The sequence below is a fragment of the Magnolia sinica genome, chromosome 1 (genome assembly GCF_029962835.1).
Source record: "Magnolia sinica isolate HGM2019 chromosome 1, MsV1, whole genome shotgun sequence".
Classification (NCBI taxonomy): Eukaryota; Viridiplantae; Streptophyta; class Magnoliopsida; order Magnoliales; family Magnoliaceae; genus Magnolia; species Magnolia sinica.
In genome coordinates, this window is record NC_080573.1 from 117,049,266 (window position 1) to 117,121,354 (window position 72,089).

General features: G+C 40.2%; 1 protein-coding gene across 5 annotated transcripts; it reads right to left on the minus strand.

The window, feature by feature from the left end:
• Positions 1 to 5,195: 5,195 nt before the first annotated feature.
• LOC131255367 (sodium/pyruvate cotransporter BASS2, chloroplastic) lies at positions 5,196 to 39,275 on the minus strand. 5 transcript variants are annotated; one of them, XM_058256074.1, is made up of 14 exons: positions 38,823 to 39,154; positions 38,543 to 38,657; positions 21,086 to 21,209; positions 20,495 to 20,536; positions 20,124 to 20,237; positions 19,950 to 20,012; positions 17,940 to 18,067; positions 13,524 to 13,605; positions 11,774 to 11,825; positions 11,549 to 11,646; positions 10,738 to 10,899; positions 6,520 to 6,609; positions 6,324 to 6,423; positions 5,196 to 5,471 (listed from the first exon to the last, which is right to left on the minus strand). In XM_058256074.1, exons 1-13 carry the CDS (start codon positions 38,941 to 38,943, stop codon positions 6,346 to 6,348), a joined length of 1,269 nt encoding a protein of 422 aa, XP_058112057.1. In that variant the 5' UTR covers positions 38,944 to 39,154; the 3' UTR covers positions 5,196 to 5,471; positions 6,324 to 6,345. The 5 variants fall into 5 exon arrangements, with proteins under 5 accessions (XP_058112057.1, XP_058112065.1, XP_058112050.1 ...); XM_058256082.1 differs by having other exon boundaries at positions 5,196 to 5,474; XM_058256067.1 differs by having other exon boundaries at positions 5,196 to 5,505; positions 38,823 to 39,153.
• Between the last annotated feature and the right edge of the window lie 32,814 nt (positions 39,276 to 72,089).

The following is a 72,089-nucleotide window of genomic DNA, read 5'->3' on the forward strand; positions in this document are numbered from 1 at the left end:
GCCTTTGGTGGATTGATCGAGGCTAGCCATTAGAAATATATTAGAGCATTTTCTCTATATATTTTGCAATCGGATCTTTGTAATGATGATTTTATAGTAAGTTAGAAGCTTTAGTGTGTCCAATACTCCCAATACTTCTAGGCACTCACCCAAATGGATCTAAGTCATCTTGCATGTGTTTAGTTACTCTCATGAGCATTCCAAGCTTCTTATGAAGATGATCTTGTTTTCTTTCATTATTTAAAAGATAGAAACCAATTCAATAAGCAAACCCTTTGTCTTTCAAACCTCTAGAATGCCCATCTAGGTGAATCCCCATTTGGAAACCAACTAAAGCTTTAGTTGTAGGAGAAAATCCAAAAAATAGGTAGTTTGGATTTACTTCATGAAGTATAAATCTAATGTTTCACCACCTTCAAGATGTGGAAGGCGATGGTAGAAAACAGTCGAGGCAAGAGTTAAAAATACTGGCACAGATAATGGTGGAGAATACACTTATAAATAATTCAATCAGTTTTACAAAGAGACAATAAAGCATACACTAGAGCAGAATGATATGATGAAATGTATGAACCGAACTCTCTTTGATATAGCTCGAAGTATGTTGAGTAATGTTGCATTGGGCAAGAAACTATGGACTGAGGCTGTCAATACAGCTTGTTACTTAGTGAATTGGTCAACGTCTACAACCATAAATTGTAAAATTCTAGAATAAGTGTGAAATATTCATGAAGTTGATTACTCAGGGTTATGTATATTTGGTTGTAACTCTTACTATCATGTACCGTCAATTGAGAGAGAAAAGATATACCATAGGGTAAAAAGGAGTACCTTTGTAGGTTATGGTAATGGTGTGAAAGGGTACATGTTGTATGACCGGGTCACACAGAAGATCACGATTAGCCGTGACATCAGGTTTGATTATGATTCATTATTCCACAAGGATGAACACAAGAAAATAGAAAAGTCAGTGATAATTAATGTTGAAATCGATAAGGGTGAGACAAGTAGAAGTTTATCTGTAGGAAGAGATACATGAGCAGGTGAAGCAATCACTTGTGAGGAGAAATCTACCTAGAGATCGCATATTACCAACAAGATATAAAGATAACTCAAATGTTGCATTTGCTCTTATTACGGATGAGGGGGATTCGTCCACCTTCCAGGAAGCATTGAAAGACTTAGATGCTGTGAAGTGTATGACAACAATACATGACGAGATGTATTCTTTGTACAAGAATGAGATGTAGGAGTTGGTGGAGCTTCCCATTGGGCATAAAGCAATAAGATGTAAGTGGATCTATTAGAAGAAATATGATAGATACAAGGCTGAACGAGTAGCGAATGCTTATGTGCAGGAAGGTGCCGACTTCAGCGAGATTTTCGAATTTGTGGTCAAGCATGTATCTATCAGATTTTTGTCAGCGTTGGTTGCCCAATACAATCTGGAACTGGAACAAATGGATGTGAAGATTATTTTACTACATTGGGAACTAGAAGAGTGGATTTACATAAAGCAACCAGAGGGGTTCGAGGTATAGGGGTCAGAGAATAATGTTTACAAGTTAAGGAGGTCATTGTACGGCTTGAAACAGTCGTATATGTAATGGTAAAAAAAATTGATTCTTTTATGGTGAATTAACGGTTTACTAGGAGTGAATTCGATCATTATATCTACTTTATATCATTGAGTGATGGAGAATTCATTACATTGGTATTATATATTAATGATATGCTTATTGTTTATCATAGCATGTCTGACATCAACATATTGAAGGCTCAATTATCATGGACATTCAGGATGAAAAATCTGAGGGCTGCAAAAACGATTCTCAACATTAATATAAACAAAGATAGGGAGATGAGTAGGCAACAATTGTCTCAGGAAGATTATCTTAAGAAGGTCCTATGCAAGTTTGAGATGAACAAAGCTAAATTAGTTAACACACCCCCTACTGCTCACTTTCGGCTTTCTTCATATCAATGTCCTACTACAAATGAAGAAAAACAGTTTATGTCTCATGTGCCATACTCGAGCACAGTTAGGGGTGTACATCGAGTCAAACCGAATTGAGTTGGCCTTAACTCGACTTGACTCGGCCACTAGCTGACCTCAGCTCGAACTTAGCTTGGCTCGGTCCTCGAGCTTGACTGGCTAGCTCAGCTCAATTCGGTCAGTAGCTCGGGCTAGTTCGAGCCCAAGATTGAGCCGAGTTCGCCTATGCAACATTTTCACAAACACATGGACTGCACCTTTAAATTCTCACTGAAAGTAAAACACCATCAGCGGTTTTATAGATATTTCATCAAACACCTTGTAAGCAACATCAAAATCAAGAAAAAAAAAAAAGGAATTTGTTTGATGAAACATACCTTCCTTGCCACCAGCCGACACTTCATTGAGTCATTTCATCAAATACTTGGTGAGCAACATCAGAGAATACCCATTGCTTTGTTTTCTGTTTTGCATTTACTTCGATTACACAGATTCATTTATGAAATTCCTACCAAAACATCAAAGAATACCCATTTCTTCTTCTTTTTCTGTTCTTTTACTTATACCACCTAACCGAGTTTATCCGAGTCGCGCTGGGTTCAAGCTATATATCGAATCGAGTCGAGTCAAGCTGGGGCGAGCTCGAACTCATTTTTCAGCTCTAAAAACTAGTTCGACTCGGATCGAACTCATCTTTGAACCAAGCCAATTCGAGCTTTTTCAAGCTGAGTTGAGCGAGTTGATCGAGCTAGCTTGATTTGTGTACACCCTAAGCACAATTGGCAATTTGATATATGACATGGTCTCTACGAGATTGGATAGTTCACATGCAATTGGTATTATGAGCAGATACATGTCTAACCCCAGTAAACAACATTGGGAGGCAGTGAAATAACTACTTCGCTATTTACGAGGTACGAAGGACTATATCTTAACATTCGAAAAATCAGAAGACAAACTTGTAGGCTATGTGGATTCTGATTACGCAGGAAACATAGATAATAGAAGATCGACTTTCAGTTACTCGTTTGTATTAGCGGATAGAACAATCAGTTGAATGTCGAAACTTCAATCTATGATTGCTATTTCCGCAACCGACGTTGAATACATGGTAGTGACGGAGGCATTAAAAAAAAATGTTTGGTTAAAAGGAATGACGAATGAGTTGGGTCTTCAGTAGGAGGCAGTGCCTGTGAACTGTGACAACGAAAGTGCTATCAATTTGGCGAAGAACTCCGGTTACCATTTTAAAACTAAACATATTAATGTTCATCATCATTTTATCGGACAGATACATGAGGAAGACAGTGCTACTCTTGAGAATATTCATACGAGCATGAATCCGACGGATATGCTTACGAAAGTGGTTCCTATAGAGAAGTTCATATTCTGTTATACTTCTCAGGGATTTGCAAATGTTAAATGAAGAAGAAGTGTGCATGAAAAGCAACGACGGCATTGATGCTATGATGGAGACGAGTAAAGGTGGTGAAGTAGCTTAACGCAATGGAGCATGGAGATTAAAGACACGGTGGAGATTGTTGAAACCAGTGTCTCCAATTTATGCTAGAACAATAGATTTTCGATCAATCGACAGTGTGATTTGATCGATCGATAATACACCAAATATATGAGTTTGCTCTTTAGACAATTTTTGGAGTTTCATTTGATCGACCATCTAGGTTCGATCTATTGAGATAATTCAGAAAAATCTAATTAACTCTCTGGACACTTTTGAGCATGTTCAATTGATCAAACATGGAGGCTCGACAATCAATGCTTAGATTGATGACGTAGGTGATTTGCATAATTATGCATTTTGTTTCCTATTCCGGGTGCAACACTATATATATGGGTGTAATGCGGGATTAGGAAAATCGTAAGTGATTGGATGCTTGTTCTAAATGAGAGCTAGGGCTTTTAGAATGATTTTTTGCATCTGTAAGTCAATTTTATCTCTTGTAATTCATTTTCAATACATTATCGCTTTGTGCAGTGATTTTTTTCCATGTAAAAATCGTGAATTCTTTATGATTGCTTTGTTTACATTTATCTTTCGTTTGTGTGATTCTACTTGGGCTTTGCTTCCGCGGCTCCCAACAATATACTCTTTACAATCAAGGATAACTACTTCCTTGATTGTTGGACTTATTCAAAATTCAAACTCAAAAGACAATTTATTGTAGATCTTTTGCCTGACGTATAAAAGATGTAGTCATTCATTTAAATTTGTGTTACATGGTTCCTAACTTTTCAAATTCTGGATATGATTTTTTTTAAGAGGATTTTTACTGCCAAATTCGGCAGGAATTTGGATTCACCAAACAATGCCTCAACCAATGATGATCAAACACCAGAAATCTTGTGAATACATCTCAAGGCGGGCCCCACCATAAAAAACAATATATACGAACCAAAAGCATCCAAATTCATGTGTAGCATGTTTTATGATTTGATCGACCAGATTTTTGGCTTGTTTGAACATTATAGTGGAATTCATATTTTGGACGGGTTGGTTGTCGTACACATACCACTTGGCACCATAATTCTTGACTTTATCACCTCTTAAAGAGAATAAATGAGGACGTTTTGGTAATTGCACCTCTGGAAAAGCACAGCCTGGAAATTTCAATTCCCCAAGGCATTATTTAGTAAAAATCATAATTCTTGAAGAATTTTGTGGAAATGAAAAATAATAAATAAAAAAAATTCCCTGCCTGACTCCCATTTTGAACTGTTCTGGATTAGGACATGTAAGTTCTCAAACATAAATCGAAAGCAAATGCTCTAACCACCACGCTGAAAGCAGATCATTTGTCGATAAGATTCAGAAAGAGTAAAGGCAGGTCTGACCAGTAGAATGCCAGTTCCAACTGAATGGCCCACCAAAACAGGTTGCCATCCAGTCTGGGTTTTAAGACATTCATCTCACTTACTATATGTGATTAATATTTGTTTGTGAATAATACATATATCTTAAAAAAACCACCTTTAAAAAAAGGTTATTTCAATGTTTTAGAGGAAAAGTCCTGATCTTTGTTTGAATACTTACAACACGTACTATTTTTGTCAAGTTACTTTTATAGACTAACAAACATACATTAACATCCATCACTACCTATATCGCTATAGAAAATCTTTTTGTCAAAAAATTCCTCTTTTTTTACTGTAAACAGACAGAAATCAACTGAAGCCCGTGTTAGAGATAAGATCGTTTTTTATACGGTTCATTTTAAATACACTGAAGTTATGGCCCATGATAGAGTAGAATGGCATAATAAATTCGTGTAGCCGACCCCAATCAGTGGGGATAAGGCTTAGATGATGATGCTGATGTTTTAGATACTAGGAATTATATGGTCCCACTTGTTTGCTTACATAGGATTTGTTGAACAGTATATGTGGGGCCCACAGTCTGGTGGTCCAAGCTTTAGATCTCGCAGGACTTGTCATGGATGTATGATGCTCCAGAAGTCTTCTAGATCAAAAGATGTCAACACTTATGGTGGCTTGCAAATTGACAGTTACAAGAAAAATAAATAAATACATCAATGGCCCAAATTCAACAGGGAAGTGTCAAATATTGAATGCTTAGAATCTTTCAATATGGGAGATCTGCTGAGGATCAGATGGTATGTAATCATGTGCATCACCAAGACATGGACCCCACGTGCATGTAATCATCATATGTATTAAAAGAAATACACATTTGCTCTTATGCAACCTATAATGCCTCCCTATCCATAATGGTATTATTTATTTTTCTATTCCCTTTCTTGGTGGAAAGCAGTGTTATTTGTGGAAAAAAGAGGCTGCGTCTTCGTTGAGAAATTACAAAGAAATTAACATAATAAAAGCAAAGAAATGAAATCATTCGACCATTCAAGTTATGATGTTTCTAATCTTGTGGGACCATCTTGCAAAAAAAAAAAAATGTGAGGCCCATTTTCTGTCTTTTCCCCTTCTTTTTCCATTTGATGTTTTTCCTAAATATAATGGCCATTACTGGTAAAAACTGGCTACCTGTTATATGCTCACAATGCCATTTTCCCAAAACGTTGGCTAAAACTCTGATTATTTCCTCAATACTCAAAAAGACTTGTTAAGGCAATACATTCATTCTACAGTTCTAATGACTAGGACTAACAAAAGCAGTACAGTTCACAAAAATGTTTCCAAAGAAGATATGTAACCGATACCACATTGGCTATGTGAGAGCAGGTTCTAGCTAGAGAATGCATGCAAAACTTATGCTAGAGGACATTTCCCCAGTCGAAATTTAAAGGGGAGGCTTAAACAATAACATTTTCTACAAGAGCAAAGATACCTGGGTAAAGGCTGAAGTTTTTTCATTCTTTGAAATCATCCTTGTCATCTGCTGGAATTGGCATGTTCCTCCAAAAAACAGCAAGTGCACTCCCACCAAGCTGTAAAAGGGAAATGTTTTAAAGGCCCAGTAAGAAATCAAGCACAAGGTGGCCAGCGAGCAAATTTGAGTGATCAATAAGAGTAAAGAGTCATACCGCCATGCACACAACGCTGACAGCAGAAGGAACAGCAACAAGCGGGTTGGTGAAGTGCTTTTGAGCAAGTAAAAACCCAAGTGCGGAACTCTGCCATAGACCAAAAAAAAAGGAAGAAGATATTATGCATGTCATAGAAGCACTCTTATTGATTAGTCATGCACTTGAATCTGGCATAGAGTGGCACAGCTGTACAAGTGGGGCTGAAAAACGTTAAAGCTTCAATTGGTGCACAAGTGAATTGAATTGCAAATATTCATTTGAATCACGAGAAAATGGCAAAAAACATTTATTATGTGTTCTAGTATTTATTTTTAAATATTATGTATCCTAGTATTCATACGGCCGAACCAATGAAGTAATACACCAAATTACAAATTGTGAGTGCATTTCTTTCAAGTCCAACTTGACAGTAACATAATTGCTGTTTGGAGCCCACACCCCAATATGAATGCTAAGGAAATCGCAATTTGGTTATTTCTACTCTATTCCACTAGTAATTGCAATTCAGTTTGATACTGCACCCAAACATACTAACTAAAACCTTTAAAAAAAATTTAAAAAAAAAAAAAAAAAAAACACTAACAGAATGCTAGAAAGACTGAAAGGCATTAGACTTGGTAAAACTAAAATTAATAGAACGGTCAAGAGGGTTCAAGTAAAAACCATAAAGCTTAATGTGACTGGCATGTTGCAAATGGTACACTCAAATCTGCATCTGAGTCCAGGATTCTGAGAAATGGAGTGTCATATCCCCATACACGTGTTTATGTACGTATTAGTATTCATGTATTTATGTACATATCAGCATCCATATCCAGTGTTCGAGTTGTCGGTATCGCTACAAGTTTCGCTGGCCAGAGATAAAGATATAATATCGTTATCGCCGATAATATCGCCGATAACCGGAAATGCAGGAAAAAATGGGGAAATATGGAGAAAATGATGAAATTTTTCTGTGAAACTTCAGGACATACATGAATACACATATTTACAGATTCAGGAATAAAAAAATTGCAAAAAAAATACATTACATAATAAATTTTCATTTAATGGGACAAAAAAAGCATGCGATGCCATAAAAAATCACTTTAATAACAACTAAAATGAGTTTATATATTACAAATGAAGCTGGCATACAGAAATTAAGACATGCAAAAGTGAATGAATTCAAAGATGTCAAATCAAGGATGGATTGGATTATCCAATTAGTGTGGTTTTTTGCATAATAGAGATGTATGTCACAAATCCACTCCTACCATCTGTTTTGAAAGGCCACAATAGGATAATGTTCTAAAAGTTAGGCAGATCCAAAAATCTGGTGGTGGGCCATACCACTGTTTTTAATGGTGGGCATTTAATCACCACTGTTTCCCTTAGTGTGGTCCACCTGAGATGCAAATCTGTCTCATTTTGGACTCATGCCTTAAAATTATCTATCAAAATAAATGGACGACGTTGATAAAATATTTATCATTATGATGGCCCCACAGAGCATCGACCCATCAATCCAAAGATACAAAAAAGTGACACATGCGCACCATATAAATCAGTATGCTTATCGTACTGAGTCAACTATGTGGGGCCCATTGTGATTTATGTATTTTATCCACCCCATCCATTCATTTTACAAGATAATTTTAAGGCTTGATCCCAAAGATGAAGCATATTCAATGCTCAAATGGACCACACCACAGGAAACAATGTGAATTGAACATGCCTACCGTTGAAAAATCATTAGGGGCCACAAAAGTTTTGGATCCATGTCATTTTTGTATTTTAACTTCATCTATCTCTGTGTGATCTTATGAACAACTTGGATGACAAATAAATACCACTGTGGGCCATAGCTCTTAGGAAGGTTTCAACTTGGATGACAAATAAATCTCCTTGGTCTAGCATGATGTTTATATACATTCAAACAATTCATGGTCCCCTTCCTGCTGGGATGAATTGAAAATAATAATAATAATCTATTTTTAAAAATCAATTTAGAGTATAATCTAAAAAATGAAGCAGATTCAAATCTTTGGTGGACCTTCACATGAGAAACAGTGGTGATAGGCCATTAAAACCTTCTCATGGATTACAGAAGTTTTGGACCAACCTAATATTTATTCTTTTTTATATAAAGGTTTACGAGACCTTAGGTTGGATGACAAATAAACATTACAAAAACATAAAAACATTAATGTAGGCTCAAAGAAGTTTTTAATGGTGGAGGTTCAACCAACACTCTTTCTTAAAATATGGCCTAGCTTAGATATCAATCTATTTCATTTTTTGGGCTAGTGTCTTATAATAATCTGAAAAAACCTATGGACGGCGTGCATAAAAAATAAATATATCAATGTGGGCCCATCGTGAGAGACGCATCACTGTTTGTAAAGCCCCGTAATTGCACCGAGTTCATTCTCTAAAAGGGGGCTTTCGTCTTGGTTGGTGTACAAGTATCTGGGTGTACTGACGTCAGCAAGTTCTATGAGTCCCATCATGAGGTGTGTGTTATATCCAAACCGTCCATTCATTTTATGAGCTCGTATTAAGGCTTGAGCTGAAAAATAAGATAGATATAAAGATCAAGTGGATCACACCGCAGAAAGCAGTGGGGGATTGAATGTATACCATTGAAACCTTTTTTGGGGTCACATAAGTTTTGGATCAATATTATGTATTTTTCCTCTTAATCTAGGTATTTTTGACCTTATGAACAGATTTAATTGAAAATAAACTTTATGGTGGGCCCTACGAATGTTTTAACGGTGAAAATCATTAACCACTGCTATTTCTGGTGTGGTCCATTTGAGATTAGGTTATGATTTATTTTTTGATTCATGCTCTAAAATGAATTTGAAAAATGAATGAACGGTATGGATGTAATAAATACATCAATTTGGGGCCCATTTAATTTTGATAACCTTTAAACCGTTCATACAACTCGGAGCTCGAGGAGCTTCAGCACTCGTCATCGCATGACACGTACCCATGCGGATGTGGATTAGATACTGACAGGTTGAATCGCGAGTCCGCCATGGAAGTGACGTCACCAAGTTATGTGGGCCCCACTATAATGTATGTGTTGTATCCACACCATCCATCCATTTTGAGATATCATTTTAGGGCAGGAGCCAATGAATGAGGGAGATAAAAATCTGTACCGGACCCCGCCACAGAAAGCAGTGGGGAGAGTGCCCACCGTTGAAATTATCCTACGGCCCACCATAATGTTTATTTGAAATCCAACCCATTCAAAAGTTAAAAAATACATGAAATAAGGGAAAACATAAATATAAGCTTGATCTAAACCTTTTGTGGCCTTCAGAAGTTTTTAATGGTGGACGTCACTGTTCCCACAGTTTTCTGTGCTGGGGCCCACTGGATCATTGGATTTAACTCATTCTTTGGATATTGCCCTAAAATGATCTCTCCAAATGGATGGAAGGCGTGGATACAAAACATACATCATGATGGGGCCCACGGAACTTAGTGACGTCACTCAGTAGCTAGTCTAGCTACTCAACCTGTCAGTAGCTAATCCGCGCCCCTTTCGTCTCATCTTCACCGAAAGGGCTTCCATCGTTTTTTCCGCCTAAAAAAAAATTCCGATTATCTTTCCCGAAATTTCTCTCGTTTTTCAAATCGCAACCCAAATCCCCTTCAACCTCGTCGAAATTGGGTTTCTTTCGAACCTATTCTTTTCAAAGAAAAAAAAGAAGAGATTTCTTACCTCTGAAAATCCGGCGCTATCAACCGTGGTTGGCCCACCAAATCCATCCGAAAGCCACTCCCGCGGGCAGATTTTGAGAAAAAAATGGTAAGAGATTTTTTTTTCTATATCTGTTTTGTTTTTTTTTTAAATAGGGAGAGTTGTCGCTGATAATTATTTTTTTCCCAATAAAATCGAAAATATCGCTGATATTTCGTCGACATTAGGAAGAGAAACGAATTTTTGGTGTTTCGGTGTCGCCGGTCCAGCGACACCGATAATATCGGCAATATTATCGATTTTTCGTCGACAATGGAAACACTGTCCATATCTAGGTCTCACAGTTCAAGATATAGCATCTTCTGCACTTAGCATCCTATATACAATTAAGTCACTATGCATATAGCCAATCCCAAAAAAAGAAAAGAAAAGAAACAGAACTAATATGCATTCATGACCATTAACCATTATGCAAAATACATAGAAAAGACGTGAATACAGAAAGACGCTACCTGCATCCCGCATTCTATGGAAATGGTGCGGGAGGTGGATTCACCAAATGATGATAATCTCGAAAACCAATAACCAAGAGCAAATGCAACAGCATGCAGGAGAGCTACAGGAACTATTAGTTGTGCCCCTTGAGCCTTTAAGACTTCTGAAACTTGTCCAATCTTTCCAACAAGTATAAACCCAAGTAAGATTTCAGATTACATAAAAAGCTATTGTGAGTTTGCCACCGATTTGATGAACTAGATCCATGGAGAGCCAATATAGAATAAAGAAATAAGGATCCTGCACTGCACCACAACATATAGTTTGTTGCACTTATAACTCTGTACATGTGGGGCCATGTTCTGGCCGTCCAGACCATTCATCTAATGCTCACTATGGAATGGAGATGCCTAAAAGGCCTCCTTGATTGTAAGATCCTAACTCTATATATATATATATATATATATATATATATATATATATATATATATATATATATATATATATATATATATATATATATATATATATATATATATATGATCCATTTTTCATTGAAAATGGATCAATGCATTATTTATTTCCACTGCCTGTGTCACTGATCAAATGACTTGGATCTTAAAATATGGGAGATTTTTTGGGACATCTCTCATCAATAATGGCCCTGATCAGAACAACAACCTAGACCACTGAAACAAGGCTCCCACATCCATGGAATCCTGGGCAGCAGCTAACTGTACATTCGTTTTAGCAGAGGATCCTATAATTCCTCGTGACAATAAACCCCATCCTCTACAAAATGACTGACAAAAATATTTGAATACTTACAGGACTTGCACAGAGAAGGCTTGTCAGAATAACCCCAATCAATGGCGTGAGCATGATTATTCTCTTGGTAAATTTTGGGAAATATTCATGTGCTAAAACTGGCATAGAAACCCAACTTGATTAGTACTTGCATCCCAATGCAGCCATGCTTCTGCATCAGAAGACATGGATCTTGATATGCAGCGGAATGCTGAAACGGGGTTTATTAAAATAGCTTTTAATTACCACCAACAACTGTAGGCACCAAAACAACCCGAAAAGTGCTGATGGCTAGTCCCTGAAATAGAAATTACAATTTTGAATGTCAGTCAGTATGCTGGAGGACGGTGCCCAGGACTAAATGGAACAATAACATTTACAAAAGGGTTTTTGCTAATGTCCCTACCTTCATGGGGATGTTAGCAATGCCTCCATACCGTTTAAATGCCACAAGGGTTGACCTATGGCCAATCGGAACCATTCATTCATTCATTCATACAACTAGGAGCAAGCCATGATGCAAGAATAACACCGATTAGAATATCGTAACCCTTTAAATGAGGCCACTTTGTTACAATCATCCATTGTTTACAAGCAATAAAACACATGGTTAGAATCATCAAACGAAAGTGTTGGTTTAGAATGGTAAGAAATACAAAGTGGGATCTATCTAGTTGATGTTTCAAGATGATGATTGGACCTATTTTGTTTCTTGAGTAAATCTTGATTGTCCATTTTCATACAATTGATCGGAATCTTATGATCATCCGATTGGCATGATTTTTGCACCATGGCTTGCTCCTAGTTGTATGAATGAACGAATGATTCAGATCGATAATTGGTCACCCCATGTGCCATTCAAAAGGTTTGGGGACATTGCTAACATCCCCATGAAGTTTTGGACATTAGCAAAACCCTTACACAAAAATGATTAGCTTGCACACATGGTGCATGCCAAGAATGTTTGACATGGTCACTACATAAGCTTCAATTTCTCTTTCTTTTCCCCCCTTCTATTTTAGTATTATTTTGTGGTATGTGTGTTTCTTGTTATCTAGGTCAGATTGGGAACTGATATCCACACTCTTGTTCTATCCAAACACCCTCTATTTCCACTTTTGGCATCATAGTATACAATTTTGTATTATTCTAATACCATAAGTAGAAAGAAATGGTGTAACTATCAAAAACATGAGGTGCATATGTCATTCCCAGCAAGTTTTTGCAACTGTTATGCCTTCATGAACTAAAATTCATAAAAATATATCTTTTAGTATTGTTATATAATTATAAAGATGTCCTAGGGGCCATTCAGATGCTTACAAAGTTGTCTACTGCACATGTTGTCTTGAATAAACCATACAGGTCATGCAATGTTGGACTACCTGTATAGTACCCTGTTGATCAAGCACCTAGAACAGGGAGTGGTGGAACATTGGAGGAGCTTAAGAATGTAGGTGACACAAGTAGCATTATGGTGCATGTGCCCACTGATTGACATGTGGCATATGTGAGGGACTTGAAGATTGATGGTAGCACGTGCATGCTTAAACACGGTTAGTTGCACATAGAACATTTGGCAAACGTGATGCATGCGCATGAAACATTATGTTCCTACATGTACCATACAAGGCTTTTGGCATGTATAACCCATCCAACCCTTGTAGCAAGCATAGACTATCCTTGCTTAACGGTCATATTTTGAGCACATGTTGTACTTGTTTTCCTCTTTTTGTGTGCGAAAGGGAGCTTCACAAACTACTTACACGGTCTCTAGCCGATATAGCTTGTGAGGTACCCACTTTGTGATCATCCAAACAGCGACTTAGTTTGTCAAGTTTTTTAGGGTCTCCAAGTTAGACACCTAATACCTTGTGAGTCGGCCATGTTAAACATAGACACTTGTACAACTTTCAAAGTTACATGACTTCAAAGCACTCGAAATCAAGGACTATCTATCAAAGCATCACTTATCAAGAAATGTGTATGATCTTACCGCTGCATCAACTGGAACAAGCTGACCCGCGAGTATCTTTGTAAGGAGAGGTGTCATAATAATGGCACCAATGGTTGAACAACTGGAAAATACCATGCAAGTAGAATGGCTATCTGTTAGTAATTTATACATGATGTTATAATCAGGAATCATTTATAGGCAGTACAGAGTCCATCAGTTAAAGCATTGGTGTGCACAAGTATACCATAGGCAGGGCTGTCAATGGGAACCCAGACCCGCAGGTGTACCTGATGGACCCAACCCGATTTTAACAGATCCAGGGCCAATTTCTCAGACCTGTTTAGTAGTCGGGTTGGGTTTGGGTCTGCCATTTGGATCCGGTAAAAAACCAGGTCTAGTTGGGTCCTGGTCCCCCATCTTGGATCTGATTAAAATCGGGTCTAGTTAATTTTAATAGTAGTATTATATATTTTAGGTATATTTATTAATTGTTCTAGCAACTTAGTGAGGCTTCCCAAGCCACAACACCTCTCATGTGTAGCACATGTGTGTAATCTAGTCTATCCATTCAAGTCGGCCAACCACATGAATGCCTGTATTTGACATGGGCACAATCCGAACCCCACTCAAAACCGAGGTCCAAAGGCCCGATGGGTACCCAATAGTTCCCAAAATCCAATCGGATCTGGGTCTGGGTCCTAAAAAAAAAGAAAAAGGATGGGGACCAAAATGGACCCAACCCAACGAGACTCGATCCCCTTTAGATACCTCCATGGTTCACAGAAATTAACTTCAGAACTGTGAGATGAAGAAACTGATGTCTGGATAATAATCCCAAGGATTTGTAGGGTGCTAGCCTCAGAAAATGTATAGTTTACTGAGATGTGAATTCATTGCATATGTGGCCCTGTTTTGGCAACCCGGGCTACCAGAACTGATATCCCCACCCCCAATTTGAAATCCTAGCCATCTGATACTTGGTCACATTCTAGACTGTTGCTGTTTTTCTTCTTGTCTTATATGAATTTCACTGATCGAATGGTTAGGACATTCAACTGGGGAAATTCTTTTGGCACTCCACCATCCAGGCTCTGGATCAAAGAACCATGGGCTCCACATGCACTAAATCCCACGCGTCAGAAAACAGTATGTTAGCTGGGGCCCAAACCCTTTAATTCCCCAATAAGCAATTAATCTTCTAATGCGTCCTTCTGGTGCATAGAAACAAAGAGAATTAAATTCCCTGCTATTGGACGTATTAACTTCTTTACACAATGAAGTCCCAAAAGCATTCAACCCAGAATAAAATGAAAGCAGATGTATCTCCATGGCCCTTAAAAAATTCCACTTCTTTCTATCATACTGACAGTGTTAACAACTGAATGGAAGTGGCCGGAAAACAATGGCAGTGCTAATGAGTGAATTGAAGCTGCAGAAAACATAGAGTCGATGAACTGTAGTTTCAAGCTGATGAAGATGACGAAGCTAGATGGCAAAGATTCCACTGGTAGTTCACCACCATTTTCAAAATGGTGGTGAGTTGTACTCGCATACAGCACACATGTACGGCCATTCGGATCATCAAACTTGTGGGGCACATGTGGAGGGAGAGCCGCAAGAGAATTACACTGAATGGGCAATTCAAGGCAATCCGTCTGATAGCTATCAAATGGATGGTTAAAAGCAAAATAGTCAGTGGTCCAAATACAACAGGAATAATCAAATTGGTGCCTACCATCTCTTATGTGTGATTTTTGGGTTATGGTCCATCTACAATAAGATCAGCAGTTTGGGTTGTCTTGATTTCCATAATGCACACCATTTTTGAAATAGTGGTGAACTATCATTGCTGTCTAGCACAAGATGGATATATACTGTCTAGCATAGGACTTAGGTATACAATCATAGAAATGGCCAGAACTTAACATGATAACAAAGAACTTGTTCAATGTTGTACTAGCAGGAAAATATAGAAATTACATAGAATGGAAACTTTGAATACAACTCATTAGCAGAATATTCCAATATATATTTTAGGGAAATGATCTAGTGGACTGTATGGTAGCCTTAGCATAGCAGTGGGACCCATGGGATAAATCCAAGGGTTTATTAATTCAAAAATTAAAGCAAATTCAAATATTAGATGTTAACCATTACTGAAGGGAGTTAATATTCCTTTTTGCATTAGTATACAGGAGCAATGCTTAAGTTGCATGTTCACATGAGAAAGACCAAGGGCTTTGTGCCCTTCACAAATGTGAAAAATCAAGAATATTATTCATCAGGTGAGGCCAATCATGCACATGCCTTGGCCCAAAAATTAGGTCCAACTAGTCATCAGGTAGGCCACAAGTATATCTAGAATATGGGCCATGAGCCAGTTTGTTTTAACCTTCCATTTCTTTTTTGCGTGGCCCACTTAATGAGCAGATCGACCTGATTTTTGGGTCAAGAAAATGGGACCCACCTGCTGAGCATCTTGAATTTCAGCCAGTGACCTGTGTAGCCATATGTCAGAGGTGAAAGTGCACTCACTTGAGTTCATTTAGCACCCTTTGATCATTTGCCACTCACATGCTACCGTGTTACACTTACACACGTGTGCAAGATCCGAGCAGCTCCACAGGTGCTCTTACTGTGTAGCTGCCTTGACTGGAAAATTCAGTCATTTGACAATCATATGGACCAAACATTTGCAAAATAAATGGAAGATTAAGAGAAATTGGCTAGTGTTGCACATTTACACATTTACATGCGGCCCACTCATGACTATCTTAGCCTAACCTTTAACATAAAGACATTTGGTAGGTGGGGCCTGTCTAATTATCGTCTTGGATCATGTCACTCTAGTGCAATTAGCCTTAGCCTTCACTGCTAGGGTCTTTGGTTACCTATACCTCAAGGAGGATTGAAGAGGTACTTGCATCATGCATGCCAATGAGGAACACCCATATGAGGTCTGGGGCATTGGTTAAGTGGGTCATGAACATGTCGCATCTCATAAATCATGCCTTGTCAACCATTTAGTGGGTGAAACTCACAATGAAAAGATGGTCAGTTGGAGAGTTTTTTTTTTTTTGAAAAGCCAGTTGGAAATAAAATCACCGATGGCCTAGATTAAATTTACAGAGGTGACCCACATGATTAATGGACTGGCCTAGATTGGGACAAACTACATTCAATGTTTGTTCACAGACGATACACAATTAAGCTCTAGCACAAATGTGCCGCATGGGTATGTGTGCAGCGGTGCACATCTTCATTCCCTCCTTGCGCCAAGCATTCTTCTTCACACCTCTCACATGGACTTTTTTTTTTTTTCATTAGAAAATTCAAAGTGACTCATGGTGAAACTGAATTTGGAGGTAAAAAAATCACACTGAAAGGAACTTCATGATCCATTCACATGAACACAAGGGACACACACAGTATACATGCATTTTTATCTTAATCTGTAGAAATCTTGGGCCCCACTATAGATGGGTTATAAAAGAAAATTCACATTAAAGATATCAAATGGACTATTGGTAGACATCCAGTGGTGGTTCAGACAAAGATAGTCAACAATCTAAATTCAACAAAACCATGTCAATGGATCAGAGGTTAAAATGTCCAATCAGTCTAATTTAATAGCTACGAACCATCTAGACTGTGGCCCACAACTTGGATGCTTTCAGTATCGTTATATGTATAACACTTGTAATATAGCTGAGTGGATGTGAATGGATCTCAAACTCTTGCAACATATCAAATAACTCCTCTTGCAGAGAGAAGCATGACTGTTGGACTGAGCATTTATAGCTTGGAGAGAGAAGCATCACCAGTGGACTGGCCATTAATAGCTTGGAGAGATAAGCAACTAAAGAGTTGTATTTTGTGAGAAACCATTGGATTATGGTTCTTATGCTATGTGCATTTTAATATTAGTAGATAAATAGAGAAGGTACATATCTATGGCCAGTTTGGTCACAAGATCTTAAGATTTCTTCATGATTATAACTAATGCAGGTCCACAAAGGCACATCATGAAGTTGCATGTTGTTTTGTTAAGCCTGATGTTTCAATCTCCATTGAAAATGTAGTCTTTGAATACTGTTCTGCATATCCTCCCCACAAAATGACACAATTTTATGACATGTTGCAGTTGGGGCCCATATTAATTGCAATTATAGAGGAATCCTAATTTTAGAAGATATTAGACACCCAAATAGGCCCTTGACATGAGGAGTTGTTAAGTAACATGTACTGAGATATGAGAAATGTAAAATGACATGTACCAGCACTGCAGTGCACTCAAACCAATACCATTTAGTTAATGCACTTGGAATCAAAATCATGACCACAAACTAGTATATTTTCAGTTTAAATAATTAGTACAAACTACACCCGCAAGTGATGCAGACTAGATTACTGCGTACTATAACATCGAATGAGTTTCACGTGTAATACACTTACGTTGTCATGAGAACTGACAGCGCCACATTTCCTTTTGATATATAGGTTGCAACGTTAGATGCCTGGCCTCCAGGACAGCACGAGACCAAAATAAGACCAGTTGCAAGAGGAGCGGACAGTTTTAAAGTCTGCAGACAAAAAAAAAAAAAAAAGGCATTTAGCAGCCAAACATTGCACCAGTGCTGAGCACAACAACAAAAACATTATAATCTGAATTTTTGCCAGATTTCGGCAGGATATATATATATATATATATATATATATATATATATATATATATATATATATATATATATATATATATCCACAGGCAACCCCCACTCAAGCCCTGTGTGAAATTGCCTTTGCATTAATCACCCCCAGTGAGGAGTCTCAAACACGAGACCTCCCGCTTTGATACCACTTTGATGTAGGACAATTAACCACTTGCTCTAAAAGCTTGAACTAATAGGGCATGACGAATCAATCCCTTTATCTCATAGCCCAGGCCCCACATTGCATGGGTTAGGACTTCGGCCGAACCCCCCTTGTGGGCCCCACTTCACATGGGTTCTGCTTCACATAAGCCATCCACTTCACACGGATGGGGCCCGCCTCACATGGGCTGCCCACCCCGAGTGTGCCCCTGCATCCCACAGGCGACCCCACTCGAGCCCGGTGTGAACAGCAAACGAATTCCAATGGAAAAGAAAAGGTAATGATAAGGCAAGACTATTCCTATGAGAACTATTAAACATGGATTCAATTTTTAGGTATCTTGCTTGGATAGTGAGTAGAAATCTGATAAGACAATGGTCACCTAGCTTCTTGTGCCAAAGAATCCAAACTATGGGAAAGTGCGAAGAATGCTTTGTGGAATCCTCCCTCTTGTTTCCTACCCAAGCATCTCAAACTGTCACATCAATGGAAAGCCTTTCCTTTCCATTTCCATTGATTTCCATGGAATTGGCGGATATCCAAACATGCCCTTAGCTCCAAGGATGCTGCATTCTGATAACACAGCAACTCTCAGAAATGCATACACCTATACAACCGAAGCCACTCGAAACTTTATTAAAAAAAAAAAAAAAAAAAAGTCTCATAATGATTTAAGCGGCTCCATGATAAATATGGGCAGCATCACTTCGATGACATGGGCATTTAATATTTAAAAAAAGAAAATGCACCAGATCACACAGACACTGAATTATACATGCCCAAATTACTGAGTTACTTCCAAGTCCAACAAACTGAAATTGGAAGCTTAAGCAGCTAACATTTCCTGTTTCATACATTTTCATGTCAAATTTGACATGTTTGGGAGCAGCCATTTGATAATTATGGGTCCACTGCAACCTTCCAATCAGGAAGGGTGTAGATTCACACATGGGAAAAAAAAAAAAAAGCGTTTACGAGATTTTCAACCTCAACATGTCAAAAGATGCTAAAATATAGCAGACTTGATTATCAGTAGGTGGGAAACATGAGCACCAGACTGATTCTGGCATCTGTGAAGAAAGGAAAAACTCCTAAAGAAGAGGAACTGTTGAGGCCCGAGTCCTAAAACATGTACGGTACCCTAACACACAAACCCATACAGGCGAGGCCCATTGTTTCAGGTGATCGCAATTGTTAACCGATGGGCCTGACTGCAGAAAGGGGATTTCTCAAAAATCACCGAGAGGTGACGACCCATGCATCAAATCGTTGGCATTCCTCCCATTGAATGTGGACCACCACTGCAATTTCTTTCAACCATCTAATTTATAGCTCACTACTCAAAGGTTTAGGATCTTTCAATCTGGGATATTTTTGGGGAAAACCCATCAACAATGGGACCCACCAGATCAACAGTCTTGATCACCAATCTGTGGACTACACCTCTACGGACTAGGATGCATAAGGACCCATACATATCCCAAGGCTCAGGACCCAAAAATTCTCCCTAAAGAAATAGATTTGAAGAGGATCCCATCTAAACAATAAGAAAACCAGCACATAATATGATAAAATAATATGGTCAAACCATACCAGTGCAATGACGAAGCCTAACATGGGTTTAATTAAGTACTGAGCAAGAAATCCTACACCCACCTGCAAACAATAAGAACGAAGTGAAATGAGAAGAAAACAGATTGACTGATAGATGTATTGCTTAAATGCTAGAGTTGGAATTCCTAAATTAGAAAAGACGTAGCATCTTACTGTCCATGGGTTTCGCATACATCGTCTGAAATCCTCAAAGGTCAAGGTCAGTCCCATTGAAAGCATGAGGAAACCCAAGCCTACAGTGAAAAGGTCTGTTTCTAACCAAGTAACCTGCACGCAGACCCATGCGCTCAAGTAGTCAAGATACAGGAATGTTGAAAGTGAGATCTTTTGAAGCCCTTGAGCTACAAAAGAAGATTCCAGGAGGAAAAAAAAAAAAACTTTTACATTAACGGTGCATTTAGTTGCAATAAATTTCATGAAATGTCGTGAAATTTTGCACCACATAGGACAGATCAATCATGAAATTTTATGATATTTGGTGCAACCAAATGCACCCTAAATTAGAAAAGGACAAACAAGATTACCACAGATGGCTTGTACATGCCAACAATCGTTCCCAGTATGACCTGACAACATGAATGAGCGGAATTTCAGAAAGATTGTGCCAATTGCATGCTTATCCTAAATGGACACCTAAAGCATGTAACAGAAAAGGAGGGAATATACAAAAATTATGGTAATGACATGCAGCTAATTGTATTAGACATGTGTACTGTCCCATGGTCAATTTGGGTTGTCCAGTCGCCCCAGCTCACTTTTCACCAACCACACGTACTTTCTCTTCTTTTTTTCATTTCATGGAAAAAAAAACTTAGAGACTGGATGCTTCTAAACACCCAAACATAAGCATTTTCCATTGTTACTCGTAAACACCTGTTTTCCAAGCCACATGTTGGATGGATAGCATCATCTCATTGACGTTAATCTTTAGAACCATGAATGGTCTAAGGCCTGGCATAGCAAGATGGTTCAGATTGATGATTGGACCTTTCTTTTCAAAAAATAAAAAAATTGATCATCCATTTGGCTGGTTATTTCTCAGATGGTTTAAAACGTCTGGTTGCCAGATCAAATGGACAACCCGAAGGTTTCAAAGAGACAGCTAGAAAACATACCCACACAGGAAAAAGAGTAGTCAGCAATTCGACTATTCTCTCGTACTGGCTCATTTGACTAGGAGAGCTACTAGGAACATCCCCAGAAGCATTTGCCTCAGCTTTGCATAGAACATGACGATTCCTGAGGAGTGGATGGCAGAGTAGCTTTAGAACTATGTTCTAGGTAATGAAAAACAAAGGGGGGGCGAAGGATGACACAAGTGAGATGAAGAACCAAAATGTCCATAAGATTAGGCTTCCACGTAATAGAATTTCGAGTAAAATCAGGAGATTGAAATTCACATCAGACGCAAATAAATATCTCATTACAATGCATGCCCCTCCTTGAAAAATTTTCTTTTATGAATAATAAAGAACGTCAAGCAAGGCGACCCATTCCTAATAGCCGATTTTTCAACGCCATAAATTAACTTCAATGTCATGTAAGTGAATGTCCAGATTGCAAACATGGTCTAATAGAAACTTTTATGCTCAAAATGGGGAATAACTTTCCTTTTAATGTAATCAAAACTAAGTTATTTAGCGAGGAAGTCTGCTGTGTGAAAAACCAACGTCTTTCTTGCACGAGGAAAGTCATTCCAACAAAAGCAAATGAATTTCTGGAGGCATCTTTAGGCTGAAAGGTATGCACCAAAAGTGAAAAACAAGATATGTACCACAGCATAGGATCTCCTCCAAATTACTTGAAATTGGGGGGAAAAAGTTCAATTCAAACTCCATGTAAATAGTAACTTCCCTTGTTAATTATGATTTATGAGTGGGCTTTTTCCTTCGTTCTTACGTGTGATTGTTTCAACATGATGTAGTGCTGATGTGGATTGTCTGCGTAGATGAGAGAATGTGGAGTTAAACATGCACTACAAGAGAGAGTAAAGAAAATAATGAGAACCGCCACAAGTGCGGATGATTGTCGCATGGTGTATCCATGGTGGGGTGCAAAAGATGAACAGTTCCAATCACCAGGCCGTCCCCATATACAGTGGAGATTTGAGAATAAGAAAAGTTCAGGACGAATCACAAAGCACTTGATACTTCTCATTTCATAACCTGATAGACTCAAAAAGCTCAATCTTGAATGCACACACACACACGTGCACACACATGGCAGCACGTGATGGTTGATGTGTAGGCACTTTGAAATCGTAAATATAGCATAGATTAACTCAAATCAAACCCTTGACATCGAGAGACCCACTGTACAAACTCAAACCAACCCAAACCTGAACCAAAACTCACCCCATTGACAGCCTCTAAGATCCAACAGGTACTAACAGGTAGTGTTCAAAACATCGGTATCGCGTTACGTATCGCATCCTTGGGATATAGATACGTATCGATTATCGCACGGGATATATCGTTTGTATCGGGTAATTTATTGTACTTTTTGGGAAACATTGGGAAAATGGTTAAATTTTTCAATAAAACTTCAGGGATTGTTTAAAAAAAACCTTAATACATACTTTTAAATCATAACATCTCAAAAAAAAGTGCACATAATAGGTTTCCTTTGTATAGGGTCCTAAGCTATGCCTTCTCTAACTGAACTAATGCAACTATTTAGAGTGTATGTGGTGATCATAACATCTCAAATTGAATGCATAACATTTAGAGTGTATGTGATGATCATTTCATCAAACACTCCTAAATACTTTGAAATTAGTCTCAATTTACAGCCGGTTAAAGGGAAATTTGGAATATATATATATATATATATATATATATATTAATTTTTTTAATTAAAAAATGGATTTTATTTTTCAAAAATTGACAAGGACTTAACAAATCAATAGATCAGCCCTCATATATGCTAAATTTCATGTTTGGAGTGCAACATTGAAACCAATTTGGAAGAAATTAGGAAATTTCAAAATTTTCCCAAATCAAACCCCTTACACTCAAATTTCGAAATTAGAGTGAATGTGATGATCATTTCATCAAATATTCCTAAATACTTCGAAATTAGTCTCAATTGATTGTTGGGTGAAGGAAATTTTCAAAAAAAAAAAAAAAAAGAAAAGAAAAGAAAAAAAGACATGGAGAACATGAAGAACTAATGGATATCAAAATCAAAGCTCCAACTCCATGATTTATCATGCAAAACATCAAGAACCAATGGATTTGTAACCATTTGACACCGATTTAACATAAATTCAACAAAAAAGGAATTGAAAATTGAAAATGCATACCTGATCGAACATGTGGGATATATCGGCACTACCTATGCATTTCGTATCGCACAGGTGGGATACAAGATATATCGTGGGATATATCGGCCAATATCATCGATATTTAAAACACAACTAACAGGTACCCAATTCTGATGAGATTCGGACGATTGTCACCTAGATTGCCAAGCCCCCTATGTTTTCCTTTCTGAACAATGCAGTACAAATTATGGGTCATTTTTATCCGGTTCTCAATTTCTACTGATCCAAAATTGTGGTTCTATACTCCTAGTTTTGATTGAGTTGCAGTGCAAATTTACACTTAGCAATGTAATGACTTTTATTTATCCAACAGCATGCATATAATATAATGCCACAACTGTGTGATCTAGAATAGTAATATTCATTATTTCACATATATGAATTACAAAGTCAATTTGTACAATAAATTACAATGAATGTACTATGGGTATGTACTGGAGTGACCACATGATCCTACCCCTAGCATATCACGTATTGGAGGAAGCAGCATAGCGCATAGCAGTTCCCGTACCATGTAGTGGATTGACCTAACATCCAGGTAACCTTTGAGTCAGATCTGGTACCTCAAGTATCGTACCCGGACCCAAACCTGATGTAACCCGAACTAGACCACCTTATCCAGGTCCAGATAGAGGTAGACCAGTACCTGACCTATTGATAGCCCTATCTGAAATCTTAACCATGGGCCACGTGAGGGAGGAACTGATAAACAGAAGAATATAACCGACCATAGATTCATGTTGCAATTGATTAACAGAAGTTAAATCTCACCCAAACACATCGAATCCAACCTGATTGGTGAGTCCAATTGTATTGCTATTTAATAGGAAAATATATGGTTTTACATAAGGCTTTACAGTTCTGCAAATCAGATTATAACAGAATTTTGGATAAGCATTATCTGTTAGATGTGTACGTTGCACAGGTTGGTGATACAAAAGTACTTTGATTGATAGTAGCAGTGTTGTCATATGCAATCACATAAGCGCTTATGCCATTGTATATGCCATTTTGGACCAGCGGACCGCATATGCCATGGTGCCATATGCAGCTATTATGTCGTTGGGAGTTTATGCTGGCACATAGAGAAGTATGCAACCACATAAGCCATACTTATATGGTTATGCCATCGCATATACAGTATGCTATTGCATAACCTCCCAGCAGTACACCGTATGCGATAGCGTAACCTCCCAACGATTAGATTTTTTACTATCGGAACTTATTTTTTGCATCATTTTCTCTCACTCCCATCCCCCTATGTTCACACCTCTCTCTCTCTCTCTCTCTCTCTCTCTCTCTCTCTCTCTCTCTCTCTCTCTCTCTCTCTCTCTCTCTCTCTCAAACTAATGGGGTGACAATGCTAAAGTAATGGTCCATCACTAATACACATCCCATTATTCCCATCCTTTGATGTCATTGATAATGGAAGGGGCCATCAGAGATGATGGGGTGTTCTCAAATCATTAGCTTGTCCAAGAAAGAAACTAAGCTGAGGACAAGCCTTTGGTGAATATGTCTGAAACTGACCTTTGGTAGACATGAACCACATCAATGTCCTTGCAAAGAACTTTCACCCAGACGTAGTGATAATCAGCTTCGACATGCTTTGTGTGAACATGAAAGGCAGGATTTGCAACAGGGTAGATAGCACTGATGTTGTCAAACCAAATCACCAGAGTGGCAGAGATGAAAATGTGAAGATCCTTGAGACGGGATCTAATCTAAGATAATTCAACATCAGTGTGACAATAACCTGTATTCAAATTCGGTGCTTGAGTAGCCCACAGTGGGTTGCTTCTTGGTGCTCCAAGAGATGAGATTATTACTAAGATATACACAGTAGCCAGTTGTAGATCATCGACCATCAGGACAGCCTGTGATGCGGGACGTGTGATTTAACTATTTGGATGTGGAGATTATTAACAGATTAACATGCTATCCTACCGTGATTAAAAGAGTACCAAACAGGCGATAAAATTCGGATTTATATTAAAATCACAATCCCACACAAGCATGAATCATGTAAGCATGAAAATCTTAGGTCCCATGAGAGATTGGAACTCTCACGCTTAGCATAGGCATAGTTCAAGTTCAAAGGGCAGATTTGGCACAATCCAAGGATTAGGAAATTGAGGAAAGAAGTTTAGGTTTTCAGATTTAGGGATTTAGGCTTAGGGATTTAGGAATTTAGGATTATGGATTTGGGGAATTAGGAATTAGGATTTGTGGGGAAGTAGGGTTTTGAGAAGTAGAAAATAGGGTTAGGGTTTTAGGCATTGGGCTAGGGGTCTTAAAGGGGAAAAGGAGCAAGGATTGAGAGAGAGAGAGAGAGAGAGAGAGAGAGAGAGAGAGAGAGAGAGAGAGAGAGAGAGAGAGAGAGGGCTGGCTGTATGGTCACACTCGCTCAAACGTATGGTCTAGGGTTTGGTCTGTACGGTTGTATGGTGTGAATATGCTAGGTTTAGGTGGGTTTTGGATGTGATGGGGATGGATTTTGGTTGAGAACAAAGAAAGAAGAAGAGGTAGAGAAAAGTAAAGAGGGATTCAGTAAGATGGAGGAGTAAGTAGAAGAAAATAGATCAATTGTAAAGAATGAGAGAAAAGAATAAGATAACAGGCTTCACACCCTTGGATTCACACCAAAATAACCTCTTTTCACATGAGAGAATATGCTTTTTCTAAGCAAAAGAGAGCTTTTCATTCCATTTTCTAAGGGCTAGGGCTGGGCGTCCCCCCTTTATAGTCTCAAAAAAGTTTTTTTTTAACAAAAAGATGCTATCATGAAAGATTTCTTTTTAAAAAACCCTCTAATAAAAATGTGTCATTTGTCCTATGATGCCATAAAATATAAACTTGTTAATCCTAAGTTATGAATAATCAACAAAAACATAAAATTTGCTAATCCAAACACTCATTATCACAATGATCAACGATTACAATGACCCAACTGTCCGATCAAAGGATTCACACAATCCAACGATCTGATCATCATTTCCTCTCAATCCAACAGTCAAGACTCCTCAACTAAGCAACCCACATGCATCTTCCTAGCGTAGAGTCTTCGAAGATGCACGATCATGCATGTGGGGTCTTCAAGGCCTCAGTGCGGCCCACCCGGGCCCATGTATGGGTCATCTAGCAAAAGTGAAGGTTGGACCGATCTCCTCCTCTAGTACACTCTAAATGGTCAGATGTCCTTATCAGCTTGCCAAGTTTGCATCAAAGCAATGAGAAAGACGTAAGACGGATGAAGCAGAAGCCCACAATTGACTGAACCTTTGATATATCGAACAATCTGTTTAATTGCTTGCTAGTGTGTGGTGGTAGGCACATGCATAAATTGGCACACTTGATTTACAAGAAACGCAATATCAAATCTCATCCAAATAAGATACTGAAGTGCATCAACCACTACAATAGTTAGACGGATCAGGGAGAGGATCACATGTGTTAATTTGCAATTGGCTATAACCGGGGAGGAATGGTATTTAGCATCAACCATCCAAAACTTGCACAGCATATCTATAACATACTTAGATTGTGAGATAAACCCCCAATATTTTCTTCTAACGACATCAAAAAGAAGAAGAAGAAGAAGAAGAAGAAGACTCCAAAGCAAATACGTTTGGCAACATGCAGTCACCTGATGCCAACATACATGATTAACGTACGTAGTTTGAGGTCTTAAATCAGGAGATTTTCTCCATGTTTTCCCTCTCATATCCACGTGCATCCATCCCTCTCCATTGCCCTTAGAAACATCCACACCCCTGTTAACATGGCAACTTCTTCTTTTGCTTTTGTCATTAAAGTCGCCACCTCATCTTTTTGTTATTTCCAAAATCTCTAACCATATGGCTATAAAATTGGATCATAATAGCTACCATTTTGGCATTCTCAATTAGAATCTCTTCTAACCAGCCACTATTTAATAGGTTTCGTGGACAGTTCAAATATCTACCTTGAGTAGTATCCTCGAGAAAATGATAAAAAGGTCATTATATTTGTGAATCCAACTTTCTTGGAGTGGCATTGATAGCATCAGAAGCTGATGAGTTGGTTGAGGGTCATCCTATTTGAACAAGCCCTATCACAACTTGTTGGAGTTCACTCATAACATGTTATGCGGACAGTCTGGAACGAGGATTCACCTTTATTTCTTAGGCCCACATTATGGCGTTAAAACATCAATTGCAAACCCTGTAAGAAGGTAATCTTTCTATTTCCAAATAAATACTAAAACACAAAACTATATAATAATTTCACAGCCATCAGCCATTCCATTGATGAATCAATGAGTAAATCACCACGAACTTTCCACAAAAAAATATGATCTTGTTATAACTACCACAAATGACCTCTTCACTCTCAAAGGTGAGCCTCAACCTACCAATGGCCAAGGCAACATTCAATCAAATCAACAATGTAATAATAGGGGGCGTGGAAAGGGTTGGAGTCATGGTGGCCGCAAGAATGAACCTATCCCAATCATTCAATTTAGACAGTTTCCAAGTAACAATTGTGCCAAATCTACAATCAGATTGGTCATGTAGCTCTTAACTGCCATCATCGCATGGATCACACCTGTCAGTGACATTCCACCACAGAAGTTCATTGTTATGCGTGTATCCAGTTTTATGTCAAATGCACAAACTTGGTATACGCATACGAGCTCAACAAACCATTTACATATGATCTTGTGAACTATTGTTATGGTGGAAGTACCAAGGTTTTGATAAGGTTTCTGTAGGAAATGGTGCAGGTTTGCCTCTTTCTCACATCGACTTAAATAAATTAAATAATTCAACTTCCACATTTCATCTTACCAATATGTTACATGTTCCAAACATATCTACCAATCTTCTTTTAGTGCATAATTTTTTTCATGATAACCATTGTCTGTTTGACTTTAACTCTTCTAGATTTTGCATTAAGGATAAGGCTACATGAAGGCATTTTTCTAAGGGCAGAGTGAGAATGGTCTGTATCCATTCCCCAGTCATCGAATCCACATGAATAAATCTACCGCTTGATAGATCCATTCGTGTGATGCTTAAATTTAAAAATCTAACAGCATCTAAAAACATTCATATTAAGTTGGACAGGAATTAGCAATCACGTATCTCTTTTTTTCTTTTTTTTGTAGAGAACAAATTCATGGGTCATGACAGCTTGTCGTTCTGGAGATCTAGATGCCTAGGCATAGCATATAGGTTCAACAGGACCAGCAATAGTAGGTAAACTGGTCGAGAGTGGGTGCTGAGAGAGACCATAAACACTGGACACAAGACCAACTACCACTCTAGCCTTAAGGGTAGCAATGATCCGATACTTATGTATCGATCTATCCCATCAGTTGGAGTACCTATCATTGGTCTCAATCTAGTATTCCCAATCGAAGAGCAGATAGCTAATGCATTCCACTTATTGAACAAGGCCTATGGTCGGTCTACTAGCATTGGATGCCGAAGGTGTCCTTGGGTTGATCTTAAAGTTCCTACGAGGTAGAAAAGATGGGGTCAGTCCATGGATTTTCCTTCCTTTTGCTACATTTTGCTCAAAGGGTTAAAGGGAGATAGTGCATCAAGTTGTTCACAAGGACCAACTTGATCCTCTTCCCTAAGGATCCCAGATGAGGAAACCCTAGGAGAGCCGCCGACTCCAGCCATCGTCCATGTATGATCCATACTGGGTTTGTCCAATTGCCCATATTTATGTAAAAACATCCAGTTGGAAAGAAATAGTCATGCTTGTAATCCTCCAAACTACCAACAAATGAAACTATACCATTTGATCATAGTCAAAAGTATAATAAAAAATTCATCATGGAGGGATTTGACCATGAATCCATTGATTCTCTCAAACTTATTCCTAATTGGTCTCAATCCAATCCCACCCCAAACCAAACTACCTTGGAAACCATCTCCTCTCGACCCTACAAAGGTGACCCGTACCCATGCCACTCATCTCACCCTACTACCTTAGGCTTAGAACCCACCCAACCTAATATAAGCAGTGTTCGAATTATCTCCGATATTATCTTTATCTCCAGCTCAGCGATACAGATAACACTGGTAGCGATACCGATAACGCTGGTAGTATCAGAAATTTCAAGTATTAGCAATGTATCGTTAAGTATCGCCAACGTATCAATATCGCTAATGTAATCGTCAATATTTTCAACTATGTAAATTCTAGGTGCCGCTTGTATTGCCAATGCATCAATATCACCAATATTTTTGACTATGTAAATTTTAGGTAATGCTTATATCATAAGTGTATCGACGATATTTCAATAATATCGCTAACGTATTGATTAGAATTGGGCATCAGGTCGAGTTGGACTAAGTTAGGGCTGACTCGACTTGATCCAGTTTTGAAATAGGCCTAACCCGAACTCGATCCGACTCGATACCGAGTCCAACATGCCTGACTCGATCCGAGTCTGGTCTGGCCTAGACTGATCCAGACTGACTCCAATCCGGTCAGAAGTACTGAGTCTGGTTGAGTTGACACCGAGTCGGATTGAGAGATAAGGGAGGGGGAGACCGAGAGAGTGGAGAGGAGAGAGAGGAGGAGGAGGAGGAGGAGGCGGGTGATGGTGGTGGGTGGTTGTCGAGCTTGGAAGATGAGGATGAGGGAGAGAGAGAGAGAGAGAGAGAGAGAGAGAGAGAGAGAGGCCAGGCTTGGAAGATGAGGAGGATGAGGGAGGGAGGGAGAGATTTTGGGATCAGGTCGGGGTAGGGTGCGGCGGGTAGGGTTAGAGATGATAGAAATTAGGTTTTTTTAATAAAAAATAAAATAAAATATATATACCCAAACCCGAGTCGAGTCGGGTCTAACTGGATGGAGTTTCGGGTCGAGTCGGGTCAAGTTACTAGGTAACTCGAACTCGACTCAGTTTCAATTCGAATTGGGCGAAGCCTACTCTGTTCGGACCGACTCACCCATTCAATTCAGGTCGAGTCAGATCTGAACAAGTCGGACGAGTCGAGTTAGCCGGATTGAGTCGTCCCGTGCCCACCTCTAGTATTGACATCATCAAATTTTTGTTTATTAGAAAAAAATTTATTTCATTTTTTTTTCATGGGCACATGGTTGTATATAGTGCTCAAATTGTCATTGATAATATTGAAAATATCTCGATATTATCGATATCGCAACATGCGCGATATTGAGACCGCAATCTTTCATTTCCATTCCAATTGTTGATGATTTCTCAGTGAAATATCATGTGTTGTTGATATTTTGCAATATCAATGGATGTTTGGATGGTTAAATAGGCCGGATGGGATGATTGGACTGATTTCTTATAACGACACATGCTTTCTTATATATGCATTCTTTTTGCAATTTTTTATTTCTAAAATGCAAATATGTACATTTTAACATCTCCTGAAGTTTCGCTGAAAATTCCACTGTTTTTCTCATTTTTCCCCGCATTTCCAGTTATTAGCGATATCGATATTGTTTCAATATCCCTAGCCAGCGAAACTTATAGCGATACTGATACTTTGAACACTGAATATAAGCATGTCCCATACATCTCATCCCACCACTATCTTGAACTTTGTCCACCCACTAGCCCTTCCACCCTATTGGTCTACCAACACTTCAGTGTCCTATCCACCATCCACAGTTCATTTAAGGAAACGATTAGTTCAAACTATGATCACCCACTCCAATAATGGGATACACAAGCCTAAGGTGTTTGTGACCTCTTGGCACCTGCCTCGGTTGCTTTATATATCATTGCTGGTAAGATTGAGCCTACATGCTATACCCAAGCATCCAAGTCTTTTTAAGGGCAAGGATGATGCACAAGTTTGATGTTATACAAAGAAATGGTACATAGTCAGTAGTTTATGTCCAACCTCACAAGAATATTGTTGGATGACGTCATATTTTTAAATTCAAGCATTAAATTGATGAATCTATTGAGGTTGGACTTATTCATGTGGCTACGATGAACGGGGTACAAATATAGACCATTCTCACTGTGTCCTTGGAAAAGCATCTTCCCTGTGGACGCGGATTGCGTCCTACCCCAGCCCGTCTCTAGCCACGAATGGGCAGTTCTATGGGTGAACCCACCAGATGTATCTGTTTATCCACGCCGCCCATCCCTTCTCTCGTATCATTTTAAGGTATGTGCACAAAAATGAGGTAGATCCAACGTTCAAGTGGACCACACCAAATAATAAGTTTGGGTTGCACAAGAGTCATCTATGGTGTGGTCCACATGAGCGTTTGATCTGTCTCATTTTTGTGCTCATACCTTAAAATGATCTGAGAAAAGGGATGGATGGCATGGATAAACAAATACAACATGGTGGGCCCGCACACAAAACTGCCCGTTCATGGCTAGAGATGGACGGGGGTAGGACGCAATCCACATCCCTTCCCTATAGCCCTATCCTTAATGCAAAAACCAAAGAGCCAAACTCAAATAGAAAATAGTTACTATGTAGAAAATAGTTACTATGAGAAAAGTAATGCACTAAAAGAAAATTGCCAGATAATACATACAATGATGGCAGTAGCGTTTTAAATAGTGAATAACATGTAGCTAGGGGTGTACACGAATCGAGCTAGCTCGGTTAGCTCGCTCAACTCGACTCGAAAAAGCTCGATTCGACTCGGTTCGAAGCTGAGTTCGAGCCGAGTCGAGCTAATTTTTTGAGCTCGAAAATGAGTTTGAACCGAGTTCAAGCTGGCCCAGCTCGACTCGACTTGGATCGAATCCAGCTTGAATTGAACTCAGATTGAACCAATTCGGTGACTCGGTTACTTTGCTATTGATGTTGCTCACCAAGTGTTTGATGAAATGACTCAACGAAGTGTGGTTGGTGACAAGGAAGGCATCTACATGAAACAAATATCCTTTTTTTTCTTAGTTTTTATGTTGCTTAGAAGGTGTTTGATAAAATACCTGTAAAACCATTGCTTCTATCTTACATACAATTGGATTTTGAAGTTGCAGTCCAGGTGTTTGTGAAAATGCCTTAATAGCGAACTTGGCTCGATCTTGGGTCGAACTCGGCTCGAGCTGCTGACCAAACCGAGCCGAGCTGGCCAGTCAGGCTCGAGGACCGAGCTGAGGTCAGCTAGTGGCCGAGCCGAGTTGAGCTGAGGCCAGCTCGACTCGGTTCAACTCGATGTACACCCCTGCATGTAGCATAGCGTTCACTCTAAAGCATCAAGTGTAAGCTACATAGCATGTAGTGTGACTTCTAGATTTTTAATAAAGATTATGCTTGGTTGCACCAAATATTATGAAATTTCATGACATTCTGCACCAAATTAGATTGACTAATAATGAAATGTCATGATGTCTAGTGCAACCAAACACAAATTAAAATAATAGGAAAAATATGGCAAAGATTAACTATAAAGATAAAGAAGCAACAAAACGGGTTTAATACTGTTACTTCTATTATTTTACTAAAATCACAAAAAAGATTAACTATTTTTAATTTTGTTTTAGTAAAAATAACTTGCAGTGTAAGCTACGTAGCGTGTAGCGTAGGCTATGTATCATATAGTGCATGTAAATTAGCATGCAGCGTAAGCTACATGACACATAAGTTATTTTCATGAGCTACGTAGCTTTAAGGCTAAGCTACTAGCCTACTACATAGCATAAGTTTTTTAAATCATTGAATGACAATTAAGAGCTGAATGACCAACTCAATTGTAGATTTGGCACAATAGTCTATTGGAATTGTTGGGCAAATTGAACAATTGTGTAGGTTCAGTGCCACAGCCATCATTAGCTTGACCTTTACCACACCCCCAATTGTTACTTGCTTATTTGATAGCGTTGCCTCAGCTATTGATGGGTTGAAGACCTCCTTTGTGAGTGAAGAGGTAAGTCATGTGTTAGTTAGTTAGAGGATGGGTGGGATTATGACTTTCAATGCACAACTTCACGCTCAATAAAAGTCCATAAGATAATCAATAGAGATTGGATCTATTTTATTAATAGAAGTGGCAGTAGCTACAACAAGATCATATTCTTGTTGAAGGTCAATTTAACAACCAACAACTGTGAGATTATCATCAATCATTTTATGTTTTAGCATGTAATCAAAAATAAAAGATCACCTTTTTGCAGGGTCTACAATTGACATTTCAACCCATAACGTGGCTCGAGAAATAAAGGTGAATCAACATTCAAGGGCTGCTCATAGTGCATGCGATGAGCGAAGTCCAACTACTTATAATAGGGCATGTTCAAAGAGGTTGGCCCTCAAACAACTCAACGGGTTCTAATCCTATCGATGCCACTCCAAAGAAAGTTAGATTCACAAGCGTGGTTAACTTATTGTCATTGTCTCAAAAACCGTCCACTAAACCTATCAAATCATGCTTGGGCAAAATAGGTTTGAATTGAGAGTGCCACAATAGGTAGTTTTTATGCTCCAGTTTGATAAACACAATGCTAAAGAAATTGGAGTGACAAACTGAGGTAAGGTAGTAATGTTAGTGGCAAAGGAGGATGAGGATGATGTCATATTAACAAGGGTGTGGATGTTGTTACAAGCAATGAAGATGGTTGGATGCACACCAATATGAGAAGGAAAGCAGGGAGAGAAAATCCCCCAATTTGAGACCTCAAACCGCGGACTTCGATTGTAATGTTGACGCCATGTGACTACATGCTATCAAACATATTTTCTTTGAAGTGTTTTTTGCTTTTAAGAGGGAGGTGCGGTTGAAAAAAAGAAAATTGACAGAGAGAAGGAGAAAACTAAGGAAGACAAGTGAAAAAGAAAAGAAGAGGAGAGAGAATTGTGGTTCGAAAAGAAGAGATATGGTGGGGTCCACACGGTTAAGAAGAGAAGGTGTGGGAAGAGAAGTCAGGGGAAAATAGGAGAGAGGCAGAGCACGCACACAAAACGCGTGGGATCCACACTAATATAGCTTCTGCGGATGAATAGAAGAGAGAACATCTCTGTCTAGAGAGAATGGATGAAGAGAAAACCTCTTTGGTGGTGATGCGAAGGGAGAAAAGAATATCAATCTCCCATATCAGATTTAGCTCGTACCATATTAGAAGTTAAATCTCACTCAAACTCATTCAATCCAACCTAATTGGTAAGTCCAATTGCACTGCTATTTAATAGGTAAAATACATGGAATGCACTCCAATGGTACCGATACCACCATACAGTTACTGTTGTAGCAGGAAAAAGTGCCTATGTGTATGTATCACATGATTACACCCAACCTGTATATCAGATTCGTCCCCTTGGGTTATCTCCAAGACCTGAAAATCAACATGATCCAAAACTCTAGTGGGCCACATAATAGGAAACAAGTTGGACACAAAAGACCACCCTTGATTTTCACCAGGCCCACCTGAGTTGGAGAACAGCCTGATTTGTGTTTGTGCATGTTGGATTCCATATACAGAACATGATGACCACACCCCCCCCCCCCCCCAATGCAAACCAAGTGCGGGTATCCCCTGTGCTATGGCCCACCTGAGTTTCAGTTCAGGATGATGATTAAACACTGGAGCTAACGTGAGGGTGTGGCGACACATCTGATGGATTGATCGGTTGCCATGAACACATCATATAGGCCCCATTTCTGATCACCATAGCTTACAGTCATAACAGTACCACCGGAGCATGCCTATTTACATACAGTTTTACAGTTCTGCAAATCAAGGATTATCACAGATTTTTGGATAAGCGCTCTCTGTTTGATGCATTGGCTCATAGGTTGGAAATACAGAAGTATGTTGGGAAGTTGTGGTTGGCCTATCAAGAGATGATGGGTCATCTCTGATAGTATGCCAACATTGACCATGCTTAAGTGGGGCCCACTGGCTTGCTCATACATGCAAGGTCCAACATGCTAGATCTGATCCAAAGGATTAAACCTTAGATCTATGATGGCCCACAAAACAATAAAACTTGAGAGAGAGAGAGAGAGAGAGAGAGAGAGAGAGAGAGAGAGAGATCCATGTCATTGACCTACAAACATGTCATTCTATCATGTCCATGTATGCTTCAAAGGCTCTCCTCAAATCCTAGACATGCTTTCAATTATTCTATAATTTTTAACTTCAGATTCCATTCTGAAGCCACAATTATAATAAGAAGGGCACTCTCAAGACATCTTTTCTCAATTATTAGGGCCTGTTTGGATGCCTGTAAGTTCTTTAAGTTTTAAGTGACTTACGGTTAAGTCACTTGCAGGTGAAAGTCAGTTACAGCCAGTGTTTTAAATAGTGGTAGCGTGATGCGTAGCGCTCAGCCCTCTATAGCGTGTAGCGTAAATATGTAGCGTGTAGTGTAAGCTACACGATATTTCTATCAAATATAATAAATAGTGAAAAAAAAAGGGAGAAAAATATAAAAATGCCTAAAAGATGATCCATTTTATCAATTATAAGCATGTTCAAAAAAGTTATTAGTTATCATTTACCAAAAGCCAATCCACATATATAAGCCAAATCAAATAATTATCATATCAACAACTTCCTAAGCAAACCACTTTAATTAATAATGTCTAATCGAAACCACAAGTCACAATTATAAAAAGAAATAAAAATCTCATAGGTTAAAAGTATCAAGTACAATACAAGTGTCACATTCCTCAACATTAAAAACAAAGAAAATGTGAAAAAATAAAAAAATAAAAAACTAAAATAGTAAAAAAATATATTGTAGCTTACGCTACAGATGCTACGCGCCAGGTACCTGTAGCGTACGCTACGACCCCTGTAGTGTGCACTACAGGAGATTTACGCTATTTGGGACGCTACGTAGCGCTATGGCCACGCTACACTATGAAGCGTATGCTACCGCTACGCTATGGGCGCTATTTGAAACACTGCTTACAGGTTATCTTGTTTGAATGTAAGTTGTAAGTCACTTATAGGTAAGTTGGTTTTTGTGTTTGGGTAACCTATAAGTTAGTTGCATGTAAGAAGTTGTATATTCACACCAAACAAAACTTCGAGCAGGAAATTATTCCAAAATGTTATAATCATAGAAGAAGTCTTGGCACCAATTATGACATTTTGTTCAGCCCATCTAGATGAATATTTAAGTTCATTATTACGCTAAACCAATCAACAAGTTGGTCATAAAAATGGGTCCACAATCTCTGCATGTCTAAAGAACATTACTCCACAATCACCAATTCAATTCCCAGCTCTCCCTGTTGCCTCTGCCCCGAAAAAATCATTCAAAGAATCGATTACATGATCAGATGCTACAACTAGAATTCATGGCTCCTTGATCCAGACTGTTGACCTGGTGAGCCCCACTCAGATAGGGCTATGTAAAAGGCATGTAAAAGGAGACAAGATCAATTGCTTTAAGAACAAAAGGTTGCATAGGGACACATGGACAGTCCAATCAATTGATCTAAACCTTTCCATCAAGTTCAGCCCACAATTAATGAACCACCAAGCAAAAATCACTCCAATCAAATAATCGTAACCATCTAGTCACTAGCCAAAAAAGTGCCAGAAAATGGCTAGTAAATATTGTTTATGGAAATAATAGGGCCAATCAAGAATTCCAAACATCCATTTATGGTTATAAACAATCCCTTTGATTATAAGCTCCTAAACATATCATCCATATATTGGAAAACCAATGGCTTCAAGAAAGAAGGCCAAGTTCCATATCCATATCTTTGTTGTAATGGAGGTGTGTTTCCCCCCTCTTCCCCTCTTTTTTGAAAATCAAACTGTTGGCATGTTAATGCAAGGGCATTTTCACACTGGGCTCGAGTGGGGTCGTTTGTGGGATGCAGGGGCACACTCGGGGTGGGTGCGGCCCACGGAGGAGGTCTCATGTTCGAGACTCCTCACCAGGGGTGATTAACGCGCATTTCACATCGGGCTCAAGTGGGGTAGCCCGTGGGATGCGGGGACACACTTGGGGTGGGCGGCCCATGTGATTTGGGACCCACGAAGGAGGTTCGGCCGAGGTCCTAAAACCCATGAGATGTGGGGCCTGGGCTATGAGATAAATGGATTAATTCGCCATACTCTAACAGTTCGAGCTTTTAGAGCAAGTGGTTAATTGTCCTGCATCAAATTGGTATCAGAGCAGGAGGTCTCAGGTTCAAGACTCCTCATCGGGGGTGATTAATGCAGGGGCATTTTCACACTGGGCTCGAGTGGGGTCGCTTATGGGATGCAGGGGCACACTCGGGGTGGGTGCGGCCCACAGAGGAGGTCTCGTGTTCGAGACTCCTCACCAGGGGTAATTAATGCGCATTTCACATCGGGCTCAAGTGGGGTAGCCCGTGGGATGCGGGGACACACTTGGGGTGGGCGGCCCATTTGATTTGGGGCCCACGAAGGGGGTTCGGCCGAGGTCCTAAAACCCATGAGATGTAGGGCCTAGGCTATGAGATAAATGGATTAATTCGCCATACTCTAACAGTTCGAGCTTTTAGAGCAAGTGGTTAATTGTCCTGCATCACATGTAAGTTACTTGCAGAGAAGTGACTTCTCACCCCCAATCCCTGGAAATTTCCTGGCAGTTTTCCCTGTAAGTGACTTATAGGTTGTGACTTATGGGTGAATTTCCTCCCCCAAACATCACCTATAAGTGACTTCCCTGTAAAGCACTTTCCACTAACCCACAAACAGGCAACCACCCGTAAGTTCTGTAAGTGGGAAGTGACTCACAGGTAAGTCACTTACAGGTGGTGTTTGGGGGAGGAAATTCACTTGTAGTTCACTTACAACCTGCAAGTCACTTACAGGTGATGTTTGGAGGAGGAAATTCACTTGTAAGTCACTCACAACCTGCAAGTCACTTACAGGTGGAGTTTGGGGGAGGAAATTCACTTGTAATTCACTTACAACCTGCAAGTCACTTACAGGTGGTGTTTGGGGGAGGAAATTCATTTGCAAGCCACTCACAACCTACAAGTCACTTACAGGCAAAACTGCCGCGAAAGTTCATGGGGCTGAGGTGAGGTCACTTCCCTGCAAATGATTTACAGCTGAAAGTCACTTTCAGATGAAAGTCGCTTACAACTTAAAACCTTACCGGCATCCAAACGACCCCTTAAGATGTTAACAAACCCCACAAAGTTTCACACTGTGAGATTGTTTATGTGAGCATCAATTTGTAAATATATTAATGCTAGAATGCTACAGTTACTCAAATCAGGCTTCTCAATCTATCGATGGTACTTTATGATCATTAAATACAGAAGATGTGAAAACTGCCACATAATTGCCCAAGAAGGAACATACCGTGAAGCTCGAACAATTGAAAAAGACATCGGATGGGCATCGATGGTACTCCAACCGCTGTTCTCCACCCCACTACTTCTGCCTTCACAGGATAATATACACCCACTTCTAAAACCTGTTTTTATCCCGTTTTTACACCAAACAGAGCAGATAAAAGAAGCAGAGCAATCAAATGTGAAGAAAACAAAATTCAAGCAAAATAACAAACACCTAATTAGCAAAAGAGTCAGAAACGAAGAACCCACATAAGAAAGCAGGAAAACATTAAAATTCAACGTACCCAGATGAGTTAGTCTCCTGACAGAGAAACAATAGCTCCTTCTGGTATTAAAATCATAACAAACTTGTAATCTGCCATTTTTCTGAAGGAATCTAGACATAGAAGCCATTGAAGTAGCCATTTAAAAAAGTAAAAGAAAGAAAGGATAGAGGAGAGGGGAGAGAGATGACGAAATGAGAGATGGGTTTTTTTTTTTTCCTGAAAGATAGTTAAAATCATGGTTTTGTTGTCAGAAAATGAAGGTTTTGGCAGAGAGTAAGAGTGACGTTCCGAAATCCGAAGCAGTTTGATAAGGATAATCAGGAAAACTCTGATACTCTGGTAGTGTGATGCGTGATACACAGGCACTGGAAAATTGCATACGTGGAATATAAATAATTCAAATTTGAATCCCAAATTGTTCGATGATCTGATCATCGGATTGGTGGACATTTATTGAAAGGTTAAGAATAAAAATATCCAACGGTCCTGTTTCAATAACAACACCAAAGACCAAAAAACTATCACGAATCAGAGATGAGGATTCAACGAAATTGATTTTTTGGGACTGCAACCTGGGGACAGTGGATTCCATAGTTTCATCATCTTAGATTTAATTTATGACACGTGTACAATTTTTAAGTTTCTGTGTATCAAGCGTCATCCGCTGCCAGAGTATCATACCTTTGGATATTTGCTTGGGTCGTTGAAACCAAAGATTCGCAGGTGGCCGCATGATGATATAAAAGTCAGATGCCCCACCATCACAATATATTCTCTGTTTTCAAAACAAAATATATGTTTTGGAAAAATATTTCCATATAATGTGTTTGGATGAGGCCTAGGCCCTGCACAAAATATATGTTTTGGAGCATTATTTTTACATGGTGCGTAAAATAAGCCTTTTTATGGTGATGGAATACTCCATAAATCCGTCATATGGTATTATTATGTGGCTCCATTATAGAAAACAATTATTTTTTTTACCGTGGGGTCCACCTTCATGATGTGTTATATATCCACGATGTCCATCCGTCTTGAAGCCCATTTTAGGACATGGTTCCAAAAATTGAAAGTTCATTTTAGGACATGGTTCCAAAAATTGAAAGTTTAACTCACTTGTTATTGTTTACCTGGCATGATACAGCTCGATCCACCAGTTGTATTGATTGATCAGCCTGACTTTAATAATCAAAATAATTAGATTCCAACCGGTTCAAATCCAGCAATTCATTAGTCAGCAAGGTATTGCCGTGACTTGCTAAAACCCCAACTCGGACCTAACACCGAGTTCCCTGTAACCTGGTGAAGCTGATATCCCTCCAGCAAGACCTCTAGGAACTTAACTCGGTGAGGATCAGCCAAGTTGACTCGGAAGTGGCCCAACAGGTGTAAAACTCTCCCTCCACTCGATCATCCTCTACTTCTATGTTAAAACCTTCTTTCTTTCTACTCCTCTTACTGGAACGTACCTAAACCAGATATGGACCATGTCCAGGCAACTTGCTGAAGAGTCAGTGACTCAGCAATGACACAAAAGAAAATTCGACAAGTTGATTCGACGATGATGCACCAACCAACCCATCTCTCTCTTTCTTTGATTGAACAGCCAGTAGATTTTGTATGTGCACTCGACTTCAAAACTGACGCAGGGAATGATGTGTCCAGGTTGAGCACCATCTTCCATAAGGGGGACAACTATTCCAAATCTAAGGAACTTTTCTAGACTCCCCGCGGAGATGCCTCAAATCCACAAGGAAAATTAAGAAAATAGAATAATTCTAAAAAATTGGTAAATTAATTGATGTCTAACATGTATGTGTTTGTTACATTATTAATATAGAAAAAAAAAATTAAAAAAAATTCCAATTACTAAAAATAGCAAAATTCTAAGGCTAATAAAAACATTATTTCTAATAAAACTTTTCTAAAGCCTAATTTCTAAAAATAAAAATTCCAAATAAACTTTTGTTAGAATAGTCCTATCATGATTAAAAGTTAATTTCTAAAAAAGAAGAAAATCTAAAATTCTAAAAATAAAAATAAAAAATCAGAATTACTAAAAATAGTAAAAAAAAAAAAAAACTAAATTTTCATTTTTGAGTTGAAAGCGCATGTTTTCTCTCGAAATGGACAGACACGACCTTATAACAGATCGATTCACCTTGGATGGCCCGTTACAGTAAAGATTGATAGGTTGTGCGCCCCATAACGATATCCAGATCAAAAGTTATGATTAATTTGTGGTTTACCTTCCTTTGGTCCAACCATGCTAGGAATGTATCGGTGTCACATCCTACATCAAAAACTATTCGACTAAGTGGGTTAGAATAATCTGGCAACCCAACTCAACCCAGCTTCGCTCCTGAGTGCAGTAGTAGCTTTGACCTGGCTTTCTTCTTTTTCTTCTTTCATCAACTTGCTTCTCTTCTTTCTCCCTTTGCTCAACGTTCTTTGGATTGTAGAAGGCCTGGACCTGCTTGAACTTGGCCAACTCGAGATGACTTGGAGCGGTGTGAGAAGGAACAACTCTCTCTCCCTCTCTATTTTCTGGAAAGGGATTATCCTAAAAAGGGAGGCTTATATAAGGCTCTTTAATCCTCTTCTAGATGGTTCACAGCCAACTAATTGTTTTATTAGTTACGACTAGACGTGTGTAAACTCGGTGAATCTCTTACCGCAATTACAGGTGACGTGTCCATATTTGATTGAATGGCTACTAGCAACTAACGTGGATGATTTTGTGATGTCATGGGCCTCTTGATGAATGTTTTAGATTAACGAATGGGATTCATTACGTGGTGATGGGTTTTTCGGCTCAACGGGGAAGATGACTCCGCTGTCAATGACAAAATATCAACGGATAGCTGATCTTATGATTCAATGCATATGGACACCTTGTATTGGACCACCAAACACAGTGGGACCCACGTTTGGAGAACCTTCACCAAAATCTCATTGGTTCACGATATCTCCCTATTCCGCACGTTATCTCGTGACCTAAAGAAAGTCTCTCCCGAAAACTCATGATGGCTGTGAACGTAGCTCCCCATTGTTTTAAAATTTACGTGCAAGATGATTGGAAGGAGGCTTCTCGAAGGTTTTAAAAAATATTATTGAGATTGAGCCAGCATGAAAAGTACAGAAAATTCGTTCCACATTCTCCTTAGCTATGAAAACCCTAAAAATGAGATTGAGCCAGCAAGTGTTTGATGAAATGACTCAATGAAGGGGAGGAAGGTATGGATATGAAACAATTACCCTTGTATCTTGATTTTTTTGTTGCCTACTGAGTGTTTGATAAAATGCCTTTAAACTAATCATGCTGCTTTACATTCTGCGAGAAATTGAAGGTGCACTTCATGTGTTTGAGAAAATGCCGCAGATGCTCAATCTTAGCTTGAACTTGACTCAAGCTGGCCCGAGCTGCTGACCAAACCGAGCCAAGTTAGCCAGTCAAGCTCGAGGACTGAGTCGAGCCAAGTTCGAGCTAAGGTCAACTAATGGTCAAGCTGAGTCGAGTTGTGCCAAGCTCAACTCGGTTCGACTGGTGTATACCCCTAATGAAAAGGAAGAGAAATCCATCCTCCATCGGGTAATGGGTCAAAGCCTGATTTGACCTGGGCTTGGGTTCAGTGCATAGTGGTAGTACGCCCATTAGTGTACACATTCAACTATATAGTGGGGTCTACATTGATGTGTTTGTGGGATCTATTCTGACCAACAGCTAGGTCAGCTTATATAATATCAGGGGTTCAAAAATGAAGTAGTTGTAAGGTACAAGTGGGCCACACCACGTGAGTTTGTGTCTAACCTTTGATTTCCAATGATTCAACGGTTGAATTGGACTATAATTAAATTTCTACACTTCTAAAAGTTCTTAAGGGTGTTTATGTGAAAATTAAGCGGTTATTTGAATATTGAATATTAATTAGCTAAATTACATTATTAAAACGTGAATTGCTTAGTTGAAAATAAACAATTAATTTTTGTAGCCAGTTGGTCAATAACATCATCCAACGGTTGGATTGTTTTAAATTAGTAATTGAAGGCCTTAGGACTTCTTGAATTTTTTCAATCAAAGGTTAGATTTATAAGTTTGGATCATCTACTGTTATGATATGAATTGATTAAATGGTGGATCTTGCGATTTAAGACCCAAGATTGACAATCTACAATTTAATTTTAGGATGATATGATGGTCCATCCTAAGAATTAATAGTTAAAATAGGCGGATTATGAATTATCAAATGATGGTAAATAATGTAGGTTAGGCGCGTACCTTTACACCAATATACTAAATTAGATTATCATGGTAACACCCGAGTACTGAAAAGTATGAGGTATTACAAGGAGGAATTTTTTTTGTTAGTTAGGTAAGCTAAAGTTATAATGGAAATATAGATCATCACATCCTCATACCATCCATAAATCAAAAGGGCAACCCGATCCTTCTAAGAAAGGATTGCAAAAACCATATCTACACATCACCAAAGTATTGTCCAAAGTACTGTGGACACTGGATCCCGAGATGCAGATCGCGCTCACAGTGATGGCAGATTGAATTTTTGGAGGGTGATTATTAAGAGGTTATATTTGACTTAAGTCACCACTATCCAATTAATTTGATTCCATAGTCACTTTGACCATGTAGAAATGTTAGGATAAAGAAAATGAGGATTCCCTACCCTAATATGACTCCTTGATATACGATTGGAGATTCTGAGTAACAAACCACGATTATAAAGAGGAAATGTGTTAGGCACCCACTCTACTCATACAATTGTACGATCCCTACTTTATAAGGTCTCTCAAACTCTTGATAATCGGGTTAGTACTTGTATGTAAATGATGTACCAGTGTGTGTAAGGTTGTGTTAAATGCAATGCCTATGATAAGTTATATTTTGGTTAGATAAATCTACTTTGACTGCCCACTTGCCGAAGCAATAAGCCAACCAATTCAAGTTTCTGATGGATAAGATTTGATTAACTCGGTGAGTCGTAGAACATATGCTTAAATTGATCAAGTGTTGAGTGTTATGTAAGCAAAAGAATGAAATTGTGTATGTAATGTAGTGTATGTGAGGGTGTTAGATGCAACAACACCTACAACAGCCTGTAATTTTGGCTAGATAAATCTGCCTTAACTACCCATATGCCGAAGCGATAAACCGATCAGTCCAAGTTTCTGATGGGCAAAGTCCAACTACATTGGCAAGCTGCAGAGCATATGTTTGAATAGATTATATGCACGATGCTATGAATGCAATGCTATGGATGGAGTAAGTAGAGGGTGGAGAAAGGGAATATGTTTTGCATGATGCTTATGTAAAGATGAATGAATTTGATTGAAAGTTGGGTGGACTGTAGTGTCGCAAGGATTGGATTGAGAGGCTTTAATTGAGGTTTGGGTGGCTTAGGTGGCTAAAGCTTTAGGCTAGGCTCGCCTGACCAAGGCTAGGCTCACTCTTATCGCTCTCTTCTCTCCTTGGTGGAGGGATGAAATGGCTAAGGTTAAGGATTTCCTATATCCTAAGGGATGGAAGGTTGTCGGGAATTCTTTTGGATTGATGAGTAGAGAAGGGGAGGGGGCTATTGATAGCCTCCTAGCCTGGTTTCCTAGTAATTCTAAGCAAGTCTAGAGTTGAAAAGGATGTTGATGGTTGGCATTTGAGATTGCCACATGGCAAGATCTCAATGGATAAATAGGATCGTAAAACGATAAATATGGGTTGAGAAGGGGGGGTACCGGAGTCAAAGCACATTGCCACACACTTGCACCTCGTCCCTAGAGAAACTCCACATGCGTAGAGCTCACCCTGCCAAGGCAGGAGGGTTGCCACATCACCGACAACTCCCTACTTGATAGGTAAGCTCCACTATTCATGTGGAGTCTCTGCCTCAAGTAGTGTCGAGTTGTTGTGTGTTAAGAATTGTGTGCTCGGAATTCCAAATGGGCTTGATTTAGGATGGACTTTAGGCTTGACATGGCGAGTCAACTAGATAGGTTGATTAGGTGAGCCGACCGGGTGAATCAACTCAACAAGTTGACTAGGTTTAACTAGGTTTTTTTTAAGGTTAGCTTTCAGGGTTAGGGTTTAGTTGGGTATGATTGACTAGGTTAACTAGGTTTTGACTTTAGGTTAGGGTTAGGTTTAGGGCTTGGATTTAGGATTAGGATTCCTAGGGTATGGGCTTTTAGGTTTAGGGTTTAGGGGTTATGTCTTGGGTTTGGATTATGAGTAGGTTTTTTAGGTTTGAGATTTTGTCTAACCTTAATCAATTTGTCAAGCTGAGGTTGGGTGTCTAAAAGTAAACAAGTTTACATGCCCAAAATTCAGAACGTAAGAAGCAATAAGAAAGACATCCATCAACATCTATACACACCTCAGGTTTGGTAGTGTTTTGAAAGCACGTAAAAAAAGATAAGTGTCGGCATACGAGCTCGTGGGTCATTTTGCATGTTAGAAGGTGAGCACGACTCATCATGGAACTTCATTAATCGCAAGAGATATCACAAACGTAAGCATGATAAATTACCTCTAACCATATTATCACATGCATAATATCATAAGTAGGAATGTTACATAGAGAACACATAATGAATGATTGAGTCGTAGTACATAGTATCGCTGGTCAGTAAAGGCCTCGCATCAAGGTTCACAACCCACGTTAGTCCCATATTTAACGTGTGAAGTGATTATAAGATGATATAATTCTGATCTCGAATAGTCTCATACATATTGGGGATTGTGGCCCATGAATATGTGGCACTTAGTCTATATTTATGCATGCACAATCCCAAATGTATGAAAGCATGAATACTATGAGTTTCCAGTGGTGGAATCCCCTGAGGTTGCATGTGGGACCCACGGTACGTTGCCCAAAATGGGTCTGACACAAGTCCATGCATAGTTATACTGTTAAACTATTGTTGGCCCCATTTAGGGCCTACTTACAGATCATGTGGGGCCCATTTTAGCTGAGAGAAAGGATTTCTGTAGTTTATACAAGACCCAAATGGTGGGACATGCAACAAGCATATGTGGGGCCCACCATAGGTGCCTAAAGTCGACCGTAATATAAGAAAAAATAGTAATACAAACATGCAATTTTAGTGTTGTCCCCATCTTGGGCGTTGAATTTTGACAATGTAGGGCCCGCATTTGGTGAGGGTATATGACCCCCAGTTAGCACCATGTATTTTTTTAAAAACTCCCAAGGTGGGACCCTCTGAAGAAGTGTGTGCATATTGTGGTGCAAAGCTCAATATAGGTACTTGTAAGAACTATACACTTTTTCCTGCACAACTATGCATGGATGGGTCGGGCTCATCTTTGGGTCTAATTTGAGATCGTGTGGGACCTGATTTAGCTAGGGAACATGATACCCTGAATAGCCCTATATATGGGGTCCTCTAAATGTTTATTTACAATTTTTGGTGCAAGGCAAACATGGCTACGTTAATTTTTACACAGCATTTTCCTGCATAATTTCAGTTGGTCCCATTTTCGGATCTCATTACCGATCACATGATTAAGGCTGAAGTAAAATGTCATTTTTCTAGCTTATATATAGGTTAAAAATTTCAAGTGGTGGATCCCACATAACTCATACGTGGGGCCACCATGGATGCTCAAAGTTGGTCTAAAATCAGAAAAATCAGACATTACAATTTCCAAACTTGGGTCAGTCCCAACTTGGGGCCCATTTTCCAAACACTTGGGGATCATTTGCATCAAGGTGGTGGGACACCCTAACCCTCTGATAAAAGTGCTAAATATTGCACATGGTGAGACCCTTAGCTACAGAGCGTGGGGTCCACAATGAGGTAGCAAACGAGACTACCAGTAACAACAAATTAAGAGGGATGGAGGGAAGTACGACCACCTATGGTTTTTTGGTTTGGTTGGACGATCTGGGGCAATCCATTCCTTGGCTTGATGGGTTGTCCACTCCTTCTAGACTAGATGGTTGGCCACACCTTAGCCCCACCCCTTTCTTTCTCTCTCTCTCTTGAAAAGAAGGATTTTTGGGCTAAGTGTTGGAAGAGATGAGTGCAAGAGAGCTCCCTCTTCTTTCTTTAAAAGAAAAGAAAAAAAAAAAGAAGAAAAGAGAGGTTGATGTGGAGCTCATGTGACACTTTGTGCCTATACTATTGGTGCTAGAAAAGCAAAAGGATGAGGTGGCTAGCTAGTGAAATGTTTATACTTGGCAATTTCTTTAATTCTCATTAGTGCTAGGTGTTGTTACATGGAAAAGTTGATGGATGGGAGAGGTGAATGATCATCCTTACTATCCTACGTAGTTACCATGAGTTCCAAGCGGTGGAATCCCCTAAGTTTGCATGTGGAACCCGCGGTACATTGTCCAAAACGGTCCGACACAAGTCTGCACATGGTTATACTCTAAACTATCGCTGATCCCATTTTGAGGCTTACTTGCAGATTATGTTGGGCTCATTTTGACTAAGGGAAAGGATTTATCCCACAAACCTAAGTTGGGTATACAAGACCCAAATATTGGGACACATAATAAGCATGTGTGGGGCCTGTTAGACAGGTTGAAACATACCTTGTATAGCTAGCATACCTTATATAGGTGGTTTTCCATAGGTAGATGATTCTGATTTTATTTCCTTCCTTGTATAGATGTTGTAATCTCTATATATTCAACCCCTTTGGGTTGTCTTAAATACAAAAAATCTTTCAGCTCCTCTCGGTTTACATGGTGTCAGAGCCTCACTGATCCAAATTCGGCACTACCTGTCAGATCCGACCACCCCTGCGTCGTTCGATCATCCCTCTGCTCGTCCAGCGCCATCTGCTGCGCGTCCGACTGTCCCCTGTTGAAGATCCGACCACCCTGCGTCGTCCGACCGTCCCCTGTTGAAGATCCGACCAGCCCCTGCCCGTCCGACCACCCGTCCGACCACCTTTGCTCGTCCAGCATCGCCCCTCTGATCATCCAGCGTCGCCCGGTCACTCGTTCTCTTCGAGTTCCAGCAACCTTTGCTCGTCCAGATTGTTGCTCCTCTGCTCATCCAGATCTGTTGCTCATCCAGATCTGTTGCTCCTCTGCACATCCAGATCTGTTGCTCATCCAGATCTGTTCCAGCAACCTCTGCTCATCCAGATCTGTTGCTCGTCCAGATCTGTTGCTCTCATCCCGATCGGTTGACAATCTGTTGTTGTTGCTCCCATCCAGACCTATTGCTGTTGCTGTTCCTATTCCGCCAAGATCCTATTCCGCCAAGATCCAGATACTGTTATCCATTGGATATCTCCTACTATACGGTACACCTAAAACATTCTTCTGCTGCAACTCTTTGCATGCTTTATATTAATTCCGATCAATGGACAAGAACTCATCACGTACAGAGGCCCCAAGGTGTAGTTTTGATGGTACCAACTATTCACTATGGGCCATCCATTTTCATAACTTCCTGAAGGGTCGTGGTTTGTGAGGACTAATTGATGGATCTGTTACTATTCCCACTTCCACGGATGCCGATAAATTGGTTGATTGGGAAATGAACAATGGACGGATTATTACCTGGATTCTCGATTCGGTCGATCGATCCATTGCTGTTAGCCTCACACCTCATCGCATGGCTAAGGCAATGTGGGACCATCTTCAGACAATTTATCAACAAAGTAATGCGGCCCGATCATATCGTCTAGAACAGGATCTCGTTAATTTTACTCAGGGTGATGACAGTATTCAATCATTTTATTCTAAGATTGTCACAATTTGGACTGAGATAGCCTTGATGGATCCAATATTTTCTAATGACTTTAGGATTTTCCAAACTATGGGCGAGAGTGCGCAAGTTCGCCAATTTCTTATGAAACTGCATCCGAAATTCGAGCATTATTGAGCTGCTCTCTTGAACCGTAGCCCTACTCCTTCATTGAATTCGGTTATTAATGATCTATTGGCTGAGGAACAACGACTGAAAGTTCTATCACTTCCTTCCTCGACTCCGGGATCATCTGATATGGTGCTTGCTGTATCCACCACTACACCACCACGTGGCTCCTCTTCTTTAACCTGTCGCGGCTGCAACAAGGTGGGTCATGTTGTCGCTCAATGCAAAGAATGGTGTGCTTATTGTCGACGAACTGGTCATGGTATTCAAGACTGCCGTACACGTACATATGCATCTTCTTCCGTCCGTGGACGTGGTGGTCATGGCCGTGGCCGTGGTCGTGCTCTTTCTGCTACTACTGCCACTATTTCTTCCGAGCCGACTGTTACTGATTCTACATCTACTGTTTCTGCTAAAGGTCTTTCATCTCCGTTAACTCCTGCGATGCTCCAGCAAATCGTTCAGGCCCTTTCTGCGGCCGGTATGTCAGGTATATCCCCATCTTCTACACGGTTCTTCGATTCGGGTGCTTCCAATCATATGACCGGTGCTGTATCCCATCTTCGTGACATTCATCCCTACACCGGCAATCAGGCTATTTCTACTGCGGATGGCACTAGACTACCTATTCAGTCTGTTGGATCATTGACTTTCTCTCCTTCTGCTCATCGCCAGTTCACCCTTCGTGATGTGTTTCACGTCCCCAACCTCTCCTCCAATTTAATTTCAGTTGGTCAACTCACATCAAATAACTGCTTAGTCATATTTCTTCCCAACTGTTGTTTTGTGCAGGATCTGGCGACGGGGAAGGTACTTGGGAGGGGTAAGCGGCATGGTCGTCTGTACGTGCTGGATTTTGATCCATCTGTCACTCCGGCTCGTTGTTTCTTTTCTCCTTCTTCATCAGATATTTCTTCGGCAAATAAATTATGGAAACTATGCCACTTTCGCCTGGGTCATCCACATTCCGATCGGTTACTTCAGTTAATTTCGTCTGGCATGTTAGGGAATATTTCTCTTAATAAAAATGATTTGGATTATTCTTGTTCTTCCTGTTGTCTTTCAAAAAGTAAGTGTGTTCCATTTTCCCTAAGTACTACAAAATCATCTTCTATGTTTGAACTTGTGCATACGGATGTCTGGGGTCCTTCACCAATTATGTCTCTCTCTGGGTTACAATACTATGTTATATTCATTGATGATTTCACACATTACACTTGGATTTACTTTCTGCAATCGAAGTCACAGGTTTTTGAAAAATTCAAGTTATTTCACTCTATGGTGAAGACTCAATTTCGGATTTCAGTTCAAACTCTCCGCTCTGACTCAGGGGGAGAATATCTCTCAACTGATTTTCGTACATTTCTTCAAGGGCATGGAATTATTCATCAAACCACCTATTCTGATACTCCACAACAGAACGGGGTGGCTGAAAGAAAAAATCGTCATATTGTTGAAACTGCCAACACCCTGATGAAAGCTATGAGTGTTCCTCATTCTTTCTGGGCTGAAGCAATGTTACATTCTGTCTACTTGATTAACTGGATGCCAACCAAAGTTCTGAACAGTAAATCTCCTTACTCTGTTTTCACTGGCTTACCTCCTGCATATTCCACATTTCATGTTTTTAGTTGTATCTGTTATGTTCACCTGGCTTCACGTGAACGTAACAAACTATCTCCAAAATCAGTCAAATATATGTACTTGGGATTTGGGGAAACTCAGAAGGGTTTTCGATGTTATGATCCAATTTTTCATTGTGTTCGGGTTTCACGACATGTTGTTTTTCTTGAGCACATTGCTTTTCATTCATCTCTTCCTCCTCCGCACACTCCCAACTCTCCTGGTCTAACTGCCTTTCCAGAAATTTCGTTTGCCTCAAGTACTCTCCCTCGTCCGTTGCAGGTTTACTCACGTCGACCACGTACAGATCCACCACTTATTACTCAACCCGAACCTACTGTACCCGTTGTTGATCCTGAACTTACCTCGATCCGTCGTTCCGCTCATGAACATCGAGCGCCTGATCAGTTGATATGCTCTATGTCTACCATGAATGCTACTCTGGATACCGTTTCTATTCCTACTTCATACTCTCAGGTAGCCACTCATGATTGTTGGAAGAAGGCTATGGCAGAAGAACTTGCAGCATTGGAAGATAATCATACGTGGGACATTGTCACTCGACCTGCTGACCAACAGCTAATTGGTAGCAAATGGATTTATTCGGTCAAACTCAACTCTGATGGATCATTGGATCGATACAAGGCTCGACTTGTTACTCAGAGATACAAACAGGAATACGGAATTGATCATGATGAGACTTTCTCTCCCGTGGCCAAAATGAAAACTGTTCGTACTCTTCTGGCTATATCTTCTGTTCGTTCATGGCCACTCGCTCAGATGGATGTGAAAAATGCCTTTCTTCATGGAGATCTTCAAGAAACTGTGTATTTGAAACCTCCTCCTAGCTCTTTAATCCCTAACAATAAGGTATGTCGCCTAAAGAAAGCCCTGTACGGCCTCAAACAGGCACCTCGGGCATGGTTCCAACGCTTTCACGATGTTGTTACGGGTGCTGGCTTTACTCAAAGTGGTCATGACCCATCCTTATTTTTGCGCATCACTGCTCACGGAATTGTCATTGTTCTGGTCTATGTTGATGACCTCCTACTGACTGGTAGCGATACTACTGACATCTCGGCTTTAAAGGAAATTCTACAATCCTCCTTCAAGATGAAAGACCTCGGCCATCTCACATACTTTCTTGGGCTTGAAATTTCACGTTCTAAACGTGGGATCTTGGTCAGCCAGCGTAAATATGCCAAGGATCTTCTCGCTTTGACATCATTGACAGATCAGAAAACAGACTTCCTTAGAACTTAACATTCATTATGGTGCGACGATGGTGATCTATTTGCACAGCCTATACCGTCGTTTGGTTGGGAGTCTGGTTTACTTAACTATGACTCACCCCGATATTGCCTATGCTATCCAAGTCGTCAGTTTGTTTCTGCTCCTCAGACTCTTCATATGATCGCGGTGTTACGCATCATACGGTACCTACGTGGAACTCTAGATCGTTCTGTTCTTCTCCTCCACGGCGACTCCGGACCTTCGTGCTTATTCGGATGCGGATTGGGCTGGTTGCGCTCTCACACGAAGATCTACCACTGACTATTTTTCTCCGCACTTCTCTCATCTCTTGGAAGTGTAAGAAGCGCCACTGTTTCCAAATCAAGCACTGAGCAGATCGGGTGATGTCTGCTGCGTGTAGTGAGCTTGTTTGATTACGTGGACTTCTTTCCTACTTGGGCATTCCTGTGCAGAATCCTACTCCACTCCATGTTGATGATCTCAGTGCCATTCAGATTGCCTCTAACCCGGTTTTTCATGAACGGACGAAGCATATTGAAGTTGACTGTCACTTTATCCGTGAGAAATTTCAGTCTGGGCTCATTTCTCTACCACATGTTGCATGCCATGATCAGATTGCAGACATTTTCACCAAGTCCCTAACTTCTGCACGTCAATCATTTCTCGTTGGCAAACTATTACTTGTCGATGACCCGCATTAGTTTGAGGGGGGATATTAGACAGGCTGAAACATACCTTGTATAGCTAGCATACCTTATATAGTTGGTTTTCTATAGGTAGATGATTCTGATTTTATTTCCTTCCTTGTATAGATGATGTAATCTCTATATATTCAATCCCTTTGGATTGTCTCAAATACAGAAAAGCTTTCAGCTCGTCTCGGTTTACAGGGCCCACCATAGGTGCATTAAGTCGACCAAAATATAAGAAAAATAATAATACAAACATGCAATTTTAATGATGTCCCCATTTTAGGCATTGATTTTCGACCATGTGGGGCCCACATCTGGTGAGGGTACATGGAACCCAGGTAGCACCATGTATTGCCTTAAAAACCCTCAAGGTGGGGCCCTCTGAAGAAGTGTGTGCATATTCTCGTGCAAATCTCATTCAGGTTATCTATAAAAACTGTACACTTTTTCCTTCTTTTTCCTACACAACTGTGCAGGAATGGGTTGGGCCTATCTTTGGGTCTGATTTGCAATCACGTGTGCCCTCGATTTAGTCAGGGAACATAACCCTGTGGATATCCCCATATATGGGCTTTAACACCCTCAACGTGGGGCTTTCTGAATGTTCATGTATAATTTTTTGCATAAACCCAAATATGGCTACTTTAAATTTCTGTATAACTTCAGGTGGTCCCTTTTTGGGATCTGATTTCCGATCATATGGGGCCCATTTATGTCAAAGTAAAATGTCATTTTTCTAGCCTTATATATTGGTTCGTCATCCGCTGCCAGAGTATCATACCTTTGGATATTTGCTTGGGTCGTTGAAACCAAAGATCCGCAGGTGGCCGCATGATGATATAAAAGTACGATGGCCCACCGTCACTAATATATTCTCTGTTTTCAAAACAAAATATATGTTTTGGAAAACTATTTCCATATGATGTGTTTGGATGAGGCTTAGGCCCTGCACAAAATATATGTTTTGGAGCATTATTTTTATATGGTGCGTAAAATAAGCTTTTTATGGTGATGGAATACTCCATAAATCCGTCATATACTATTATTATGTGGATCCATTATAGAAAACTATTTTATTTTATTTTTTACCGTGGGGTCCACCTTCATGATGTCTTATATATGCACGATGTCCATCCGTTTTGAAGCCCATTTTAGGACATGGTTCCAAAAATTGAAAGTTTAACTCAGTTGTTATTGTTTACCTGGCATGATACAACTCGATCCACCAGTTGTATTGATTGAACAACCTGACTTAAATAATCAAAATAATTAGATTCCAACCGGTTCAAATCCAGCAATTCATTAGTCAGCAAGGTATTGCCGTGACTTGCTAAAACCCCAGCTCGGACCTAACACCGAGTTCCCTGTAACCTGGTGAAGCTGAGATCCCTCCAGCAAGACCTCTACGAACTTAACTCGGTGAGGATCAGCCAAGTTGACTCGGAAGTGGCCCAACAGATGTAAAACTCTCCCTCCACTCGATCATCCTCGACTTCTATGTTAAAACCTTCTTTCTTTCTACTCCTCTTGCTGGAACGTACCTAAACCAGATATGGACCATGTCCAGGCAACTTGCTGAAGAGTCAGTGACTCAGCAGAACACAAAAGAAAATTAGACTGGTTGATTTGACGATGATGCAACAACCAACCCAACTCTCTCTTTCTTTGATTGAACAGGCAGTAGATTTTGTATGTGCACTCCACTTCAAAACTGACGTAGGGAATGATGTGTTGAGGTTGAGCACCATCTTCCATAAGGGGGACAACTATTCCAAATCTAAGGAACTTTTCTAGACTCCTCGCAGAGATGCCTTAAATCCACAAGGAAAATTAAGAAAATAGAATAATTCTAAAAAAATTGGTAAATTAATTGATGTCTAACGTGTATATGTTTGTTACATCATTAATATAGAAAAAAAAATTTTAAAAAATTCTAATTACTAAAAATAGCAAAATTCTAAGTCTAATAAAAACCTTATTTCTAATAAAACTTTTCTAAAGCCTAATTTCTAAAAATAAAAATTTCAAATAAACTTTTGTCAAAATAGTCCTATCATGATTAAAAGTTAATTTCTAAAAAAGAAGAAAATCTAAAATTCTCTAAAAAAAAAAAATCAGAATTACTAAAAATAGTAAAAAAAAAAAAATCTAAATTTTTATTTTTGAGCTGAAAGCGCATGTTTTCTGGCGAAATGGACAGACACGACCTTATAACAGGTCGATTCACCTTGGATGGCCCGTTATAGTAAAGATTGATAGGCTGTGCGCCCCATAACGATATCCAGATCAAAAGTTATGATTAATTTGCGGTTTACCTTCTTTTGGTCCAACCATGCTAGGAATGTATCGGTGTCACATCCTACATCAAAAACTATTCGACTAAGTGGGTTAGAATAATCTAGCGACCCAACTCAACCTAGCTGCGCTCCTGAGTGCAGTAGTAGCTTTGACCTGGCTTTCTTCTTTTTCTTCTTTCATAGACTTGCTTCTCTTCTTTCTCCCTTTGCTCAACGTTCTTTGGATTGCAGAAGGCCTGGACCTGCTTGAACTTGGCCAACTCGAGATGAATTGGAGCGGTGTGAGAAGGAACAACTCTCTCTCCCTCTCTATTTTCTGGAAAGGGATTATCCTAAAAAGGGAGGCTTATATAAGGCTCTTTAATCCTGTTCTAGATGGTTCACAGCCAACTAATTGTTTTATTAGTTACGACTAGACGTGTGTAAACTCGGTGAATCTCTTACCGCAATTACAGGTGACGTGTCCGTATTTGATTGAATGGCTATTAGCAACTAACGTGGATGATTTTGTGATGTCATGGGCCTCTCGATGAATGTTTTAGATTAACGAATGGGATTCATTACATGGTGATGGGTTTTTCGGCTCAACGGGGAAGATGACTCCGCTGTCAATGACAAAATCTCAACGAATAGTTGATCTTATGATTCGATGCATGTGGAGAACATGGATTGGACCACTGAACACAGTAGGACCCATGTTTGGAGAACCTTCACCAAAATCTCATTGGTTCACGATATCTCCCGATTCCGCACGTTATCTCGTGACCTAAAGAAAGTCTCTCCCGGAAACTCGTGATGGCTGTGAACGTAGCTCCCCATTGTTTTAAAATTTATGTGCGAGATGATTGGAAAGGCTCTTCTCGAAGGTTTTAAAAAAATGATTGAGATTGAGCCAGTATGAAAAGTACAGAAAATTCGTTCCACATTCTCCTTAGCTATGAAAACCCTAAAAATGAGATTGAGCCAGCAAGTGTTTGATGGAATGACTCAATGAAGGGGAGGAAGGTATGGATATGAAACAATTACCCTTGTATCTTGATTTTTATATTGCCTACTGAGTGTTTGATGAAATACCTTTAAACTGATCATGCTGCTTTACATTCTGCGAGAAATTGAAGGTGCACTTCATGTGTTTGAGAAAATGCTGCAGATGCTCAATCTTAGCTCGAACTTGACTCGAACTAGCCCGAGCTGTTGACCAAACCGAGCCGAGCTGGCCAGTCAGGCTCGAGGACTGAGCCGAGCCGAGTTCGAGCTAAGGTCAACTAGTGGTCAAGCTGAGTCAAGTTGTGCCAAGCTCGACTTGGTTCGACTGGTGTATACCCCTAATGAAAAGGAAGAGAAATCCATCCTCCATCGGGTAATGGGTCAAAGCCTAATTTGACCTGGGCTTGGGTTCAGTGCATAGTGGTAGTACTCCCATTAGTGTACACATTCAACTATATAGTAGGGTCTACATTGATGTGTTTGTGGGATCTATTCTGACCAACAGCTAGGTCAGCTTATATAATATCAGAGGTTCAAAAATGAAGTAGTTGTAAGGTACAAGTGGGCCACACCACGTGAGTTTGTGTCTAACCTTCGATTTCCAATGATTCAATGGTTGAATTGGACCATAATTAAATTTCTGCACTTCTAAAAGTTCTTAAGGGTGTTAATGTGAAAATTAGGTGGTTATTTGTATATTGAATATTAATTAGCTAAATTACATTATTCAAATGTGAATTGCTTAGTTGAAAATAAACAGTTAATTTTTGTAGCCAGTTGGTCAATAACGTCATCCAACGGTTGGATTGTTTTAAATTAGTAATTGAAGGCCTTAGGACTTCTTGGATTTTTTCAATCAAAGGTTAGATTTGTAAGTTTGGATCATCTACTATTATGATATGAATTGATTAAACGGTGGATCTTGCGATTTAAGACCCAAGATTGACAATGTAGAGTTTAATTTTAGGATGATATGATGGTCCATCCTAAGAATTAATAGTTAAAATAGGCGGATTATGAATTATCAAATGATGGTAAATAATATAGGTTAGGCGCGTACCTTTACACCAATATGCTAAATTAGATTATCATGGTAACACCTGAGTACTGAAAAGTATGAGGTGTTACAAGGAGGATTTTTTTTTGTTAGTTAGGCAAGCTAAAGTTATAATGGAAATATAGATCATCACATCCTCATACCATCCATAAATCAAAAGGGCAACCCGATCCTTCTAAGAAAGGATTGCAAAAACCATATCTACACATCACCAAAGTATTGTCCAAAGTACTATGGACACTGTATCCCGAGATGCAGATCGCGCTCACGGTGACGGCAGATTGAATTTTTGGAGGGTGATTATTAAGAGGTTATATTTGACTTAAGTCACCACTATCCAATTAATCTGATTCCATAGTCAGTTTGACCATGTAGAAATGTTAGGATAAAGAATATGAGGATTCTCTACCCTAATATGACTCATTGATATACGATTGGAGATTCTGAGTAACAAACCACAATTATAAAGAGGAAATGTGTTAGGCACCCACTCTACTCATACAATTGTACAGTCCCTACTTTATAAGATCTCTCAAACTCTTGATAATCGGGTTAGTACTTGTATGTAAATGATGTACCAGTGTGTGTAAAGCTGTGTTAAATGCAATGCCTATGATAAGTTATATTTTGGTTAGATAAATCTACTTTGACTGCCCACTTGCCGAAGCAATAAGCCAACCAATTCAAGTTTCTGATGGATAAGATCTGATTAACTCGGTGAGTCGTAGAACATATGCTTGAACTGATCAGGTGTTGAGTGTTATGTAAGCAAAAGAATGAAATTGTGTATGTAATGTAGTGTATGTGAGGGTGTTAGATGCAACAACACCTACAACAACCTGTAATTTTGGCTAGATAAATCTGCCTTAACTACTCATATGCCGAAGTGATAAACTGATCGGTCCAAGTTTCTGATGGGCAGAGTCCGACTACATTGGCAAGCTGCAGAGCATATGTTTGAATAGATTATATGCATGATGCTATGAATGCAATGCTATGGATGGAGTAAGCAGAGGGTGGAGAAAGGGAATATGTTTTGCATGATGCTTATGTAAAGATGAATGAATTTGATTGAAAGTTGGGTGGACTGTAGTGTCGTAAGGATTGGATTGAGAGGCTTTAATTGAGGTTTGGGTGGCTCAGGTGGCTAAAGCTTTAGGCTAGGCTCGCCTGACCAGGGCTGGACTCACTCTTATCACTCTCTTCTCTCCTTGGTGGAGGGATGGAATGGCTAAGGTTAAGGATTTCCTATATCCTAAGGGATGGAAGGGTGTCGGGAATTTTTTCTGGATTGATGAGTAGAGAAGGGGAGGAGGCTATTTATAGCCTCCCAGCCTGGTTTCCTAGTAATTCTAAGCAAGTCTAGAGTTGAAAAGGGTGTTGATAGTTGGCATTTGAGATTGCCACATGGCAAGATCTCAATGGATAAATAGGATGGTAAAACGATAAATATGGGTCGAGAAGGGAGGGTACTGGAGTCAAAGCACATTGCCACACACTTGCACCTCGTCCCTAGAGAAACTCCACATGCGTGGAGCTCACCCTGCCAAGGCAGGAGGTCTGCCACATCACCGACAACTCCCTACTTGACAGGTAAGCTCCACTATTCATGTGGAGTCTCTGCCTCGAGTAGTGTCGAGTTGTTGTGTGCTGAGAATTCCAAATGGGCTTAATTTAGGATGGACTTTAGGCTTGACAAGGCAAGTCGACTAGATAGGTTGATTAGGTGAGCCAACCAGGTGAATCAACTCAACAAGTTGACTTGATAAGTTGACTAGGTTTAACTAGGTTTTTTTAAGGGTAGCTTTCAGGGTTAAGGTTTAGTTGGGTTTGATTGACTAGGTTAACTAGGTTTTGACTTTAGGTTAGGGTTAGGTTTAGGGCTTGGATTTAGGATTAGGATTCCTAGGGTATGGGCTTTTAGGTTTAGGGTTTAGGGGTTATGTCTTGGGTTTGGATTATGAGTAGGTTTTTTAGGTTTGAGATTTTGTTTAACCTTAATCAATTTGTCAAGCTGAGGTTGGGTGTCTATAAGTAAATAAGTTTACATGCCCAAAATTCAGAACGTAAGAAGCAATAAGAAAGACATCCATCAACATCTATACACACCTCAGGTTTGGCAGTGTTTTGAAAGCACGTAAGAAAAGATGAGTGTCGGCATACGAGCTTGTGGGTCATTTTGCATGTTAGAAGGTGAGCACGACTCATCATGGACCTTCATTAATCACAAGAGATATCACAAACGTAAGCATGATAAATTACCTCTAAGCATATTATCACATGCATAATATCATAAGTAGGAATGTTACATAGAGAACACATAGTGAATGGTTGAGTCATAGTACATAGTATCGCTGGTCAGTAAAGGCCTCGCATCAAGGTTCACAACCCACGTTGGTCCCATATTTTACGTGTGAAGTGATTCTAAGATGATATAATTCTGATCTCGAATAGTCTCATACCTATTAGGAATCGTGGCCCATGAATATGTGGCACTTAGTCTATATTTATGCATGCAAAATCCCAAACGTATGAAAGCATGAATACTATGAGTTTCCGGTGGTGGAATCCCCTGAGGTTGCATGTGGGACCCACGGTACGTTGCCCAAAATGGGTCTGACACAAGTCCATACATAGTTATACTGTTAAACTATTGTTGGCCCCATTTAGGGCCTACTTACAGATCATGTGGGGCCCATTTTAGCTGAGAGAAAGGATTTCTGTAGTTTATACAAGACCCAAACGGTGGGACATGCAACAAGCATGTGTGGGGCCCACCATTGGTGCCTAAAGTCGACCGAAATATAAGAAAAATAGTAATACAAACATGCATTTTTAGTGTTGTCCCCATCTTGGGCGTTGAATTTTGACAATGTAGGGCCCGCATTTGGTGAGGGTATATGACCCCCAGTTAGCACCATGTATTTTTTTAAAAACTCCCAAGGTGGGACCCTCTGAAGAAGTGTGTGCATATTGTGGTGCAAAGCTCAATATAGGTACTTGTAAGAACTATACACTTTTTCCTGCACAACTATGCATGAATGGGTCGGGCTCATCTTTGGGTCTAATTTGAGATCGTGTGGGACCTGATTTAGCTAGGGAACATGATACCCTGAATAGCCCTATATATGGGGTCCTCTAAATGTTTATTTACAATTTTTGGTGCAAGGCAAACATGGCTACGTTAATTTTTACACAGCATTTTCCTGCATAATTTCAGTTGGTCCCATTTTCGGATCTCATTACCGATCACATGATTTAGGCTGAAGTAAAATGTCATTTTTCTAGATTATATATAGGTTAAAATTTTCAAGTGGTGGATCCCACATAACTCATACGTGGTTCCACCATGGATGCTCAAAGTTGGTCTAAAATCAGAAAAATCAGACATTACAATTTCCAAACTGGGGTCAGTTCCAACTTGGGGCCCATTTTCCAAACACTTGGGGATCATTTGCATCAAGGTGGTGGGACACCCTAACCCTCTGATAAAAGTGCTAAATATTGCACATGGTGAGACCCTTAGCTATAGAGCGTGGGGTCCACGATGAGGTAGCAAACAAGACTACCAGTGACAACAAATAAAGAGGGATGGAGGGAAGTACGATCCACCTATGGTTTTTTGGTTTGGTTGGACGATCTGGGGCAATCCACTCCTTGGCTTGATGGGTTGTCCACTCCTTCTAGACTAGATGGTTGGCCACACCTTAGCCCCACCCCTCTCTTTCTCTCTCTCTTGAAAAGAAGGATTTTTGGGCTAAGTGTTGGAAGAGATGAGTGCAAGAGAGCTCCCTCTTTTTTCTTTTTTTTCTTTTTTCTTTAAAAGAAAAGAAAAAAAAGAAAAGAAAAGAGAGGTTGATGTGGAGCTCATGTGACACTTTGTGCCAATACTATTGGTGCTAGAAAAGCAAAAGGATGAGGGGGCTAGCTAGTGAAATGTTTATACTTGGCAATTTCTTTAATTCTCGTTAGTGCTAGGTGTTGTTACATGGAAAAGGTGATGGATGGGAGAGGTGAATGATCATCCTTACTATCCTATGTAGGTACCATGAGTTCCAAGTGGTGGAATCCCCTAAGGTTGAATGTGAAACCCGCGGTACATTGTCCAAAACGGTCCGACACAAGTCTGCACAAGGTTATACTCTAAACTATTGCTGATCCCATTTTGGGGCTTACTTTCAGATTATGTTGGGCTCATTTTGGCTAAGGGAAAAGATTTCTCCCACAAAACTAAGTGGGTTATACAAGACCCAAATAGTGGGACGCATATTAATAACCATGTGTCGGGCCTGTTAGACAGGTTGAAACATACCTTGTATAGCTAGCATACCTTATATAGGTGGTTTTCCATAGGTAGATGATTCTGATTTTATTTCCTTCCTTGTATAGATGTTGTAATCTCTATATATTCAACCCCTTTGGGTTGTCTTAAATACAAAAAATCTTTCAGCTCCTCTCGGTTTACATGGTGTCAGAGCCTCACTGATCCAAATTCGGCACTACCTGTCAGATCCGACCACCCCTGCGTCGTTCGATCATCCCTCTGCTCGTCCAGCGCCATCTGCTGCGCGTCCGACTGTCCCCTGTTGAAGATCCGACCACCCTGCGTCGTCCGACCGTCCCCTGTTGAAGATCCGACCAGCCCCTGCCCGTCCGACCACCCGTCCGACCACCTTTGCTCGTCCAGCATCGCCCCTCTGATCATCCAGCGTCGCCCGGTCACTCGTTCTCTTCGAGTTCCAGCAACCTTTGCTCGTCCAGATTGTTGCTCCTCTGCTCATCCAGATCTGTTGCTCATCCAGATCTGTTGCTCCTCTGCACATCCAGATCTGTTGCTCATCCAGATCTGTTCCAGCAACCTCTGCTCATCCAGATCTGTTGCTCGTCCAGATCTGTTGCTCTCATCCCGATCGGTTGACAATCTGTTGTTGTTGCTCCCATCCAGACCTATTGCTGTTGCTGTTCCTATTCCGCCAAGATCCTATTCCGCCAAGATCCAGATACTGTTATCCATTGGATATCTCCTACTATACGGTACACCTAAAACATTCTTCTGCTGCAACTCTTTGCATGCTTTATATTAATTCCGATCAATGGACAAGAACTCATCACGTACAGAGGCCCCAAGGTGTAGTTTTGATGGTACCAACTATTCACTATGGGCCATCCATTTTCAGAACTTCCTGAAGGGTCGTGGTTTGTGAGGACTAATTGATGGATCTGTTACTATTCCCACTTCCACGGATGCCGATAAATTGGTTGATTGGGAAATGAACAATGGACGGATTATTACCTGGATTCTCGATTCGGTCGATCGATCCATTGCTGTTAGCCTCACACCTCATCGCATGGCTAAGGCAATGTGGGACCATCTTCAGACAATTTATCAACAAAGTAATGCGGCCCGATCATATCGTCTAGAACAGGATCTCGTTAATTTTACTCAGGGTGATGACAGTATTCAATCATTTTATTCTAAGATTGTCACAATTTGGACTGAGATAGCCTTGATGGATCCAATATTTTCTAATGACTTTAGGATTTTCCAAACTATGGGCGAGAGTGCGCAAGTTCGCCAATTTCTTATGAAACTGCATCCGAAATTCGAGCATTATTGAGCTGCTCTCTTGAACCGTAGCCCTACTCCTTCATTGAATTCGGTTATTAATGATCTATTGGCTGAGGAACAACGACTGAAAGTTCTCTCTTCCTTCCTCAACTCCGGAATCATTTGATATGGTGCTTGCTGTATCCACCACTACACCACCACGTGGCTCCTCTTCTTTAACCTGTCGCGGCTGCAACAAGGTGGGTCATGTTGTCGCTCAATGCAAAGAATGGTGTGCTTATTGTCGACGAACTGGTCATGGTATTCAAGACTGCCGTACACGTACATATGCATCTTCTTCCGTCCGTGGACGTGGTGGTCATGGCCGTGGCCGTGGTCGTGCTCTTTCTGCTACTACTGCCACTATTTCTTCCGAGCCGACTGTTACTGATTCTACATCTACTGTTTCTGCTAAAGGTCTTTCATCTCCGTTAACTCCTGCGATGCTCCAGCAAATCGTTCAGGCCCTTTCTGCGGCCGGTATGTCGTATATCCCCATCTTCTACAGGTTCTTCGATTCGGGTGCTTCCAATCATATGACCGGTCTTGTATCCCATCTTCGTGACATTCATCCCTACCGGCAATCTGGCTATTTCTATTGCGGATGGCACTAGACTACCTATTCACTGTTGGATCATTGACTTTCTCTCCTTCTCCTCACGCCCGTTCACCCTTCGTGATGTGTTTCACGTCCCCCCTCTCCTCCAATTTAATTTCAGTTGGTCAACTCACATCAAATAATCCTTAGTCATATTTCTTCCCAATTGTTGTTTTGTGCAGGATCCGCGACGGGGAAGGTACTTAGGAGGGGTAAGCGGCATGGTCGTCTGTACGTGCTGGATTTTGATCCATCTGTCACTCCGGCTCGTTGTTTCTTTTCTCCTTCTTCATCAGATATTTCTTCGGCAAATAAATTATGGAAACTATGACACTTTCGCCTGGGTCATCCACATTCCGATCGGTTACTTCAGTTAATTTCGTCTGGCATGTTAGGGAATATTTCTCTTAATAAAAATGATTTGGATTATTCTTGTTCTTCCTGTTGTCTTTCAAAAAGTAAGTGTGTTCCATTTTCCCTAAGTACTACAAAATCATCTTCTATGTTTGAACTTGTGCATACGGATGTCTGGGGTCCTTCACCAATTATGTCTCTCTCTGGGTTACGATACTATGTTATATTCATTGATGATTTCACACATTACACTTGGATTTACTTTCTGCAATCGAAGTCACAGGTTTTTGAAAAATTCAAGTTATTTCACTCTATGGTGGAGACTCAATTTCGGATTTCAGTTCAAACTCTCCGCTCTGACTCAGGGGGGGAATATCTCTCAACTGATTTTCGTACATTTCTTCAAGGGCATGGAATTATTCATCAAACCACCTGTTCTGATACTCCACAACAGAACCGGTGGTTGAAAGAAAAAATCGTCATATTGTTGAAACCGCCAACACCGATGAAAGCTATGAGTGTTCCTCATTCTTTTTGGGGAAACAATGTTACATTCTTCTACTTGATTAAGGATGCCAACCAAAGTTACGAGCAATAAATCTCCTTACTTTTTTCACCGGCTTACCTCCCGCATATTCCACATTTCATGTTTTTAGTTGTATTGTTATGTTCACTGGCTTCACGTGAACGTAACAAACTATCTCCAAAATCAGTCAAATATATGTACTTGGGATTTGGGGAAACTCAGAAGGGTTTTCGATGTTATGATCCAATTTTTCATTGTGTTCGGGTTTCACGACATGTTGTTTTTCTTGAGCACATTGCTTTTCATTCATCTCTTCCTCCTCCGCACACTCCCAACTCTCCTGGTCTAACTGCCTAGAAATTTCGTTTGCCTCAAGTACTCTCCCTCGTCCGTTGCAGGTTTACTCACGTCGACCACGTAGAGATCCACCACCTATTACTCAATCCAAACCTACTGTACCTGTTGCCGATCCTGAAATTACCTCGATCTGTCGTTCCGCTCGTGAACATCGAGCGCCTGATCGGTTGATATGCTCTATGTCTGCCATGAATGCTACTCTGGATACCGTTTCTATTCCTACTTCATACTCTCAGGCAGCCACTCATGATTGTTGGAAGAAGGCTATGGCAGAAGAACTTGCAGCATTAGATGATAATCATACGTGGGACATTGTCACTCGACCTGCTGACCAACAGCTAATTGGTAGCAAATGGATTTATTCTGTCAAACTCAAGTCTGATGGATCATTGGATCGATACAAGGCTCAACTTATCACTCAAGAATACAAACAGGAATATGGAATTGATTATGATGAGATTTTTGCTCCCGTGGCCAAGATGAAAATTGTTCGTACTCTTATGGCTATATCTTCTGTTCGCTCATGGCCACTCGCTCAGATGGATGTGAAAAATGCCTTTCTTCATGGAGATCTCCAAGAAACCGTATATTTGAAACCTCCTCCTGGCTCTTTAATCCCTAACAATAAGGTATGTCGCCTAAAGAAAGCCCTGTACGGCCTCAAACAGGCACCTCGGGCATGGTTCCAACGCTTTCACGATGTTGTTACGGGTGTTGGCTTTACTCAAAGTGGTCATGACCCATCCTTATTTTTGCGCATCACTGCTCACGGAATTGTCATTGTTCTGGTCTATGTTGATGACCTCCTACTGACTGGTAGCGATACTACTGACATCTCGGCTTTAAAGGAAATTCTACAATCCTCCTTCAAGATGAAAGACCTCGGCCATCTCACATACTTTCTTGGGCTTGAAATTTCACGTTCTAAACGTGGGATCTTGGTCAGCCAGCGTAAATATGCCAAGGATCTTCTCGCTTTGACATCATTGACAGATCAGAAAACAGTTCAGACTCCCTTAGAACTTAACATTCATTATGGCTGCGACGATGGTGATCTATTTGCACAGCCCGACTAATACCGTCGTTTGGTTGGGAGTCTGGTTTACTTAACTATGACTCACCCTGATATTGCCTATGCTATCCAAGTCGTCAGTCAGTTTGTTTCTGCTCCTCAGACTCTTCATATGACTGCGGTGTTACGCATCATACGGTACCTACGTGGAACTCTAGATCGTTCACTGTTCTTCTCCTCCACGGCGACTCTGGACCTTCGTGCTTATTCGGATGCTGATTGGGCTGGTTGCGCTCTCACACGAAGATCTACCACTGGCTACTGTATTTTTCTCGGCACTTCTCTCATCTCTTGGAAGTGTAAGAAGCAGGCTACTGTTTCCAAATCAAGCACAGAAGCCGAGTATCGAGCGATGTCTGCTGCGTGTAGTGAGCTTGTTTGATTACGTGGACTTCTTTCCTACTTGGGCATTCCTGTGCAGAATCCTACTCCACTCCATGTTGATGATCTCAGTGCCATTCAGATTGCCTCTAACCCGGTTTTTCATGAACGGACGAAGCATATTGAAGTTGACTGTCACTTTATCCGTGAGAAATTTCAGTCTGGGCTCATTTCTCTACCACATGTTGCATGCCATGATCAGATTGCAGACATTTTCACCAAGTCCCTAACTTCTGCACGTCAATCATTTCTCGTTGGCAAACTATTACTTGTCGATGACCCGCATTAGTTTGAGGGGGGATATTAGACAGGCTGAAACATACCTTGTATAGCTAGCATACCTTATATAGTTGGTTTTCTATAGGTAGATGATTCTGATTTTATTTCCTTCCTTGTATAGATGATGTAATCTCTATATATTCAATCCCTTTGGATTGTCTCAAATACAGAAAAGCTTTCAGCTCGTCTCGGTTTACAGGGCCCACCATAGGTGCGTTAAGTCGACCAAAATATAATAAAAACAATAATACAAACATGAAATTTTAATGTTGTCCCCATTTTGGGCATTGATTTTCGACCATGTGGGGCCCGCATTTGGTGAGGGTACATGGACCCCAGGTAGCACCATGTATTGTCTTAAAAACCCTCAAGGTGGGGCCCTCTGAAGAAGTGTGTGCATATTCTCGTGCAAAGCTCATATAGGTATCTATAAAAACTGTACACTTTTTCCTGCTTTTTCCTGCACAACTGTGCAGGAATGGGTCGGGCCCATCTTTGGGTCTGATTTTCAATCGCGTGTGCCCTCGATTTAGTCAGGGAACATAATCCTCTGGATATCCCCATATATGGGCTTTAAAACCTTCAAGGTGGGGCTTGCTGAATGTGCATATATAATTTTTTGTGCAACGCCAAAGATGGCTACTTTAAATTTCCGTATAACTTCAGCTGGTCCCTTTTTGGGATCAGATTGCGGATCATATGGGCCCATTTATGCCAAAGTAAAATGTCATTTTTCTAGCCTTATATATAGTTTAAAAAGTCCAAGTGGTGGCTCCCACATAACTCGTACGTGGGGCCCGAAGTTGGTCTAAAATTAAAAAAGAAAAAAAAGAAAAAATCAGACATTGCAGTTTCCAAACTAGGGTCAATCCTAATTTGGTGCGCATTTCCATAAAGGTGGTAGGACACCCTAACCCTCTGATATGAGTAATAAACATTCCCAATGGTGAGACCCTTAGCTACAAAGCATGGGGTCCACCATGAGGTGCCAAACAGGGCTACCAGTAACCAGTTTTGGTACTTAAGAAAATTTTATGAAAACAACAAATAAAGAGAGATGGAGGGAAGTACGACCCACCTGTGGTTTTTTTGTTTGGTTAGACGATCTGAGGCAGTTCACTCCTTTCTTGGCTTGATGGGGTTGTCCACTCATTCTAGACTAGATGGTGGGCCACACCTTGGCCCACTCCTCTCTCTCTCTCTCTCTCTCGGAAAAAATCTGGATTTTTAGGCTAAGTGTTGGAAGAGATTAGTCTGAGTGAACTCCCTCTTTTTTAAGCTGATGTGAAGCTTATGTGACACTTTGTGGCAATACTATTGGTGCTAAAAAAGCAGAAGGATGAGGTGGCTAGCTAGTGAAATGTCTACTTGGCAATTCCTTGAATTCCCATTGGTGTTATGTTGTTGTATGGAAAATATGATGGATGAGTGAGGTAAATGATCGTCCTTACCATACTATGCGGGTACTACGAATTCCAAGTGGTGGAATCCCCTAACGCTACATGTGGGACCCGTGGTATGTTACCCAAAATAGGTCCAACATAAGTCTGCAAATGGTTATACGTTTTTAACTATTGCTGGCCCCAATTTGGGGCTTACTTGTAGATCGTGTTGGGCCCATTTTGGCTGAGGGAAAAGGATTTCTCCCACAGAACTAAGTGGGTTATACAAAACCCAAATGGTGGGATGTACAATCAGCATATGTGGAGCCCACCATAAGTGCCCAAAGTCAGCCAAAATATAAGAAAAACAGTAATACAGACATGCAGTTTTATTGTTATCCCCATTTTGGGCGTTGATTTCTGACTGTGTGGGGCCTGTATTTAGTGAGGGGACATGACTCTCAAGTAACACCATGTATTATCTTAAAAACCCCAAGGTGGGGCCCTTTAAAGAAGTGTGTGCATATGGTGGTGCAAAGCTCAATATAAGTACATTTAAAAATTTTACACTTTTTCCTGTGCAACTGTGCGGGAATGGGTCGGGTCTATCTTTGGGTCTGATTTGCACTCGCGTGTGGCCCCGATTTATTTAGGGAACATGATCCTGTGGATATTCCCATATATGGGCTTCAAAACGCCCTAGGTGGGGCCCACTAAAAGTGCATGTACAATTTTTGGTGCAAATGCCAAATTTGACTACTTAAAATTTCTACACAATGATTTCCTGCACAACTTTAGCTAGTCGCATTTTGGGATCTGATTATCGATCACATGGGGCATATTTAGGCTAAATGAAAAGGTCATTTTTCTAGCCTTATACATAGGTTAAAAAGTTCAAGTGGTGCCTCCCACATTACTCGTACGTGGGGCCTGCCCCAAATGCTTAAAGTTGGTCCAAATTTAGAAAAATCAGACAGTTTCCAAACTTGGGTCAGTCCTAATTTGGGGCCATTCCATCAAGGTAGTGGGACACTCTAACCCTTTGATATGAGTACAAATCATGGTGAGACCCTTAGCTACAAAGCGTGGGGTCCACCATGAGGTGCCAAATAGGCCTACTAGTAACCAATTTTGTTACTTAGAAAAATTTATAAGAACAAATAAAGAGGGATGGGGAAGTACAACCCACTTGTGGTTTTTGAGTTTTGGTTAGACGACGTGGGGTAGTTCACTCCTTTCTTGGCTTGATGGGGTTGTCCACTCCTAGGCTAAATAGTGGGCCACACCTTAGCCCCACTCATCTCTCTCTTGGAAAATATACAATTTTTTTTTAGCTAAGTGTCGAAAGAGATGAGTGTGAGAGAGCTACTTTGTGGCAATACTATTGGTGCTAGAAAAGCAAAAGGATTGGATGGCTAGCTAATAACATAAAACTCTAGTGGCACATTTTCATTTCTCCCACCTGGTCCACTTGAATTGGATGGACAACATCCATCTCAATCTATCCACTCTCATAACAATGGAAAGATACTGTACATCACAACAGAGCTTCAGGGCATTCCCTTATCCATAGTGGACACCATCATGTCAATGGACTGGATCACCCAGAAATGGGGTCCACAAGCACCGATGTGATTCCTTTAACTCGTGAATTGCCAGATATGTTTTCCCAATAAACAATTAATCCCATGTGGTGTGGACCATTTTGGGCTCACTATTTAGGCCCAGTGAAGCTAGATCATCATCTACCAAACGTGAAGAATTTAAACCACCATTTGCCCTCTCTTGCACATCAGCGATCCAGACAATCCATTATCTGGGCCCACTAAAGGTGAACCAGTGTCCAAAGATAAAAACTGATGGGAGGATCCTAAATTCCTAATCCACCTGATCAGGGGACTTTATTCTTTTGAATGTAATTAGTTTGCAAGTGTTAATGGGGGCAGGTTTGGGCATGCTCGTATCGCCCAATCTCGGCCAATGATTTATTGGGCTGAAATTTAGGCCCAATTGGCTCATGGGCCAGACCGTCAAGCCAGAGTCTAGTCCCATAACAGTCTGAAACAAGCTAAGCCTCCGCTAATAGGGCTAATAGAGCTGGGCATCGAGTCAAGTCGGACCGAGTTAGGGCTGTCCTGACTCAATCCAGTTTTGAAATAAGCCTGACCCGAACTTGACCTGACTCGGTATCGAATCTAGCATGCCTGATCGGATCCGAGTCCAGGTCTAGGTTGGAGTAATCCGGACTGAGTCTGACCGGTCACAAGTACCGAGTCGGGTCAGGTGCAGCGGGTAACCACAAGCTGAAATCACAACTCACTATCTAGATGCACTTGTTAGAATTGTAGCCTCTCCATCAGCTACACCACATCTTAGATGCAATGATATATTGCTGGACTTTTTTAATATATATATATATATATATATATATATATATATATATAGATATATATATATATATATATATATATATCTATGAGTCAAGTTTCAGATCAGGTTAAGTCAGTACCGAGTTAGATTTTGGGTCAAGTCGAGTTGAATTACTGAGTGACTCGAACTTAACTCGGTTTGAGTTCGGATTGGACGAAGTCAACTCAGCTCCGATCGACTCATCCACTTGGATCGAATCGAGTCGGATCTAAACAAGTTGGATGAGTCAAGCTTGTCGAGTCGATTCATCTCGTGCCCAACTCTAGCTATCAATGTTCTAGGTCTTATGGTACCTGTACCTAGGCTAATTAGGTTTGGGTCGGAACATAGATCCCATAAGGTTCAGGTACCCGTTGGGGACCCATCAGTCTTTGGATTTAGGTTTTGAGTTGGGCTTGGTAAAATAAGAACATTTACATGGCTGGGCCCATTAATGGATGGATTAGGTCACACACATGTGCCACTTTAACACGTGTAATGTATAAACGGACTCTGTTACGGCCCCTTGAAATACCTACCTCAGAACCGAGGACCAAGGCCTGGCCCGTTTATTCGTGGGCCTAAGTCAGGCCCAGGTTAGCTAGTAGGCTTCAAAATAAGGATAAAGCCCGACCTTTAATCAGATAGGCCATTATTGGTCCTTAGGATCATTCGATGAGCCCCAATTTTAATCAAAGCCCTTCAACCGTGTCCCCCGTTTGATGGACGGTTGTGTAATGGTGTAGATGCAGCCATTTCTACTGTGAAGATGGAATGAAGGATCCTTCTCTATCCTGAGGCAATATCGTCAATTCAACGATCCTTATTCTCCAACCAGTGGGCCCCAATGTGGATGACCCAATCTGCTGAATGATGGATACCCTCCAGGTGAATGTGGACCGTTTCCCATTATGTCTCTGTTTGAAAGCTACCAATCACGTGATTGGAACTTATGATCGATCATCCGAACAGATGAAAGTTTTGAAATGTGGACCATCCACTATCTGCATGGATGAGATATCCTACATGCAGTGGGCTAAGTATACAAGAAAGACTGTGACCATAATTCAAAAAGGTTGCACCCCACCATTTGTCGCTAACGTATGGCGTGGCCGGGTGAAAAGCATTGGGGGAGTTGTTTGATACTCTGGCTACCTAGGACGCTTGATACACAGGCACTTAGAAACGGTACACGTGGCTTGTATAAATCAAAACTAAGCCGACTAAATTCTGGTCCCGAAGTTATACTCCAAAATATAAGATTGGTTGAACAATCTTAGCCTCTGATTCGTGGACACTTACCTTGGGATATTTTCATTTTTAACCGTTGAATATATGTCCAGCAATCTAAGGGTTATATAGTCAAATAGATTTAAATTTGATACGTGGTGCATCTAAAAATAGGACAGCTTTGAAGTAATTTTATGCCACGTATGCAATTTCTCAGTAATTTCTAACCGTATCATCCATCAAAATCTGGCAGAGTATAAAAGTTTTTTCTTATATACATTTGGTTGCATACTTGCATGTACTACGGTCTACTTGGCTGCGACCCCGGGATCAGCGATGTGGTGAGACCATAACCGTAGGATCCACCTTGATGTGTTCAGAGTATATCCACGCCGTCCATCGATTTTTACAGCTTATTTTAGAATGCTTTCCCAAAAAAGAAGCAGCAAAAATGTCAGGTGGACCACACCACCGGAAACATCGGTCATTGAACGATCACCATTAAAAACTTCCTAACGTCCACCATAATGTTCACTTAACATCGAACCTGTTGATAAGGTCACACGGACGTGGATGAAAGGGAGAAAAACAAATATCAGCTTATCTGAAACTTATATGGCTCATGAAAGGTTTTTAATGGTCAATAAACATTTTTTCCTGTGGTGTGGTCCACCTGAAAATTTGAATCTAGTTCAGTTTTACGACTATAGGCTAAAATAAGCTTTAAAAATAGATGAACGACGTGGATATACAATGCATACATCGAGGTGGCCCTACTGTTAGAGTCTCACCCACATCGCTATTCGAGGGTCGCAGCCGAGTGCGTTCTATGTGCCACCCCCATACAATGCATACATCGAGGTGGGCCTACGGTTAGAGAGAATGGATTGGCTACTCCCCCTGACACCAGCCAATGGCTTGTGGTCGGTACTCTATTGGCCCCAACATGATGTATGTGTTTCATGGACGCGGATTGTGTCCTACCCCCGCCCAGACTGTAATCTGCCTAGGCAGGGCTCTGTGCGGCCCACAGTGATATAAGTGTTTTATTTAAGCTGTTAATCACTTTTCTCAGATCATTTTAAGGTAAATAAGTAAAATTAAAGCACGTCCATAGCTCTAGTGGACCATACCGGAGGAAGCTGCAATGATAATGACACCCATCGTTGAAACCTTTCTAAGGGCCACCGTGATTTTTATTTTTATTTTTTTAATCATCTAACCTATTAATAAGGTCATGTAGACATGAATGAAGTGAAAAAACAAATATTAGCTTGATCCGAAACTTCTCCAGCACCCAAGAAGTTTT

What these genes read in the sequence shown, in the direction of transcription:
- LOC131255367 (XM_058256074.1), bottom strand. Translation starts at nt 38,943, where the DNA reads ATGGCTACTTCAATGGCTTCTATGTCTAGATTCCTTCAGAAAAATGGC. An exon ending in TCAATTGTTCGAGCTTCACG is followed by an intron (nt 21,210 to 38,542) that starts GTATGTTCCTTC and finishes TCCACTCCTCAG; the next exon opens with GAATCGTCATGTTCTATGCA. An exon ending in CTGTCAGTTCTCATGACAAC is followed by an intron (nt 13,606 to 17,939) that starts GTAAGTGTATTA and finishes GGTATTTTCCAG; the next exon opens with TTGTTCAACCATTGGTGCCA.